We start from the raw sequence: 72,089 nt of genomic DNA, 5'->3' as shown, positions 1-72,089 counted from the left end.
CAGCAGGATGCCGGGACGCCTTTCTCACAGATCATCCTCGGGGCTGCCAGCCTCCAGGAATTTGCCACACCCATCACCTGGGGTGAGGGCGGGAGGAGGTCACCCCAAACCTATCGCCCATGGCCACCAGGGGCTCTGGCAGCGGCCATGCCATATGGCACTGCCAGCCTCCTGCCTCCGCTGCCGCCGCTTTCTGGGTCTGGTTCTCACTCGCTGCCTCCACCCCCACCCCCATAGCCCTGGCTCCGCGCTTCAGCCTGGAGCAGCGCTCTACACACACCGCTGCCAGTGCCGCTGCCATCTTGCCAGGCCTCAGAAGCAGGAAGGGGAAAGTGGGGGGGCGGGGCGGAGCGAGGTAGAGAGTGCACGGGCCAACCCTAAAACCGCGTGCACTAAGCTCCACACCACTCACACTCCAGCGGGCCTCAGAAGCAGAAAACTCCACGCCTGCCACCATGTCCCAAACATTGCCGGTGCCGTGACCCCCTGTGGCGCCCGCCTTGCCGACTGCCGGCCACTGCAGGTCTGGACTGCCGCTGCACTCTGCCCAGCGCCAGGAGACGCGCAAAGCTGGGTGCCAGGGGCTAGCGTGCACACCCATCCCCCGGGCTGCAGAAATCCCTTGGCCCAAGTGTCCCAAAAGCCCAATCCGGTCTCTTGGAACACAGATCGATTCTGCCCCATCACCTTAGCCCGATGGAGGTACCAACACGCTCCAGAGAACTCACTCCAATGCTCCGGAGAACTCACTCCAATTTCCCGAGGGCTACCGACAGCTCCGAACTTGCTTTCCCTGGGCATCCCACCCCACGATTGGGTCGCCATTTGCCAGGCTAGATTCACCTCCCCTGGTGAGGGGATGCTAAGCTTACTTCCTTATCAGTGCTACCCTTTTCACCCTCTCCCCTGGGCGCCCAGGGTGGCCAAGGTGGAGCGAAGGGACACGGGCAAGCCTAAGGTGCACGTGGCCGAATGAGATCCCCTTTTCCTCCCTCCTTACCCACCAAGGAAGCCAGGCACACATGGATCTCGGAGACGCTTTGGAGAGCAATCTGGTTTATTCAGGAGGGGCTTACAGTAATATTGTGATGATGACGAGGATTGAGCAGGAGCTGGCGATAGGCTGGCGAGCTTGTCTGTCCAAGAGCAGCTCCCAAGGACCTCCCTCATGGGCTAACATCACTTCCCATAGTACCGCCCTCTGGGCAAAGCCCGCAAAAAGAGAGCACACGTGCTTGCTGGCACAAGGTGGGGGAGGGTCTCAAAGCTACCCCTTCTGGTTCCGGACCCAGAAGGAGATAGGTGTGGCTTACCTCCACACTGCCCCAGGGCTGGGGGAAGGGCAGCATCTAGGGAGCGCTCTCATCGCCCTTCCCCCCTCAAGGCCAAGCTGAATCCCCAACAGATGGGCCCAGAACAAATCATATTAAGTGAGGTAAACCAAGCTCAGAGAAACAAACAGTACATTTTTTCTCTCACATGTGGAAGTTAGATCTAAAATATAACTGGACATGATAACTATACAGGATTCTATGCCTTCACACAGAGTGAGACCAAAGGAAGACACTTTTAGGAAAAGAACACAGAGGTGCAATACCTCTGTGCCTCTGATCACATAAAATAATATTTATCAAAATGAACTCCAGGAAATGGAAAAGACTTTTTTCTCTTCTTTCTTTATTTTTTGGTCTTTTTTGGAGGGGAGACAAGAGAAGACAAAATGGAGGGACATAGAGTGAACAAATGCAGCTGGTACTCAGTAAGAAAGCATGTTGAAAATGGACTATACAACTTCTGGGTAGGGTTGGGAAGGAAAAACTGGGAGAGAACAACAGAAGGTATGACATTGTCCAAAAAGAAATATACTCATAACCTGTCTTATGAAACAGTAACCCATTACTATATAGCACCTTTATAACAACAATAAAAAATGTGAAAGAATGCAAACTAGGCACAGTAGATCATACCTGTAATCCCAGCTACTTAGAAGGCAGAAATTGGGAGCATCACACTTCAAGGACAGAAGTTGGATAAAGAAAGAGACTCCTTGTTGACAAATAAACTGAGCAAGGTAGCTAGAATTTGTGATTCCCAGCTCTGATTCTAATAAGAGGTTTTAGTTCAAGGCTGGCCAGGCAAAAACATGAGATCCTATTTGAAAAAATAAAGCACAAAAGTAGTAGAGGTATTGACTCAAGTGGTAGGGCATCTGAAAGTCATGGCTCTGCGTTCAAACTCCAGTGCCACCATATAAATTATATATATATATATATATATATATCATGTACATGTATATGTAGCATTTTAAAGGAGAGAAGTTTGAGAGAGAGAGGAGAGAGAGAGAGAGAGAGAGAAAGAAAGAAAGTACCCTGAACACATTTTTATTTCACTGGACTTCTGCCATTTACCATAAGTAAAGTAAAGAACATCTTTTGAGATTTCCCAAGCTATGAATCCTAGGTACAAAGCTCTTTCAAGAACATAGGACATTTAAAAACCTGTTTCAGAATTTCATTTGCCATGCACCAAAGGTAGTGCCTTTGTCAATGTGTTGTTTCATATGATTTATGTACGCATGAGCATGTCAAGAAAATCATACATCTTTCCACTGACAGCTCTGTGAATAATGACCAATGTGCTTGCCTTGGTGACTGAAATATTTTTGGATCTTCCCAAAGTCAACAGCACAGTGAATCCTATTGATAAAACAGTAATAGAATGAAAAATCAGTTAAGTATCATGTAATTACCATTGCATGGAACAAGCATGATAAAGAGCAAGAACAACTTAGGAATTGCAAGCCTTTGGTGTTCACTTCCTGTAGCTTTATATTCAATAAATTAGAATGCAGAATAATGTAACAGGATTACTGGCTGGTGGTCCTCTCTCATCAGACTGAAGCTATATTGACATTTTTTGGGGGAAAAAGTAATCCACTATATCCACAAGCCAAAGCGGGAAAACTATGGTGATATCAACTGGTGAAGAAAAATAAATTTAGCAAAATGCAATACTTATTTAAAAGAAATTCTTAGCAAACTAAAGATAGCAAGAATTTTCCCCACTTGATAGAGCACATATACTGAAAGTCTATGTCTAACATCATACTTAATAGTTAAAGACTAAATATTTCTCTCTAGGAGAGAATGTCCTCTCATCATTTTCATTTCACATAGTACTGAAGTTTCTACCCTGTGCCATAAAAGAGAAAAAGAAAGAAAATTAAAAAATGAGGATCAGGAAGCAAAAACAATATAACTTGCAGTTTGTAGGTAACAGGGCTGTCTATATACAAAATTCCAAGGTATCTACCAAAAAACTTCTAACACTACTAAGTTCAGAGAGGTCACAAGATACAAGTTTAATACATCAAAATCAATTTTATTTCTTTATGTTAACAATGAACATGTGATAATCAAAAGTTAAAGCACAATAATATATATGCTCATCACAAAGAAAATTAAATACTCAGATAAATTGTAAATTATGCATGTGTGATCTCTATGCTGAAAAATACAAACTGCTAATGAAATAAATTGAAGATTTAAATAAATGCATGCAGATTAGAATACTTAATATAACGTAGGTGTCAATTTTCCCCATATAGGTTTTATGACATTTCTCTAATACTAAATTCTAGAATTTTTTTTGAATATACAGATAATCTTAATATAAAATTTGCATGGAAAGGCAGTGATCTAATATAGCTTAACATTTTTGGGAGGGGGAGTTTGAAATCAGGGCCTCATGTTTGATAAGGTAGCACTTACAAATAAAGCTGCTATAACACTCATGTACAGGTTTTAGTATATATATGTATATATATATATAATATAGTATATAATATTTGCATTTCTCTAGGATGATAGCCACTCTTTATCAGGCACATGAGTCACCCATTTTTCTCTCTAGTTTCACAATCAGCATCAAATATTTTGTAAACCCTGGTCACCAAAATGTGTGATTTCTCCCACCAAGCAATCCTTCACTGAATTCCCTGATAGTGTCCTATAGTTATAGTTTAATTCTTATGCAGTCTATTTAGAAATTGTATCTGTTCTCACAGGTTGAGACCAGATAAAATTGCCTCACTTCAGATGCCCATAACAAATCTGGGCCACCAGACTTCTAGTACCTGGTACTTCTGAATAACTGATACAACCTGATTTCTGCAGTGTCCTCATTGGGTTTCATTAATTTGCTAGTATACCTCACAGCACTCAGGAAAACAGTTAGCTACATCTGCCACTTTATTATAAATGATGTTTTAAAGGATACAGATGGAAGGCCAAATAAAAATATGAAAGGCAGAGTGTACAGGCAAAGCTTACCCACCCCACCCCACCCCGTTGTGGGACTTGAAATCAGAGCCTCCATGGTGTCCCTAAGCTCTTTTGCTCAAGGCTAACAACGCTCTACAACTCTGCACAGCTCCACTCCCAATTTTCTGGTGATTAGTTGGAGATAAGAGTTTCACAGACTTTCTTGCCCTGACTGGCTTTGGACTATGATCCTCAAATCTCCTAAGTATCCTCCTAAGTAGCATGAGCCACCAATGCCCAGCTACATACAGAGCTTTCTTTCATATCCTATCTGGGCCATCTACCTTCCTGAATCTCCTGTTTGAGCAAGCCAGGGCTCATCAAATCTTAATAGATTTTATAAAGCTTGATCTTCAGTCCAGCCTCTTCCAGTAAGTTGTTGGGTGAGGATGAAATTTCAAACTTTTCATTTTCTTTCTTTCTGTCTGTCTGTCTGGCTGGCTTGCTTGCTTACTTGCTTTTGCCAGACTTGAACTCGGCCTGGGCACTGTCCTTGAACTTCTTTTGCTCAAAGCTAGTGCTCTACTACTTGAGCCACAGCACCACTTCTGCCTTTTTCTGTTTACGTGGAATAGAACCCAGGGTTTAATGCATGCTAGGCAAGCACTCTACCACTAAGCCACATTCCCAGGCACAACCCTTCCATTTTCTAGTCATTTGTTTTTTTTTCCATTTACCAGCACCAAGTCTACCTAATGTTGTGCCAAGTCGCAAGACCACCCCCAAGAAGACCACCGAGATTCAGACACTCCGAAATGCAAAAGCAAGGCAAGGCTTTATTTAACGAGCTGCCAACTCGGGCCTTGTCCTACCCACCTACACAGCGGAGGTTAGGAGGGAGCCCCGAGCTGTGATTACACAGGGCTTATAAAGGCAAATAAGGTTACAACAATCAGCTGTGCAAGCAAGATTAGAACACAGGTACAAATCTGATTGGCTCAGGGTTCGATTCTAAAATGGGGTTCACGTGGTGGGGCCTGACTTCAAAGTCTGGCACCTCACCTAAGGGTTCAATTTCTAATCATAGAGCATAAAGTCCTATGGGATCTGAAAGAGGTCATTGTTAACAATAAAAAAGACATCTGAAGAAAATTCAAGGGATTCAGGAGCTCTATGGAGAAAAAAAGCAACAAAACAAGATAAAACACAAATCTCTTCTACATTGTATCTTTTTAGTATTCTCAGCCTTTCTTTGTCTTGGCATTAAAAAAAAATACAAGCAAGTTATTTTTATCCTTGACTTGGGCTTATCTGAGATTTGCTCATGAGTAAATCTAAGGTTATATGTTTTTTTCTGTTTTGTGTTGTGGATTGTTTTGTTTTGTTTTGTTTTGTTTGCCAGTCATGGGGCTTGAACTCAGGGCTTGAGCACTGTTCCTGGCTTCTTTTTGCTCAAAAGTAGCCCTCTGCCACTTGAGCCACAGTGCCACTTCTGGCCTTTTCTATATATGTGGTGCTGAGGATTTGAACCCAGGGCTTCATGTATACAAGGCAAGTACTCTTGCTACTAGGCCTTATTTCCAGCCCCAGGTTACATGTTTTGAGCAGGAAAAAAAAAAATAACACAGAACTGACATTGTGTAATTCTTGGTGCAAAATATGAGGAGGCAGATAGTTAATTGTCCCTATACTAGCAATAATAATTTTTTCCCAGTTCTGGGGCTTGAACTCAAGGCCTGGGTGCTGTCCCTGAACTTCTTTTGCTCAAGGCTAGCACTCTACCACGTGAGTCACAGCTTCACTTCTGGATTCTTCTGCATATGTGGTACTGAGGAATTGAACCCATGACTTCATACATGCTAGGCAAGGACTCTACTACTAAGCTACATTCCCAACTCCTAATTAAAAAAAAAATTTAGATGGGGTCTTCCTATGTAGTCTAGCTTGGTGTGGAACTTGAGATCCTCTGCTTCAGCCTCCTAAGTGTTGAGATTAAAGATACGTTCCACTAAGCCTGGTAATCTTGATAACTTGGTTAAAATCCAGTCTTCTCAGCTACAAACTTATCTATTTACCTGATTTGTCTTCTGGGGTGGGGATGATGCTAAGTTTAATAGTATTTTTATTTTTTATTATCTTTAAATAGTACAAAGAGGTTTCAATTCAACATAATAATATATTTTAAATCTTGTTGTCTGATTATTAATAATAAATGCAAATTTAATTGATATAGTATATTAACTTGGCATCCTACAACCTCAGTACATTTTAATTTCCCTATAAAATTTTTGTGCTTCAATTTTTTTACTTATTTTTTTGTTTTATTTTTCTTTTTTGTGTGTGTGCTGGTTCAAGGGTTTAAACTCACAGGGCCTGAGTACTATCCTTGAGCTTTCTTGCTCAAGGCTGTGCTCTACCATTTGAAGCACAGCTCTACTTCCAAGTTTTTGGTGGTTAATTGGAGATAAGCGACTCCTGGACTTTCCTGCCTGGGCTGGCTTCAAAGAATAATCCTCAGATCTCAACCTCCTGTGTAGCTAGGATTACAGGCATAAGCCACCAGCAATCAGCTCAATTATTTTTATATTCTTTTCATTCTGATGCTTTACCTGTAGGTTATTTAAACATTTTTTAAATGTATGAGTAGCTAAGTCCATGCAATAATAGTTTTTACCTTCTTTCTCAAGCCTTACACATTTTATTTTGTTTTGTTTTCATGAATACTTGCTAATATACTAAATTAATATGGTAGTGGACATCCTGGTCTTGTTTCCAACTTTAAGGGGAAAAAGATTTTTATATTTTATTATTTAAGATGTTTGCTATAGCTATTTTATAGAACCATTTATCAAATTGGAAATATTTTCTAACCCTTAACATTTGACATTTTTGCTTTTAATAATTTTACTACATGCCATTTCCTCCTCTACTAAATTGCTCTGGTTATTTTCTACTATTTTCCTCAAACAGACCAAGATTGCAATCCTCTTAATCCTGTAGCTAGGGTGACAGGTATGAACCATCATGCCCAGCATTTTCAGTTGAAATGGGAATCTCTTGAAGTTTGTTTTCCAAGACTAGCGTGGAATTTAATCCTCCCAAGTAGTTAGGATTACAGGAACAAGCCATTGGAACCCAGAAAATTTCATGCTTTTAAGGATTTTACTTCATACTCTTAATTACATTTTGCCATTCCAATAGGTATGCTACTTTGATTCCCTGGCTACGAAAATAGACATAAGCATATAGCTTTTGCAAATGCTTCAGAAATATATGATTTATTTTAAATACCAGGGATGCATACATTAAGAAACAAAATGTCTTATGAAAAGTGCTACAAAGGTGCTAATGTATTTAGGACTATCCTCCTGCACTATAACCTGTATATTGGACAAAGAAACTGTGCATCTGATTGACTGAAGAAATCAAAGGAATAAAACTGCCAGTGACAAGGCCGCCAAATGATTAGAAGAGGACTGGTTGGAAATTTAAATACCCTTTTTAGTCATTAATCTCCAGCTGCCAAAATGAAACAAAAAGCAAAATTAACATGATTGGAAACTAAGCACTTGTGTCCAGGGACTACAGTTTTGCCTGCTGAGAGAGAAATGGTTTGATCAAAGCAAGTGGGTCTGTTAAGAACTGTGTGACCAGTGCTGCTTCTGGGAGTACACAGCTAGGATCCATTACCCAGCCAGTTTCAGGGACAGGTGAGTCCCGTAATTACTCTTGGTCTCAATTTGGAGGAAAGCAAGAAACTTAGCTCCCTGTGTACTGAGTTTATATGTGAACCCCCTGAGTTCTGGGGGAAAGTTTTAAAATTGGCATAAAGACTTTTTCTGCCCTCTCAAATATGTGGTGAACAAACAGTTGGGAGGGAATTCTGAGTCCTCTCACTGTGTCCTCTCAGGCAGTTAAGGTGCTTTGCGGGAAAGCTGTTGATTGCTACAGTGCTTGATTTAAAGGTTCTTTCCAAGAAGCTAGCAGATTCTGTAATTCAAGAAAATACTCTGAGGACCCCAGGAGCTTCAATCCACAAGCATAAACCATGAAAATAGACACTTAAAAATGGAAACATTCTTAAGAAAAAGATCTTTTGAAACAATGCACTCAGAGTGTGTCCAGAGCTTTACAAGTGCTCTACATATAGGAGAATGAACAGGCACCTGGCTTGCCCTCTCCTTTGCAGTAAAAAAAAAAATATATATATATATATTAAATCGTACAGATAAAATTGTTCCCTCCCCTATTATTGAGAGATTTGTACCAAGATCCCCTCCTCAACAGCTGAAAAAATTATAGGAAGGACAGATGTTCCAGTCCTTTTTATAAAAGGGCTTAGAATTCTCATATAATCTATGTGTATCCTCCCATATAATTAAAAAGGTGCATATTATTTATAACACCCGATACAATGTTAATGCTATGTGAATAGTAAGGAATAGCAACAAAGGAAAGACTCTACGTGTTCAGTACAAACTGAATTTTTTTTCAAGTCTTTATTGTCAAAGTGATGAACAGAGGGGTTACAGTTTCATACATAAGGCAATGTGTACATTTCTTATCCAAATTGTTACCTCCTCCCTCATTTTTCCCCCGCCCCCTCCCCATTTTCCTCTCCCCCTCATAAGTTGTACAGTTGGTTTATACCATATAGTTTTGTAAGTATTGCTGTTGCATTGGTTTGTCTTTTTATCCTTTGTCTCTTGATTTTGGTACTCCCTAGTTCTAATATACATATATACAATATCCAAGGTACTAAAATTCAAATGGAATATTTTTAATCTCAGGTTGGTTGAATCCACAGATGTAAAAATCTATGGATATGGAGGATTGACTATAATTACATCAGCAACAAAAATTTCACATTCAAAAAACTGAGGAATTTATATTAAAATTCAATGTTGAAGGAACTGGGTAGCAAAATAAAACCAAACCATGGAAGGGAAACTTCTGAGAGAAGAAAAGTTAAGGGCACAAATCTATAAGGTGCCCAAGATCTGTAATGCAAAGTGGTACAGGCGACTCTTGTGGTGGGTTAAAAGAAAGTGGGTTGAGCTGGGTGCTGGTGCCTCATGCCTTATAATACCAGCTAATACATGCCTTAAAATACAGGCTGAGGTCTGGAGGATTGTGGACTGAAATCAACCTAGGCTGAAAAGTCTGTGAGATTCTATGTCCCACCACCCAAAAAGAAAAACTGAAACCCCCCAAACCACACAAAAATGCAGGAGTGGATGTGTGGCTCAAATAAGCCAAGTGAGTAGGAGACATGAATCAAACGCCAATATTATCAAAAGGAAAAGAAGAAGGTGTTGTGAGGCTTTTTAGGAAATTGCAGAGCTTGAGTTCCCCTCCCTCTTCTGACACACATTCTGAATACTGAGGTGAGGTTTCAATAAAGCACAAATTAGCCATCCAAGAATAAAACCTGAAACAGTAGGATCCTTTGCCCTAAAATCTATTCACTTTAGAGCTACAACTATGACTCCAACTACTTCATTACATTCTCATCCTCCTCCATAATCTTAACTACATTTCTGATGTCATTACTGCCAGCTTTTCTTTTTCCTTCCTTACTTTTGGATCTGATGTCCTACTATCAAAAATATAGTTGGGGGGCTGGGGATATAGCCTAGTGGCAAGAGTGCCTGCCTCGGATACACGAGGCCCTAGGTTCGATTCCCCAGCACCACATATACAGAAAACGGCCAGAAGCGGCGCTGTGGCTCAAGTGGCAGAGTGCTAGCCTTGAGCAAAAAGGAAGCCAGGGACAGTGCTCAGGCCCTGAGTCCAAGGCCCAGGACTGGCCAAAAAAAAAAAAAAACAAACAAAAATATAGTTGGGGGAGGCATGGCTCAGTTTTAAAGCACCCACCTAGCAAATATAAGACCCTGAGTTCAAGCCCCAGTACCACAAAAAAAAAAAAAAAAAATGCAAAAAACTAGTATGGGGCTGGGAATATGGCCTAGTGGCAAGAGTGCTTGAAGCCCTGGGTTGGATTCCCCAGCACAGAAAACGGCCAGAAGTGGCGCTGTGGCTCAAGTAGCAGAGTGCTAGCCTTGAGCAAAAAGAAGCCAGAGACAGTGCTCAGGCCTTGAGTCCACGCCCCAGGACTGGCAAAAACAAAAACAAAACAACAACAAAAACCAGTATGGTTGGGGGGAGGGGCATCCAAATTTGTTTCTATCAATATCCAATGAAGCTCCTGTTTGTTCAAAATCAATTGAGCAAAAACTAGACATAAGTCCACTGACAGTAAATTCAACCACATATTTTTCTTATTTGTTGTTATTCAAAGTGAGGAGGGAGTCCTTCATGATTGTTCCACTGAAGGGACATGCCTCCATGTAAAATTTGGGAAAGACAAAGAGACTACTTAGAGTCAAGGTGACTGAGCTTAGGCTTCAGCTTTTATAGAAGTTATCTAGAAAAGCTAGTTTCCCAGAACCTGAGGATATTTGCACATTTGTAGCCCATTTTTGCTAGGGACAAAAAGCCATCATGCAGAAAGCTAAGTTTAAATGTTATTCTTCCTGCTGATAGAAGAAAAAGCCTTAGCTCCAGCAGGCACAATCTGTAGGCAACTGCAGCATTAGTTTTCCATGTTTTGGATTTCAGTTTAGTTTCAGTTTTTGGATGATCCTACCTAAGGTATTACATTTTTCCCATTGATTCTTTAATATTCTTTTTGTTTGCTTGTTGTATTTTTGCAGTCCTCAGGATAGAAGCCAGAGGCTCATACATACTAGGCAAGTGCACTACCACTAGGCTACATCCCCTATTCATTCTTTAAAAAGTGTTAGCCAGGTGCTGGTAGCTCATACCTATAATCCTAACTACTCAGGAGGCTAAGATCTGAGGATCTCAGTTCAAGCCAGCCACCAAAAAGCCAGAAATGAAGCTCAGTTCAAGCCCTAGTAACAACATACCACACACACTTTTTAATCATGACCACCATAATGAATGACCTTCTGGCAACTGGTGTGAACAACACCATGCTACAACAATCTGCAAAAAAAGATCAGAATTTTCCAGCTAATGAAATGTTGTCTAGAGATGAAAAGGCTTTACTGAAATAACTATATAATATTCAGACACATAAAATATTAAGTCAGAAAGGAGAAAGCATATGGAGATAGCTGACAAATTGGGGCAAAAAGTAGATCACAGTAGCCCAATAGCAATGCCCTTATGAACACATTAGATGATGCTAAGTGAAATGAACTCCACGTTATGGAAACAAGTGTTATATTATTGTTGTAATTATTTTCAACATGCCATGTGAAACAGTACCCTTTTTTTTTTCTCGTATTCCCTTCCTGTAGATTCCTTTAATCACTGTATCTCATCTTAGTACCCTGGATACTGTATATATGTGTATTAGAACTAGGGAAGGGAATACCAAAACCGAGAGACAACGGATAAAAAGACAAACAATTCCAAAAGCAATACTTACAAAACCATTTGGTGTAAACCAACTGTACAACTCATAAGGGGAGAGGAAAAGGGGGAGGGGGATGGGAAAAATGAGGGAGGAGGTAACAATTTAGATAAGAAATGTACTCATTGCCTTACATATGAAATGTAACCCCTCTGTACTTGACTTTGACAATAAAGGGGGGGAAGGAAAAAAATTAGAAAAAAATAAGTTGAAATAAACCTATTCAACAAACATTTATTGAGTGCTCATTGCTAAATTCTGAGAATGAACTAACACAATACTGATAGGGCCCCTGTCCTACAGACAAGTAAGCAGCTTAATAGATTTCATATATTAAAAGAATAATTTGTGAAATAGTTTTTCCTCAGTCACTTGCACTGCTTTTTTAAATAAAGTCTATACAGCTCAGGCTGGCCCTAGCACTGCAAAATATTAAAATAAAACAGAAACTGTAGGACTATGGTTATCTGAGGTAATCACATGCCCTTTACCTAAGTCCCAGGCTGACTCAACTGCAGCTGAGACCCTCTAGACATAGATACAAAGAAGGTAGGAAGGTGGCTGCGAATCAGAAATGTACAATCTGTCCTATCTCTGAAAGTCCTTAGGCACCATCCCAAGAATGAGGGAAGAGTGGGCAGAAAATTAAGATTACCTGTTTCTATCTCAGAAGAATGTGGAAATTAGAATAAAACTGAAACTTTTGAAAATAAAGCACTAATTTTTACATGTCTTGAACTCAGATTCATATGGCCTATCCATACTTTCCTTACTTCTCTTATAATTCTCTTAGTTTTGCAGATAAATATTTTCTTTCACTATTGCAAAGTTGTTTCATATTCAGCAGACATTGCTTAATATTATGAATATATGCTGAAGCTATAACCTTTATGGCAATAAATTAATAAGATGATAAACATGAGTATTCATTAGGGTTGTGGTTGGTTGCAGATAACAGTGAGATTTAACTAAGTAAGGAGCAAGTAGTCCAAGGCTGGCAATGATGTCCTCAAGGACCCCAGCTTCAACTGGATCTCCTGGGTTTACGACCCTTACCACTGGTTTTGTCTTCATGTCAGCTGCTGTACAAGGATAAGACACTAAATGGATAAAAGGCAAAACCATCTGTGTCTTTCCATTTCAGCAGGGCAACAACATCCAAAGAAAAAGTTTTCTTAAGGTTAATATAAAAACAATTTTTTAGGTTCTTTAGCTGAAGGTATAGCACAAATGATAGATTGCCTTTCTAGCAAAGGTGAAGCTTTGAGATTAAACTCCAGTTTGTTGGGGAGGGGGAGTTTATTTTTAGGCTCTTGAGATCACAGTAAACAGCAAAACTAGATCTCAAATTTAAGTCTCCCTTAGTACTGAAGCTCCGTGCTATGCCTCCTGGAATAGGTTTTGCCTTCTCATCTGGTCTCTATTCCCAAATCTTTTAATTTCAGCAGCACCCTCTTTTCTAGGAAGCCATGATTGCCCCATACCCAGATGAGGTGGCTTTCTCTATACACCTCACTTGTCATATTGATCTCATCCATATCACCTATCATACTGATTTTAATGATTTGTGTATAACTTCTCTTCTACCAGACAGTGGACTCTTCAGGGCAGGAATTAAGTTTCTCCAGCGCCCAACACAAAGTTCTACAACAGAAGAGTATCACTTATATCTGATTATTTGCTCTACTAAGCTACGAACTTGATGAGGACAAAAAGTACATCTGGTTTATGCACCAGTAAATCCCTGAAGCCTAACACAGTTCCTGGCACCTACCAGGTTTCAGATACATACTTGTGAATGAATAAATGAATAATTCAGTAAGCAATCTGCATTTATTGTGCCTCTGACTCACATTTCAAGAATAAGCAGCTTTATGGGAAAGATTTAGTATCTGACAATTCTTCTGACCTCTGACATATTTAAGTTGGTCGTTTTCCCTCGTTTACTTCCTCGAATAGAACAGGATTTCTACTAGTTGAAAGTGTTTTGTTTTGTTTTTATTCCGTCTTCGATTTCTCTTGTTGTAAACTGGTAGCGATTATTCTCAATCCTCCTCAAGCTAACTGTCAGAAGGTTGTGAATAGGGGAGGGAGTTAAAGTTCCTTAGAATAACTTGTGCCAAAGTCTCACTTTCCTGGAGTTTGACCTGTCGACAAAAATCTCCTCAAGAAGTGGATTGATTAGCATTGAGTGTGGGAAAGTGGGAAGAGTTTTAAAATAGTGTTAAAATCAGGTAAGGCTGTGGTTTTAAAATAAACATTCATATACCTATTCATTTATATATATATACAGATATGTGTGTATATATATATGCTTTCTTTCAGTGAAAAATACGTTTGCAAACTACCTTCCAAGTGTTTTACCGTGACTGATAGGCGATCGCGTCAGAGGAGCGGCGCGGTGAGGCGCGCGCAGCGAGCGTGAGGCGAGCGCTCGGCCGCCGTGGCCCCGCCCGAGGCTGAAAAGGCGCGGCCGAGGGCGGGCTCAGGCTGACGGGGGCGGGGCCGCGAGAGACGAGAGGCAGGCTGGGAGGCGGCCGCCATATTGGCGTCGGCCGCACTGTATTGTCATAAATAGAGCTTGTTTTGTGGTGTTTTCACTGCTCGGTTGGGTGCCTCAGCAGTAGTGAGCGCGGAAGTGAGGGAGCGGAGCGAGCTCGGAGCGACCGGAGGAAAGCGGACAGAGGGACAACGGAAGGACGAGGATTCGGACTCCACCGCGGAAAGACCGGGAGACGCAGGAAGCGATGAAAGAAATGTCTGCGTAAGTGGCGGGGGGGCGGCGGTTGGCGGGGAGGTGGGGAGAGGTGGGCTGAGGTGGGCGGGCGGGGCGGGGGCAGTGGGACGCGTGCCGGTTCCCTGCCCCACGCGCCGGTCTCCGTCCATCTCCGGACCGTTCTGCAAGGGCGCCTCCCCTGCAGCCGGCGCCTCACCTGGCCGCCCCTATCGGGATCTGGGGGATTCGGGAGTCCTGGCGGCCTCATGCTGCCTTAGGCTGCCTTTTGCCTCCAAGGGTGTCCGGCAACCAGGACGGGGAGGGAGAGGGGCGCCCGTGTCGGAAGGGGCTGGGGGGGGGGGGGACGGGGACTGTCGGTCACTCCTGGTTCCCACGACGTCGACTGAGCTGGTCGGCTCCTGTCTGCCTGCATTGGCGCAGACACCATCCCTCCCCTCCTCCATGCCCGCCCAACCCTGCTGTGGTCCGGTCTTCCGAGAGGGAACGACCCTGTCCAGCCCACGACTCGTGGGCTGCTCGGTGATAAAGCCCAAGGTCTTGTGCACCTCAGCCCCCTCTCACCTGCCTACCCCCAATATCTGCAGTTCTGTCTACCTCCTGCTCACACTTTGATAAGTCAGGAACAGTTTCGGTGCTCGCTGAGAATTTGTTACAGCTAAGTCTTAATGTTCCGGTTTATTAAGAAATCATTTAAACCTACAGAAAAATGCAGAGGATGACAGATACTGCCATTTGTGTAGCCACCACCCATTTCTGCCCCAAAATAACGTGGTGTGTGACTGTCTCTGTGTATATTCCTTTACTGAAAACAGGCATTCCAAATACATCTCTCTTCTGTGGTCTCATTCATGGCCCCTTTCAGAGGTCTCCACACCCCTGACTTTGATATGTATTGTTGCTGTGTGTTTTTTATAGGCTCTTATAATACATGCCCTTGTCCAGATAACTGTCGTCTATGTGCTTGTTTTTAAACTTTATGTAAGTAGTTATAACGTATCATTCCACAACGTGTGTGTGTCCCTGCGTGCATGCACTTGCACCCCAGTATTGGGACTTGAACTCAGGGCCTGGGCACTGTCCCTAAGCATTTTCATTCAAAGCTACTATGCCACTTGAGCCACAGTACCACTTTCAGCTTTTTGGTGGTAAATTGGTTATGAGTTTTAATGGACTTTCCTGCCAGGGGGGCTAAGGTTCCAACCATGATCCTCAGTTCTCAGCCTCTTGAAAAGCTAGGATTACAAGCAAGCCATTAGGTCCTTCTGCAGCCTGCATTGTAACCTGCAACATGGCATCTCTGAGCTATGTCTATGGAAATGTTTTCAATCTAATTAATTCATAGTAACTAATATTGTATCCCATCGTAGGCATACACTCTAGTAATTTTACAGTGCCTATCAGGTTACTTCAAAATGTTTAATTTTAGGACTTGTCAGTGAACATTCTTTTACAGGTCTTCTCAATAGACTTTCTCTATTAGTGAAATTGATGAGTTAAAGGGAAGGGAGGATATGTTGTTTACTCCTTCACCCCATGTATGTAGATGAGGATATTCAGAACCCTAGGTTTGGAATTTAAGGACAAGTAGGGACCTATAGATAGCCAACTTTTTGAGCATACAGAGAAAACATGAGACAAGGTGTGTCAGAGCTGAAATCGGTGGAGGGGAGAACAGAATAGTGGGAAGAGGTTGTGGAATTCTAAATAGGGCTTTTTCTCTGTCTTTGAACCTCTGGTTCTTACCTGTAGCATAGCTAGCATTTGAGAATTTACCTGAGAGGTTGTTGTTTTTTTTGAGATTTTATGTAATAAATTAAATTATTTTATATAATCAATCTGACTCATTTATATATCTCATATGGATGAACAAACATAATACCAAAACACTTCCATAACTCTCTCTTAGGAATATGAAGCCTGGGGCTGGGAATATGGCGTAGTGGTAATGTACTCGCCTCTTATTCATGAAGCCCTGCATTCGATTCCTCAGCACCACTTATATAGAAAAAGCCCGGAGTGGCATTGTGACTCAAGTGGCAGAGTGCTAGCCTTGAGCAAAAAGAAGCCAGGGACAGTGCTCAGGCCCTGAGTTCAAGCCCCAGGGCTGGCAAAAAAACACAGGAGTATAAAGCCAAATTTTTAAGAAGAAATACAAGCCAAAATGACTAATTGAAGTTTTGTTTGTTCCACAGCAGAATAAGTTTTGGAGAGAAAATAACTACTCTTGATATTCTTCTTTTGTTTCTTTGAATCATTTTAGAAGACACAGATTATTTTATCTTTTCTTTGAGGTCTCTATCCTTACCTAATGATTAATTAAAAAGCATGTCTTAGTTTGTGAACTTAGTAATGACAAGAAGCTAGTATGAGATTTAGATTTTTTTGGTACTAAGAATCCAAAATGCTAGGCCAACTCTATGCTACTGAACATTACCTTCAGCTCCAAGCCAGTGCTTTTGACAAGTTAAAAATCCCATCATCTCAGACATTTGTTGGAAACACTCAGCATCTTCACTATTTTGAAGTACACAATTTTTGACAGTTACAATTATTCTGCTGTAGTGTAGAATTTTTAGAAGTTAGTCCTCCAGTTAACTTGTTTTCAAATGAGATAGGATCTCACTATGTAACCTAGGCTGCCCTCAACCTTCTAGATTCTCTTTCATCAGACTCCGAAGTAGCTGGGATTATGGGCATAACCACCATACCTGGCCTGTTAAACTTCCTGTCTTCATCCCCTGTGCATTTTTTTTAAACAAGCCTATTTGTTCAAGCTAAAAAATTACATTTTAACATCTTAGTACTATTAATACTACTGGTATTAATGACATTTCATATAAGCCTTATTAGGTTATGTGGTATAGGTTAGTTTGTATTCTTGTTTTAACTTCACTTGCACATCAAAGTAAAATTTTACCAGATCTTGTTCCTAAAATTTACTTTGAAATGACTATCTATATAAATCCCAAGTCTCAGAAATTCTGTTGTACATAGCTAGGGCCCATGGCAGGTCACTTGTATCCTGTAAAACATAGCCATTTAAAGTAAACTTAGGTAATTATTCATTTAAAAAATTGTATGATTATAGGTTTAAAATGAAGAGAATTAACTAGAACCACAGAATATAAAGACTGGCTAGGTGCCAGTGGCTCACACCTGTAATCCTAGCTACTCAGGAGGCCGAGATCTAAGGATCATGGTTCAAAGCCAGCCTGGGCAGGAAGGTCCCTGAGATTCTTATCTCCAATTAAACACACACACACACACACACACACACACACACACACACGCAAAAAAGCTGGGCATGGAGCTGTGGCTTAAGTGGTAGAGTACCAGCCTTGAGCACAAAAGCTCAGAGACAGAGCCCAAGCCCCAGAACCAGCAAAAAAGAAAGGAGAAAGGAAGGAAGGAAGGGAGGGAGGGAGGGAGGGAGGGAGGGAACGAAAGAAAGAAAGAAATTAGTAGTATGTACTCTACTCAAGCAAGGGATGATAATACAGGTTTCCCAAAGACATATCTAGTTGTGTTTACTTTTTAAAAGCCAGATTATATCATAAGAGATTATTTTTTTTTATTTTTTTTTTTTTTTGGCCAGTCCTGGGCCTTGGACTCAGGGCCTGAGCATTGTCCCTGGCTTCTTTTTACTCAAGGCTAGCACCCTGCCACTTGAGCCACAGCGCCACTTCTGGCCATTTTCTGTATATGTGGTGCTGGGGAATTGAACCCAGGGCCTCGTGTATAAGAGGCAAGCACTCTTGCCACTAGGCCATATCCCCAGCCCGTCATAAGAGATTTTTGATGTGTATTTTGTTCCTTTCCTCAGAGGGAGGGAAAAATAACATTATTTTTACACAAACTTTGTTCAAGTTTTTAAGTGCTTTACAAAGATTTTTAAATCTGATGGTACTTGACTTTAGTCTATAGGGTATAGTGGGGTTACCCCTGTCACAAATCCCGTTCAGGCTCTGTGTATTTGAACTGAGTAGTATTGGTGCTTTTGAATGAGTAGTATTGATACAGTTATACTATTGCCAACATACGCTGCTTTGGGTTTGAGAAGACATCCTAAACATGAAAACTAGAAGCAAGATGAATAGCCCTTCATATACATAAATACAGAATAATCAGTTTTCTTTTTTAGTACCTGTCTTGACTGTTAGAACTCAGTAAAGGTAGTTCAGTTAATGTAAATAGATTGAGAGAGCAATACATCAGTTTGACATATTTAATTTTTTTTTTTTTTTGCTGTCCTCTTTTTCTTGAACAGAAACACTGTGCTGGACAGCCAGCATCAACAAAAGCATTATGGAATAACTTCTCCAATTAGTTTGGCATGTCCTAAAGAAATCGACCATATTTACACACAGAAATTAATTGATGCTATGAAACCATTTGGAGTGTTTGAAGATGAGGAAGAATTGAACCACAGGTATGTCATTGAAAACTGTAAACTATTGAACATTAATTCAACACATATATATAGTGTGCCCACTGTGTCCCTGCCTAGGAATACAGCAGTGATGAAAAGAGTTCTTCAAAGAAAGACTCATTGGGAAAATAACATTTAGTTGGGTACCAGTGACTTACACCTGCAATCCTAGCTATTCAAAAGGCTGAGATCAAGGATAGCAGTTTGAAGCTAGTCCAGGCAGAAAAAAAGTCTGTGAGATTCTTGCTTCTAATTAACCAGCAAAAAGCTGGAAGTGGAGCTGTGGCTCAAGTGGTATAGTGCTAGCCTTAAGCATAAAAGCTCAGGAACAGCACCTGGCCCTCAGTCAAAATAAGGAAAAGGAAAGCATTCACTGGACACCTGTGGCTCACACTAGTTAGGATTATAATCCTTGGGACTTGGGAGACTGCGAATGGGAGAATCACAGTTTGGCCTGGACAGAAAAGTTCACAAGACCTCAACCTACAGTTGGGCAAAGATGTTATATGTCTGTCATCCTAAGTTAGGGGGAGGCAGAGGTTCCAGGCCAGCCCAGGCAGAAAAGTCTACCAGACTTCATCTCAATGGAAGGCATGGTGCTGTATGCCTGCCGTCCTGACAACAATGGAATTCTAAAATAAATGTCTCAATCCAGATGCTTACTTGTACAAAAATGGCTGGAGGCATGGCTTAGCACTAAGTAGAGGACCTGCCTAGCAAACATGAGGCTCTGAATTCAAACCCTTGTACTGAAACACACACACACAAGTGACATTTAAGGGAAATTTTGAAGGTGAGGGATGGAGTCATATGGATATTTGAAGAAAGAATATTCTCTTCAGTAAGCCTGAGGGAGAATGTAATTGGTATGCTCAAGTATATGGGAAAGTATCTTGGGTGTCTGAAGTAGAGCAAGTGGGAAATTTGGACTTTCTTAGTGAGGGCTGAAGGAGCTTAGGGGACAAGGGCTCTTGGGACTTTGTAAGGCATCACAGAAGTTTTGGCAGTAAGTAGTTATTAGGGGTTTGAGTAGAAGAGTGACATGATCTAACTCTGGCTATTGTTTTGGGAATAGTCTGTAAGAAAGGACAGTATTATGTCCCAAGGAAGAAATTATAGGTATGGAACCTGGAGAAAGGCAGTGAAGATGATAAGTAGTAGTAAATTCCAGATAAGTTTTAAAGGTTGGGTTGTTTAGGAGGTATGATGTAGATATGTTTAAAAGGTAGGGCTATTTCTCACTAGAAATGTAAAAAAAAAAAATTAGGGAGGGTGATATTAAGCATTTAATCTCATCACTTTGGAAAGATGGAATTCCATCTTCTGGGAAAGATGGAAGAGAACTAACTTTAGAAAGATTAGAAGTTCAGTTTTGCATGATATTTTTGAGCTACCTAAACCCTACTCTTTTGTTTTTCTGTCTGGGTCCTGGGCTTGAACTCAGGACCTGAGCACTGTTCCTGAGCTTTTTTTTTTGTTCAAGGCTGGTGCTCTACCATTTTAGCCTAAGCTCTACTTTGGGCTTTTTAGTGGTTAATTGGAGATAGAAGTCTCAGTGGACTTTCCTGCCCCAGTTGGTTTTGAACTGTGATCCTTAGATCTCAGTCTTCTGAATAGCTCTGATTACAGACATGAGCCACCAGCACCCAGCTGGGTTTTGTTGTTTTCAGTTTTGTTTTTTTGTTGTTGTTGGTTTTGTTGTTGTTATTCATGGGGCTTGAACTCAGGGCCTCGGCACTGTCCTTGAGCTCTTTTTGCTCAAGGCTAGCACTCTACTACTTAAGCTACAGTGCCACTTTCGGCATTTTCTGTATATGTGGTACTGAGGAATCAAACCCAGGGCTTCATGCATGCTAGGCAAGCACTTTACCACTAAACTACATTCCCAGCCCTTGTTTTTGGTTTTTAATGTGGTTATTTATATAACAAATTGCAATTGGTTGTAATAATACAAACTTTGAGACTAGTTAAATAATATTTAATTAAAATTAACCAATAATTTACCCATTTTAATTTACCCATCTTAATTATCCAAAGACCTCTGACTGTCGAGAAAATGCTAGCCTCTAACACCACACTGAACTGATAAAGTTGTGTGGTAAGCCAGAGAAATTGACAATTGACTTGGCATTTACAGTCCCATTGAAAGTAACTTTGTTGTAAGTTATTGTATTAAGTTTCTTAAATTGTGAAAAATAGCTTTAAGATCATGGTACTATCATCTTGGATGCCAAAGATGTGCTATGTATCAACAGACGTGATACCATTAGCACATATATACTTTGCTTTTATCCTAGCATCAACACAAAGGTACTGCCTTCTGCATGTTTATTGTTTGATTTCTTTAGGTTTAAATCTGAAGTGTTTTTTTTTTATTATAGGCTTGTTGTTCTTGGTAAATTGAATAACTTAGTAAAAGAATGGATTTCTGATGTCAGTGAGAGTAAGGTAAGACTGAACTACATGAAATTCTTTGTTTCCTTCATTGTAACAATAAGTTACAAGAATGGAAGATGATCTGAAGTACATTAAAATTCAAGTCTGGATTTATGTTGATCAATATATGCATATATATCTGTGTTCGTATTCACTTCTTTGGTGGCATGCTTTTACGCATGTTTGCAAAAGTGTGTTTTTCATTTTCTTGATGCACTTACCTTTTTTGCAAAATAATAGTGTGCACAGGTTGGTTACCAAATGAAGTGTATAGGTTCAATCCTTTGATTGGTTGGTTGTGTGTGTACACGCGTGTGTGTGTGTTGGTCCTGGGGCTTGAACTCAGGGCCTGAGTTCTGTCCCTGAATTTCTTTTGCTCAAGGTTAACACTTTTCCACTTGTGCCACTTTGGCTTTTTCTGAGTAGTTTGTTGGAGATAAGAGTCTCATGCACGTTCCTGGCTGGGATGGCTTTGAACTCTAATCTTCAGACTCAGCCTCCTAAGTAGCTAGGATTAAAAGCATGAGCCACTAACACCCAGCTTGATTGTGATTTTGATAGGTAGTGTCAGCCTCTGTACTTCATGTAAATTATTTATTTTGAGCTATAATTTCATAACTGTCAGGTGGTTTTATAATAAAGGACTAGATCCCACATTGAACCAGTACAAACAACTCCTCAGTTCTCATCATGATAAATTTGGGAATGAACTGTTTTAAGCAATTTAATTTCTAAATAGATGCAGATTTACCCTAGGCATAGCCAATTGTAGCTGCAAATCCATGTAAATGTCTTCTTTGTCCCATATGTAGTAGGCTAAAATGTTAAGTACTAGGATATTTTACTTGAAAAGCCAGATTTCACACTTCTTGTGAAGTATCAGATATGGCAACATTAGTCTGCTTTTGTGCACACAGAAAGAAGCTTGAATGCCCTCCAGTGCCTAATAGCCCTTACCACTCTCAATTCTCTCAGACATGGTGAAACTCGTTTTTGTTAACTACTATATCAAACCAAAAATATTGTAGCCTGTGATTCAGCATATTACTTTAAAATAAATCATGCAAAGATCATACCTTTCAAAATAGAAGGAAAGCCAAGAAATTTTTTAAGGCCCAGATTCTTTATTCTTTGTGTTTATGTTAATCATCAGTAAATTTTCTGACTCCTTTGTACCTATAAAATTTGATACTTCTGAAACAATATTCATTGACAGAAGTAGCATGGTACCTTACTGTACAAATAGTTAATTCACATTAATCATCAGATATTCTGCAGAAGTTTTTGTCAGGTATTATAGGGAAATAGAGAACAATAGGAGATAGATTTCTTTCTTACCTTTAAGGAATTTAAATATGGCTGAAGACCTGCAACATAGTTTAAAATGTAGATAAATGTAGCATAAAAGAAGTTTTTCCAGAAAAATTTAACAGGTTTATTTATAATTGTTATAAAGTTGAACTGCTGAGACTTGTTCCTTGAAACATTTTGACTTGCATTAATGCTTTATATCCCCGCAGTTATATTAAAAATTCACACACAAATGAAAATGGAAAAAACTGCCAATAACCTGATTTCTGTCCTCTATTTTTCCACTGGCAATCATATATTTAGGTACCTTTTGACCCCATGGGGGAAAAAAAAATCTAACATTCAGAACTACTGATAAGAAAAGGGGGAGGGGGGAAACTTTGAGAATGAAATGCTTCCCATCTTAAATGGATTCTTAAGCACGTTCTCCACGTATGTGGCGTGCTAGCTGGATATCTTTTGGCATAATTGTTACACGTTTGACATGGATAGCACACAGATTGGTATCTTCAAAAAGGCCAACCAGATGGGCCTCATTTGCCTCCTGCAAAGCACCAATAGCTGCGCTCTGGAAGCGCAGATCTGTTTTGAAGTCCTGAGCAATTTCTCGCACCAGACGCTGGAAAGGGAGCTTGCGAATCAGAAGTTCAGTGGACTTCTGGTAGTGTCTAATTTCACGAAGCGCCACAGTACCAGGCCTGTAACGATGGGGTTTCTTCACCCCTCCAGTGGAGGGTGCACTCTTGAGAGCAGCTTTTGTTACCAGTTGTTTCCTGGGTGCTTTACCACACCGGTGGATTAGGCAGTCTGCTTGGTACGAGCCATGGTATAGAGAGGCCTTACTCACCCCCCTTCTTCGGCTGGAGCTCGGCGAACAAGAGGTGGCTCTGGCATTGGAGAGCGGTGATGGCCAGCATAAAAGAATTTAAAGATTATAACGGTAGAGGAGGACAAGAGCTACAGACTGAAAATAATCAGGTGGTTTGATGGAAGAGCTAGAACTTAAAGTGACTTTTGGAAAATGGATATTACAATGAGAATGAGCAAATGTTTGAAGCAGATGTACAGAAAATGCAATGGGAAGGAAATTGGATTATGAAATAAATTGGTGGTTTGAGCTTCAGAAAGGAAATTTTTCAGTAGCAAGCCCCCAAATTCTTACCTATATAATCTAAGAAATATGCGCTGTTGTTTGTTTGTTTTTTAATGAACCCTGGTAAGTGTAGTCCTTTTATGGGTTTGATTTAATAAAGTATACACTTTTGTCATGTCGGATTGAAGATGAACTGGCAAGTTTTGGAGAGTAGCTATATAATACAGTAATTCAGTAACAAGAATTTTGTGTTAGAAACTAAGTTGAAAGCTCACTGGTTTAGTAGTTAAAGAGTTACACTTCAGGGTAATAAAACAAAAAATAGAATAAAACAAAGCTGGACCAAGTGATTTAAAAAAAATGTTTTCTTAAGATAGAAATGTGGGCATGTGTAGTGAACATGAATTTCTTTTGTTCTCTGTAGAAACAACCTCTTTATTTCAAGTTGCAAGTAAAAGAGTCTTAAAGTACTCTTATAAATCTCATCAAGATTGACAAGTGAAAAAAAGAAAAGATTGACAAATGCACTATAAATTGTTTGTATAACAACATGCAGTAAGCATTTAGGTGCCTTTTATGCAAATAACTTGAATAATTGACTTTTGCCTAACTTTATTTTAGAATCTTCCACCTTCTGTTGTAGCCACTGTGGGTGGTAAAATTTTCACATTTGGATCCTATAGACTGGGAGTACACACCAAAGGTAACTGCTTTTCTATTAAGTTTAGTAATTATAACTTTCAATGAACTCATGTTGTTCCTAGAAAATTAACAGGGCGGGAGGAGGAATCCCATTATCTTTCTGTTAAGAACTAAAAATTGTTAACATTCTGTTATACTTATCTTTCATATTTCATTCTGTATGTGCTTAAAGAGAACTTTGATGAAAATATAATACATAATATTTTAATGAGAGATACTTTGATTTGTAGGAGCTGACATTGATGCACTTTGTGTAGCCCCAAGACATGTGGAAAGATCTGATTTTTTTCAGTCTTTTTTTGAAAAACTGAAACATCAAGATGGTATTAGAAATCTAAGAGTAAGTATCCTCCAGCACTTAATATTTTGAACTTTGTAACAAATAAGTGTAAAAGCTAAGGCCTGAGATTATTGAAATACCTTTTAAAAAGTTGTATCATCCAGCTGCCTTAGCTCAAGCATGCCTATCATCCTAGCTACTAGGGAGGCAGAGATCAGAGAAAGCATCAAGGTTCAGCCAGCCTAGGCATAAAAGTTCTTAAGACTTCATTCCAACCAGTCATTGAGCATCGGTAGTATGTGCTTGTCATCCCAAGCTACTGGGAAGTACGATGGATGGTCACAGAGATACTCATCTAGCAACAAAGGGAAGCACATATAGGAAGCGCACCATCTACCCAGGGTATAAAACGAGATTCGATCTCAAAATTAACCAACACAAAAAGTGACTGACAGATTGACTCAAGTGGTAGAGCACCAGCCAAAAAGCTGAGGGACAATGTCCAAGCTCTGAGTCAAGTCCATAGATTTGAACATGAGCTTTGTAATTACTTATATCTGAATTTGTATCTAAAATCTATACTTTTAGTTTTAATCCTTGTTATCTGTCTCTCTGAGACTTCGTTTCCTTATCTATCTGTAAATGGAGGTATAGTGATAATTTCTTTAAGGTTTTTTTTTTTTAGGATGAGGTAATATACTTTTCACTATAATCTAAATGGCTACTACATATCAATTTGTGAGTACTATATATGTATAGTTTAGTTACTATCTACCTTACATATGTACGTAAACACACACACATGCACACACATATATCCCTTCATTCAGCAGATAAAACTTCAGCACCATTCATTTTTTTGATAGATTAGTTGTTAGCTCTGTTGTCTTTAATTTTTAATACTTGTGTTAATTGTAATCATTTTTAAGTACCCAAATGATAGCAGTTCTGCCTTCCAGTTTCTGACAAAATATTTTAGAATGGTAAGGTAATAATTACTGTCATAGATAGTTTGTATATTTTGACTAAGTACAAAATTAAATGCCTTAACCAAAAACGTCAACATTTTCACTTTTTTATTGAGTTAAAATACAAATTGGAACAAGGATATTCACATTGTTGGCATTTAGATAAATAACCTGTGTTATAATTGTTTTCCTCTTTATAGGCTGTTGAAGATGCTTTTGTGCCTGTTATAAAATTTGAATTTGATGGTATTGAAGTAAGTGTTTTTCTGATCTGTAAGTTCTAAACTAGATTTTTTTTTTCTTTTTTTGCCAGTCCTGGGGCTTGGACTCAGAGCCTGAGCACTGTCCCTGGCTTCTTTTTGCTCAAGGCTAGCACTCTACCTCTTGAGCCACAGTGCCATTTCTGGCTTTTTCTGTTTATATGGTGCTAAGGAATCGAACCCAGGGCTTCATGCATGGTAGGCAAGCACTCTACCACTAAGTCACATTCCCAACCCTTAAACTAGATTTAAAATAGTCTTTTCTTCTTGTTGGTGTTGTTGTTGAGAGTCTTTGTATGTGGCCCATGATGGCCTTAAACTCAGTTCTCTTGCCTCAGCCTCCTGAATGCTGGATTTATAGGCTTGTACCACCTTGCCCAGGGCTAGGCACATAGTTTAATGAATTAAGTAATAATCTGTAAATAGCCTCTCACCCTCTTTTTTCTGTAGACTTTTTACCATGAGAAATGAACCAGCCTTGTCCTTGCCTCATGATTTTTGTTTATCTTTCTCATTCTCGTAATCTCCTGAAGTAATTATAATTTTTATTGGAGTGATATTCCATATTTACATTATTATGATCTTATAAATAGTATCAAAGCTGAACACTTAAATATAATGGATTACCATTTTTTACTATGTGACATTATATTTCCTTGGAACTTAGTTTTTTTGGTTTTTTTTGCAACTTTGGGGTGTGTGTGTGTGTGTGTGTGTGTGTGTGTGTGTGTGTGTGTGTGTGTGTGTGTGCATGTGTGCCAGTATTGGAGCTTGAACTCAGATACTGGGCTCTATCCCTTAGTTTTTTCACTCAAGGATAGTGCTCTGCCACTAGACCCATGGCTGCACTCTGCTGAACTGGGGATGAGTCTCAGAGCTTGCTACCTAGTCTGCCTGTGAACCTATTTCTCAGATCTCAACTTTCTGAGCAGTTAGGATAACAAGTGTGAGCCATTGGTGCCTGGCATATTTGTTTGGTTTTTATACATTTAGATTCATAGTTAGATTCTTTTATTATCATCTTGAAAGAAAAACCTTACCTAATCTATGTTTTAGTCTAAGCTGATCATGGCGTATACTTGTCATTTTAGCATCTTCATGTATCATCTTAGAAGTTTTTTCCTTCTCTAGAATTTTCTTTTTTCTTAATTTATTCTTAATTAAAATTTAAAAATTTTGTAGAACTCATCCACTGAGTCCCTGAAAACTGGCTCTTTTCTCTCTTCTTTCCTTTCCCTTTTAAAATCTGGAATGTTTACAAAAGTCTTAGTTGTTCTTACACAAAATTGATAATTTGGCTAAAAAAGGTGTTGTAGGTAAGAATTATTTTTCTTAGAATTTTAAGGCCTTTCCTTGGTGTTTAGTTTCTGTGTTACATTGAGAAAGTGATGCTGTTTTGATTCCTCATTCTTTATGGAAAACTTTGTCTTTGAGGGCTTATTCAATATTTTTGTCTTCATAGTTATAAAATTCATGATAATATTAAATATGTTGTATCAGTCAACGAGTGTGTTAGAAACAGAGTCCTCTTTCAGTTTGTCCCTCAGTTGTTGGAACTTATGATTGAGTTCTATTGGATTTCCTGCCTTTGTTTTCTTTCTCTTTTTTTAATTTCTGGAAATACAACATTTGTGTGTTGGGTATCTAGAAAACAATCTTTTTGTTTGCTTAATTTTAAATTTCTCCCCACTTATTAATCATTATCTCTATAGTGTTGTGATGCTCTTTGGTCTTATGTCATTGTTTTTTTTTCATTTCTACTGTCATTTTTAATTTTTGAAGAATTCTTTTTCAAGTGTCTCTTTTTATGTGTTTATTCATAGCTGCTTGTTCTTATTTCCTGAGTAAAATATTTTTTAAATCTTCTTTCTTACATCTACTGGGTCTGTTATTACTTCTTGTCTTATGAAGCCTTAATAACTTATGCTGTTGTCTCATTGTATCTTTTTGTTCTAGTGATCATGCCTTTAAGGCAAAGTAAAGCAGAACCAAAAAAATCCCAAAATATTCCTGGTGTTTTAGTTGGGTTTCAAGAGAATGTGAATATAAATGTATGTTGGATCATTCATATTCTAAAATTTACTCATAAGGTTTTGATACCTTGAAAAACAGTTACATAACAGTCATGATTCAGACTAGGCACCATTACATTTCAAATAAACATTCTTAAATTTTAACATTGAAAAAAAGTAAGTTTTTTTGTTTTGCTTTTGCCAGTCCTGGGGCTTGAACTCAGGGCCTGAGCACTGTCCCAGGCTTCTTTTTGCTCAAGGCTAGCCTCTACCACTTGAGTCACAGTGCCACTTCCAGCTTTTTCTATATATGTAGTGCTGAGGAAGCCCTCTTCAGGTATATGAGGCGAGTACTTACCACTAGGCCATATTCCCAGCCCCAATGTTTTGATGGCTTTTATTGATAGTAATTGTTTTGTTTTTTGTTTATTTCGGAAGGACATGTGCTCCAAAATCAAAATGTTTTCCCTAATTTGAAAATTACTCTCAAACATTTCCCTGGTTTCCCCATATGTAATTGCCTTCGTATAGTCCTTTTGAAGTTTTAGTAGTACTTTGAAATCAATTAGAACTTTCCATGTTTTTGAGGTGGGATTGGAGAAAATTGAGTAGAAGGAGAAAAATGTAATTTCTTTTTTCTCTCTCTTTTTTTTTAACCTTCTCCAAAGATTGATCTTGTCTTTGCAAGACTGGCAATACAAACTATATCAGATAATTTAGATCTAAGAGATGACTCTCGCCTCAGAAGCCTTGATATAAGGTGTATTCGCAGCTTAAATGGTAAGCTTCTAAAAAGAAATCTTATGTATCTATTGAAAAGAATTAGACAAGTAGAGCTCTTTTTCCCAAACTATTAATGGACTTTATGAGGATTGAATTAACTCAAAAAATGATGTTGGTTGCATATGTAGCTTAGTGGTGGTATATGAGAGAGCTTGGGTTTAATCCTCAGAAATAAAAAGATAAGTTGTCTTTATCCAGATAATATGGCCACATTTAAACCTCCTAAAAAGTATAATAAATTCACTTGAAAGATCATTTATGTTTAGAATTATGGTTCATCTTGTAAATTCATAAGGTTTAATAAGAACACCAGTATTTTTGTTTACATGGGTTATATCAGTCTGTATCATTATAAATAACAAATGTAAAAATGTATTAGTTTATTTAGAAATAGAAGTAAACCCATTATAAGTTAATAAATTTTGCATGTGAAATGTCTGTTTTTACCTTTCTACAAATTCCTTTTAGTATTTGACTTGTTATAATATTCGTTTTGGTTAAAATATAAGAAGCTTCTGGTCTCTTAGGAATATATAGTTGAAAAGGAAAAGTGTTTTAATAACCTTCTCAGATAATTGTGGTTGTTTCTCTTCTTTGATTCCTCACCAAAATTTTACCAGTGGCAATTTTTTTCTTTCTTTGTATCTTTTGTTTTGTGTTGGTCCTGAGGTTTGAACTCAGGGCCTACTTGTCCCTGAGTTTATTTGCTGAAGCCTAGCACTGTACCACTGAATCTATAGCTCTACTTGAAGCTTTTTGTACATTAATTAGAGATAAGCATCTCCTAGACTTTCCTGCCTGAGTGGCTTCTAACTGTGACCCTTAGATTTCAGCTTACTGAGTAGGATTATGGATGTGAGTCACCAGTGCCTGAGTTTTTCTCTCTCTTTCTTTTTGAAGTTTTTAAATGTATAAATACAGACAAAATTTATTCTTTTCAAATGTACAGTTGAGTGCCCTTTAGTATATACACAATTTTACTCCCAGCTACCAAGTGTATTTCATCATCTTTGAAAAGTTCCCTTGTACTCACTTGCAGTCATTTTTCTTTAGTCTGCAGTCTCTTTCTGCCTGTATATAAATTTGCATTTTCTAGACATTTCATATAAATGTGATCATATGTGGTCACTTGTGCCTTGCATCTTTCACTTAATGTAGTGTTTGTGAGCTTCGTACATGTTAGTAATTATTTTTTGGACTCGGGACTTTGTGTTTGCTAGACAGGCACTATCTCACCAACCCTTTTTCTCTTTTATTGATGAATAAAAATGGTAACTTTTAACAGGTTAATTAGAATATGGGTTCTAAAACCATGTCAAGCTAGGTGCCAGTGGCTCACGCTTATAATCTTAGCTGCTCAGGAGGCTGAGATCTGAGGCTTGCAGTTCAGTCTGCCCTGGCATGAAAGTCCGTGAGACTCTTAACCTCCAGTTAACCACCAGAAAACTGGCACTGTGGCTCAAGTGGTAGAGCACTAGCCTTGAGCTGAAGAGCTCAGGGACAGCACCCAGGCCCCCAGAGTTACATTCCCATGACCGACTCAAAAAAAAAAAAAAGATAAACATGTCAAGGAAATTTTCTACTTTATTACATTAATTAAATCCACTGGTCTGGTCCTTTGAATAGAATTTTTACCAGTGCGTAATTTTGTACTGCCATGCTTTGGCTATTTGGAAAATATTGGTTCACAAAGCTGTTTAGAGCTTCCAAATGTTAACACACATTTCATTATAAAATAATGGTTTAATTGCATTCATTAGTATCACCATCAATTTTGTCAGCAAAGTCTTTATTAGAAAGTTTTTAAGTTCACAATGGCATGTAAGAGTTTTTATCCAAAATTTAATATAACTTGCAAGCTTAAATTTATTATTTATAATAAATTACATAATTTACTTTCATATACTATGGAATGTCTGATGTGTGCTTAACTGAATTCCAATCTTTTTCAATCATACTTTTTAAGTACAATTGGTGTGCAATGAAAAAAAATTAGTCTAGCTGACTAATTATATAATAAGAATCAAATAATAACACCTATTCTTGTTTGGTTTTTCTTTTAACTATGTGTGTATGTTGGTAAAGCTGTATTATATAATGTACAGTTTGTTACCACTACCTTAATTCACTACTAAAGGAATAGCACTTTTATCCACCATTGCTTTTACACTTCCAGTGCAGATGTTAACATAGTGAAAAAGACAAGATTTTAGTTTTCTTAAAGAAAATAGGTTCAACCTCACAGATCCTTTGATTTGGGAAACCACTGGTTTGGACTATCTTTCGTTTGATCATACACTTGCTGTACTAACAGAATGTAACAATAAATCTCATATTATTGATGGATGAAGTTTGTTTTGAACGGTTAATATAGTCTTTAACTTGGAGGCATTTGATTAACAAAGTCAGATGTGGAAGAAAACCTAAATAGTACTCAGACTAATCTCTATTTTAATATGAATTTGATTGGCCATTTTTTAACTTTTCAAGAACAAAGTACTTTCTAATATGGAAGAACTAAATTACAAGTACACAGGTGAAATAAATTCTGTCATATTGCTGTCTTTCATATTTTTAGTGTGATCCGGAGTGGGGGTAAGGCATTTGAATTAACTAGTTAATTTTATAGTGAAAATGTTTTATCTTTTTCAGGATGCAGAGTTACTGATGAGATTTTGCATTTAGTGCCAAATAAAGAAACTTTTAGACTCACCCTCAGAGCAGTCAAATTATGGGCAAAACGCAAGTATCATAAGTCTTTCATATTTACATTATAAAATTTTAATTTTGGCTAGTGATAGAAGTACATACAAAAACTCTGAACCTGATGATACTATTTGAGGTTAAGCACCAGTAAACTTAGGAATTGCTGTTTATTTTCAGGTATAATGGTTATGGAGTTCTGATACAACTTTTCCTCCTCCTTACTTAGATAAAACTTAGAGTCCTCTTACATTCTATTTTAGGTTTTAAGCTAGGCAGCCAGAATAACTTATATGTGTGTGTCTAGCATATTATTTGTAACTTCAGGTATGTACTGCTTAAGACAAGTGATACATTCTGAGAAATGCATTATTAGGCAATTAAAATCTATTATAAGAACATAATAGATGAGCTGGGAAGGTTGCTTAGTGGTAGAGTGCTTGCCTGGCTTGCACGAAGCCCTGGGTTCGATTCCTCAGCACCACTTATAAACAGAAAAAAGCAGGCAGGGGTGCTGTGTCTCAAGTGGTAGAGTGCTAGCCTTGAGCAAAAAGAAGCCAGGGACAGCACTCAAGCCCTGAGTTCAGGCCCCAGGACTGGCAAACAACAACAACAAAAAACAGATTATGTTTCCATAGGCCTAGATGATATACCCTACATAGTAGGCTATTTTGTATAGCTGTCACTTCTAAGCTACAAATATATATTGCACATTATTATACTGAATACTGTAGGCAGTTTTCATATAATAAGGTGTGTGTGTGTATCATATATGGAGGGAGAAAGAAACCTAAACATAGAAAGAAGTTCAATATAATAAATACAAAATGGTATTAACTGTATGAGGTACCATGAATGGAGTTTGCAGGACTGCAAGTTGTCTGATTGGCTTGTTATTTGAGTCAGTGAGTGAGTGGCAAGTGAAGATAAAGGCTTAGGATATTATTATCCTCTATGTAGGTTTTATACTGTATACTTAATAAATTTATAAAATATTTAAACTTATAAAAATAGTTTTTCTTTAGTAATAACCTCAGTATATTTGTAACTTATTACTTTATAATTTTTTTTAACTTTATGACTCTTGCCATAACAGCCAGGTGCAATAATACATGCCTATAGTCCATCTACCCAGGATGCAGTTGGAGCAGGAGTATCATTTGAACTTCAGAGTTGGAAAGCCACCCTGACCAATATAGGGAGACATTCTCTTAAAAGAAAACAAAAACACAAACTATACAGCTATACAAAAAAATTTTCCTTATATTCTCATTTTCATAAGCTTTATTCTATTTTTCTACACTTTTAATTTAAAAAAGACTCAAACACATACATTAGCCTAGAACTACACAGAATTATTAATATTATGACTTTCACTCTTGAACTTCCACATCTTGTCTCACAGGAAAAGCTTCATGACCAGTGAAACACTTAGAGCTATCACTGCCCATGATAGCAACGCTTTATTCTGGAATCCCTCTTTTAGGACCTTCTGCAGGCTTTTCTTGAAGAAGGATCACTCTTTTCAGACAAGCCCATGGTTTGTTTTTTGTTTTGGGGGTGTTTTTTGCTTGATGTCTTTCTCCCTTTTTCCATAATTTTTTTTCATAAATTTTCTTATAAGCATTTAATACAACATGAACACTCCTTTCTATTAATGATCTTTAATAACAGCCTTTCACTGATGGGGGCCACTATTTCTAAACATTTTAAGAATTTTGTTGAAGCTGTTCACTGTGGCTCACACTTGTCCTAACTACTCAGAAGGTTGAGATCTGAAGATTGCAGCTCAAAGCCAGCCCAAGCGTAAAATTTATGAGACTTGGAGTGAAAGGATAATCTGAACAATTTATCTTTTCTTACAGGTTAAATACTATGTTTTGTCAGTTAAATGTATATCTTTCACATTTAACATGTCAAGAAATTAGTGTTTTTTTCTTTCTTTGGGAGGCATAAAATAATGTTACTTTGTATAATTGAGGTCATCTTAGATTTAGTAACATAGTGTAATAATTTTTAATAGATTACTGTAAGCTGCAATTAAGAGAAATAATTCTAATATCAGTGCTAGATTCTAATGTACTAGGAGATATCCAAATTTTTTGAATCATTGAAGTTAATTACCACCTTTACATTTGATATTACTACCATGAGTATGAGTACTAGAAAATGTTTATTTTTCTCATGGAATCTCCTGATGTTTTGTCCTTTATTTTTCCCTCAACCTCAGATATTAAAAGATGGGAGAATTTTAGTGTGATTTCAGAAACCTGTTGGTCTTTGGAACCAAAGCAGGTCACTGAAGTATCTGTATCTGAGGGCAAAGTAGAAGTGGTTTACTAGTACTGGTTTACTAATTTACCGGGAGACTAGAATGAAGGTTTGCCCTTTGATTTCAGTGTTTTCAGAGAGAAAAAGTCTAAGCAACTCTCTTAAAATTACTAAAAGAAATATGTTCTTTACCTGACTTACATAAGTGTAACCTTCTGCACAGCACCTTTATAATAACAGTACATTTTTAAGGCATTTATTATTGAATGTAGATCCTAACAGTAATTAGATGTTAATTTTCTAGGTCGTGGTATTTATTCTAACATGCTGGGTTTCCTTGGTGGAGTCTCCTGGGCCATGCTAGTTGCCAGAACTTGCCAGTTGTATCCAAATGCAGCAGCCTCAACTTTAGTTCACAAGTTTTTTTTAGTTTTTTCCAAATGGTAAGTATATGTACATATATACTATATATGTACTTGGTTTACTAACTTCTGCCTATATGTAAATTCATTTGGAAATGTAAAAACCATACATAGGTTAAAAGTTTAAAATTTTACTAAATTTGAGGCAATTATGGGACATCTTAGATGGCATGTTTTCTTTCTTTGTGTAATTGACAAAAAAAACCTGTACACTTTTAAGGTACCATGATGTTTTGATACATATAGGCATTGCATATTATTCAAATCAGAGTAATGAGCAAAGTATACAGTATATTCAACATTACCTATAGTTTGCCAACCCCATTCTTGGCAACTACTATTACATTCTCATCTTCCATAAGATCAGTACAATATATGATCATGCAGTATCTGTCTTCAGTGTCTGCCTTGTTTCCAGTTAACATAATGGCCTCTAGTTTCATCCATGTTGTCATGCAAGACAGGCTCTAGCCCCCTCTCCTCTCCTTTTTTTTGTGGGGGTGGTGGTAGGGAGGGATACTAGGAATTAGATTCAGAGTCTTATACTTGCTAGGCAGGCCTTCTGTCACTTGAGCTATACCTCTAACACCTTTTTGCATTGGTTATTTTCAAGGGAGTTCTCACATTATGCCCAGGTCAGCCTGGACTGTAATCTGCCTACTTATACTTCTCTGTATCACTGGGGATAATAGGCTTATCCAGCCATTGTGCTGTTTCCATAGCACCAATGTACCCAGTCATTAGATTGACTCTCATGAACTGTATGTGGGTATATATGCATGTGTACTTACACATGCCAGTCCTATACCTAGGCACACTCCCCATTTTGTTTGTTTTCTCAAAGCTAGTGCTCTCAATGCTTAAACCACAGCTCCACATCCGTTTTCTTGGTAGCTAATTGGAAATCCCTGCTCAGGCTGTCTTTGAACCATGATCTTCAGGTCTCAGCATTCTGAGTAGCTAGGATTATAGGCGTGAACCACTGGCACCGGGCCTCTCATGAATTTTTATGTCCAGGTTTGCCTTGAACCACAATACCCCTATCCCCACCTCCCAAAATAGCTAGGATTAAATAGGTCTGAATCACTAAGCCCATCTTCATCCATTTTTTTATGGCACAGTTATGTGATACTTTCTTCCATGGGTTATAAATATAGTGGACCTTTGGGCTGGGAATGTGGCTTAGTGGTTAAAGTGCTTGCCTAGCATGCATGAGGCTTGGGTTCGATTCCTTGGTGTACCATACAAACAAAAAATAAAACTACTTTTTTAAAAAGGAAAAATTATTTTTAAAAATATAGTGGACTTTTAGTTAAAGAGTGATTATTATTATAGATTTGACTCTGCACATCAGCTTTATGGAAGTTGTTTAGATGGAGATGGCAACCATAACTACCACACTGATTTGTTAGTATTTTCAGCAAATGTTAGGTTTGCTGTTACTAAATTATCAGAATTAAATCCATGAAACTAAATGAAAAGGTGGGGATTCAGGTGCAGATGAGTTACAACAAGCAAAGTACTAATTGCCTTTTCAGAGAATACTACTTCAAAATAGCCTTGTCCTTTTTCTGTTGCCCATTTCTTCTCTTTGGTATATGAAGATTAGAACTATCTAATGATTTTAATCTTTCGTATAGCATGTGAAGTGTGATTCTATATGGGCTAATTTGCCTCATTCATGTTAGGGAATGGCCAAATCCTGTGCTCTTGAAACAACCCGAAGAAAGCAATTTGAACTTGCCTGTCTGGGATCCTCGGGTATGTGATTTATTATGGAATTTTATTAAATGTTTTAGGAAGAGGATATTCCCCCCCAATCACAGCCTAAAGATTCTTACTCCTCCTCTTCATTCTGTATGGTTATTGTACTTTATTTGTCATGTTTTTGGATACAGATGACTTGAAACTCTATAATGCTGATGTAACATTATGTCACTAAGAATCACATAAGACTAGATGAGTAGGTTACACCATCATTTTTCCACTGTGGGAAAAATGCCTAATAAGTAACTACTTACAATAAGATATGTAAAAATTTTACTTTTCAAGCAGTTCAAAGCCGAATAGCATAATTCTTATATGTATTTCATTTAATTTGGTTATAGAGTGAATGATCGTTACTCTTCATAGCCAAGGGAAAGTCATCATTGAAGGAATACAGAGAAAGGATTGAGCCCTAGGACCAGATAATGCTTTTAGTAATTATGATACTATGTTTCTTGATTCTAAAAGACAATTGTTTATAAGATTCACAGTCAATGTAACAGCTTTTCTGAGAAAAAAATAAACTGCATTTCTTTTGACTTTGACCATCAGTCACATCTGACTAGAAATGTAGTTGGAGAGGAAAAGTATACGTCTTAGAATTAGTTGAGTTTATTAGTACTAGATTTTATTTCATTCTTCAGACCTTTAGGGAAGTGAAATAGACAATTGAAATAAGATACTAAATCATTCTTCTAATTTTACAGGTAAATCCATCAGATAGATATCATCTCATGCCCATAATCACCCCTGCCTACCCGCAACAGAATTCTACATATAATGTATCCACATCAACTCGAACAGTAATGGTAGAAGAATTTAAACAAGGTAAACATATTGGCCTTATTACCCTTTGACATATTCCCATGAGGTTTTGGTTAACAAGTTTTCTTTTGCAACTTTAAATTGACAGTTAGAATTATATATTATTTTCCAGAAATTAAGTCAAAAATTGAGCCAATTCAGTGTGATTGAACTTAATTTTTATGTTCTAAGAAATATTGTAATGTATTTATATTTTACAGTCAAGAACTTGTTGGGGGATGGATGCCAGTGGTTTATGCTCATAATGTAGCTATTTGAGAGGCAGAGATTGAGGTTTGAGGCCAGCCTAGGCAAAAAATTTCAAAGAGCCCATCTCAGCCAGTAGTTGAACATGATGGTATGCATTTATCATCCTAGCTGTGCAGACTAAGATCAGGAGGACTATAGTTCCAAGCCACCTGGGCAAGACATTCATGAGACTTACCCTCCTTCCCCCATCTCAACAGAAAAAATGTTCTAAGCCCTATTGTCCCAGCTATAGCAAGAAGTGTAAATAGGATCAAGCCTAGGTGGGCACAGTCATAAAACTGAGATTCTATCTCAAAGAAACAGAGCAGGGCTGGGAATGTGGCTTAGTGGTATAGTGCTTACCTAGCATGCATGAAGCCCTGGGTTGTGGCTCAAGTGGCTGAGTAATTGCCTGGCTAATGTGAAGCCCTGAATTCAAACCCCACTTCTGCTGGAGGGTGATAGGAGGGATGTGATTTTTTCCATTGAAGTTAGGGATTAGAGGATACACATGTTGCTTAGTTTTCAAAATCAGATGTAGTTTCTATTAATGTTTTTGTTTAGGTCTTGCAGTTACAGATGAAATTCTTCAAGGAAAATCAGAGTGGTCCAAACTACTTGAGCCACCAAATTTCTTTCAAAAATATAGGTATTTGAAATTTTGTCTTGTGAGTGTGTGTGTATGTGCGTGCATGCGTGTGTGCACCTGTGACCCATTTACTGCATTTATTTTAAGCCTAAAAACACTTTTTTAAGATGTTTCCCATAAATTAGGGAAACTATTTACCAGTAACAGAAAAAAAAAATCTTTACTTAATGAAAAGCACCGAAGAGAGCACTAAAACTAATGGATTCAAGAATTTCTGGTTCCCACTTCTAAAATACACTGTTATTTAGTATGCAAAACTTTCATAAAAGCCTTGAGCAAAAAGAAGCCAGGGACAGTGCTCAGGCCCTGAGCCCAAGCCCCAGGACTGGCCAAAAAAAAAAAAAAATTCATAAAAAATACTAAAGCTAGCTTTTTCTGTAGGAGCCATGGGGTTGAGAGAAATATGGCCCTCTTTTCATCTCCCTGCCATAGCATGCACTTGTCCTGTTACCAATGTACTCCAAAAAAGGGGGAGTCGGGCTGGGAATATGGCCTAGTGATAAAGTGCTCGCCTGCTATACATGAAGCCCTGGGTTCAATTCCTCAGTACCATATATATGGCGGGGCGGGGTGGGAGGGTGGGGGTGGAAAGCTGGAAGTGGCACACTGTGGCTCAAATGGTAGAGTGCTAGCCTTGAGCAAAAAGAAACCAGGGACAGTGCTCAGTCCCTGTGTTCAAGCCCCAGGACTGGCAAAAACAAACAAAACAAAAAAGGGGAAGTCATCTGGAAAAAATTACTTTACCTTCCATGGTTAAGTCTCCCATTCGACTAAATACTATAAACTGTGTTCATACAAACTTGCATAAAGACAACAGGCAGCCTTTTACTGTCAGTGAATTAGTGGGTCATCAGACCAGTGCTGAGTCTTGGAATACAGGTAGAATTGTGGCTCCTACTCCCAGATTTCAAGGTGGTGGACCCACCATTATGGCCAGGGTGCCTTTGGAAATATGTGTCAGGAAGGTCACATGTTTACACCAACCAAAACCTGATGTCTTGGCATTGTAGAGGGAATACAACCCAGAAGCCAGTATGCCATCTTTCTGTCTCAGCCTCCTCACTCAGCCTTACCAGTACTGGTCATGTCTAAAGGTCATCGAATTGAGGAAGCTCCTGAACTTCCTTTTGTGGTCGAAGATAAAGTTGAGGGTTACAAGAAGACCAAAGAGGCTGTTTTCTTCATAAGAAACTGAAAGCCTAGAATGACATCAAAAGGTCTGTACCTCTTAGCGAATGAGTGCTGGCAAGGAAAAATGAGCAACTGCCAGCGTATCCAGTGCACGGGCCCCTGCATCATCTATAATGAAGACAGTGGAATCATCAAGGCCTTCAGGAACATCTCTGGAATTGCTTTGCTTTATGTAAGCAAACTGAACGACTTTTCTCCTAGTGGTTATGTGTGGCAATTCTGCATTTGGACTGAAAGTGCTTTCTAGAAATTGGATGAATTATGTGGCACTTGATGTAAAGCTGCCTCAAGAGTAACCATAACTTCCCTATGCACAAGATGATCAGTACAGACCTCAGCAGAACCTTGAAAAGAGCACCATGCAAGAAGATTCATTTCTACTTGCAAAACTGTTTGGTGTAAATCAACTGAACAACTCATGGGGGAAAGGGAAAAGGAAAGGGGGAGGGGGTGGGGGGAATGAGGGAGGAGGTAACAAACAGTACAAGAAATGTATCCAGTGCCTTACATATGAAACTATAACCTCTCTGTACATCAGTTTGACAATAAAAACTTTAAAAAAGAAAAAAAAAAGATTCATTTCAGAGTCCTGAAGAAGAACATACTGGAAAAACCTAAGAATCATGTTGAAACTGAATCCATATGAAAAGACCATGTACCAGAACACCATTCTTTTCCAGAGAAATCATAAAATCCAAGCAAAGAAAGGAGCAGCACTCTCAGCCAAATTAGATGAGAAGGCAGCTGCAGGAAAGGAGGCTGGAGAGAAGAGGCTGTGTGTGGTAAGAGAAGAAAGAAGGCTGTTGGTGTTAAAAAGCAGAAGCAGCCTTGGGGAAAAAGGCAGCTGCTACCAAGAAACGAACAGCTGAAAAGAAACCTACCACAGAAGAAAAGAAGGCTGTTACATAAACTATTAAAATCTGTTTATAAAAGTCAGATAGTATAGGACAGCTTAGTTGCATAAAGACTGGATCAAAGGTGCAGTGAGAAACATAAAAAAAAAAATCTAGTAATTTCCTGAAATGGTACACAAGACCTGAAGAAGGCTACATTTGGCTACATTTAGAGAGTTAATACATAATAGGTGATAGCTATTACTTACATTTTGTAAGCAAGTAGAGAATAATAGAAATCCCAAATGATAATAGAGTTTCTTTATTCTAGAAGTAGAGTGCAGTATTGAGGATTTCATTTAATTATAAGATCTAGAATTTTGTGAAAATAAAAACGCACTTGCATTTTCCTAAACTGCACGTTCGTAATACTCTTCTCATTAGAAACAAGGAAAAATGAATGATGGAAAAATAGTCTTAATATTTTGTTCCTTGTTTTTGTTTTGTTTTTCTGATTGTTACTACACATTCTTCACAGACATTATATAGTATTGACTGCCAGTGCATCAACAGAAGAACACCATTTAGAGTGGTAAGCATACAATTCAAGTTCTCTGTCTATACCTAGTGATTAATTCTTTATTGATATGGTGCTTTATCACTTAAAATAGTTTTTTGCTTGGTTCTCAAAATTATTATCTTATTGGTGACTGACATAATTCATAATTCAGGGACTAAGAAATGCCATCACATTAGTATTTCAGAATCAGGTGGGACTTGAGATATCTTTACATATGTATAAGTTTTGCTTGTTGCTTTCAAAATGATACTTAAGCAAAATTTTGAAGTCTATATGATTCTGATACCCAGTTTCTTCATATTATTATTGTTTTGTCCAAAACTCAAAAGACATTTTGTATATCCTTTTTCTTTGTGTCAATCCTTGGGCTTGAATTCAGGGTCTGGGTGCTATCCCTGAGCTTTTGTGTTCAAGGTAGCATCCTACCACTTGAGCCACAGCTCTACTTCTAGCTTTTTGGTGATTAATTGGAGGTAAGAGTCTCATAGACTTTCCTGCCTAGCCTGGCTTCAAACCATGATTCCAAGACCTTAGTGTCTTGAGTATGTAGGATTACAGACATGAGCCACCCACGTCTGGCTTGTATAAATCCTTTTAATTTAAGAGACAGTTGAATTAAAAAATAAAACATATAAGACACATTTGGAGCCAAGGAGCAGCATATCCATTCTAGTGAAACCTAAATTTATTCCTTCTTCTAATATATTCACATACCTAGATCCATTTAGGCAGAAGCTATTAAGCCACCAGAGAGTTGTACTTTCCTTGGGTCTGACTTTAGGAAAAGAAAAGCATAGAGGCTGGGAATGTGGCTTAGTGGTAGAGTGCTTACCTAGCATGCATGAAGACCTGGGTTCAGTTCCTCAGTACCACATAAACAAAAAAGGCTGGAAGTGGTGCTGTGGCTCAGGTGGTAGTGGCTAGCCTTGAGCAAAAAGAAGTTCAGGGACAGTGTCCAGGCCCTCAATTCAAGACCCAGGACTGACACCAAAAAAAAAAGCATAATGCTGTCTTCAAAGGTCTAGTCCTGTTTCATTGGTAATAATTCTTTTACTGAAACTATTTAATCTGTCTAGATTGGCTCAAGTTTTATTGGAACACTGGAATTCTTATTAATATATTGTCTGTGACTATTTCCATGCTTCACAACAAAGTTGAATAGTTACAACAGAGGCAAACTAAAAATAAGCAATATTTGGCCTTTCACAGAAAAACTTTGCCAACTTTCATTTAGCTGATACTGCAATAACTCAGATGTATATACTTATATGTATTTATATATGCTTATATATGTGTATATAAGTATATGTACATATATATCACATATATACAAGTTAAAGCATACACACAATGTTGTAAGCTTTTTATGTCTGAGAAAATTTTAGTGTTCTTGACATTATTTTACTTTATAAAGTCACTGGTAATACAGCCTTGACAGTCACATTTCTTATGTGTGGTAGAAAATGACATTGTAGAAATCTGATAAAAAAATTTTCTAATGTCTGATTTGAATTTAGTGAATTTTTAAAATGCGTCACCTAGGGCTGGGAATATGGCCTACTGGTAAAGTGCTCGCCTTATATACATGAAGCCCTGGGTTTGATTCCTCAGCACCACATATATAGAAAAAAGCTGGAAGTGGCGCTGTGTCTCAAGAGGTAGAGTGCTAGCCTTGAGCCAAAAGAAGCCAGGGACAGTGCTCAGGCCCTGAGTCCAAGCCCCAGGACTGGCAACAAAAACAAAACAAACAAAATGCATCACCTAGTATTTTGTGCAAATCATACTGATTTCATAAAATATATTCCAGTTGTTAGTGACATGAGATTTCAAAGTAGAAAAAGATTGAGGATCAGATTAACAGTTTTGTTCATGCCCAGTCAAGATTTATAGTCTTACCAAGACAGGGTATTTTAGATTAAAGGATGCATTGAATAGATCACTTTTTCTAAAAACACAAAAATTTATTAAATTTATCATTTACTTGGTAGATCGGTTTTTATAAAAACTTATTAAATTTATCACTTACTTGGTTGGTATTTTGAAGAGTATCATAATTGGACTAGATTTTTTAATAAATGTAAATTTTCATAGTTAATATGCTGTTTGATTTACTTGAATGTGGTTCCCAAATTGGATACCATCATAAGAAAAATCTTGCTGGTTTGTTTTAGGGTTGGATTAGTAGAGTCTAAAATCCGTGTACTTGTTGGAAACTTGGAACGGAATGAATTTATTACTCTTGCCCATGTGAATCCCCAGTCATTTCCAGGAAATAAGGAACACCATAAAGAGTAAGTTAATTGTCTTTAATATAGTGTTTCTTAAACAATGTTATTAGCATTTGCATTGTTTCAGATTAGTTATGAGATTGTCATTAAAAGGCCTTGACAGGGGAGGATGTCTTATTACATGTTTGTGTGTAAGTGACCATTGATGAAAAATAAGTATGCACTACTTAAGTAGCCAATAGACTCCAGCATCTCCATTACATTATTTAGAGCACTTATAATTTTCAGAGCCACTTAATTCTCTTTAGATCAAAACAGACTGTCAGTGATCTGGATGGTAATCTTTAAGAATTTGGCCAAATCACTGAAATCTCTATTAATGAGATAGAGACATAGTAACTAAGTTTTAATTACCAAATAGCATCTGTAAAATTATAAAAACAATTAATGGAAATTCTTAAATTTTACTTTATAGCAACAATTACGTATCAATGTGGTTCCTCGGGATAATTTTTCGGAGAGTAGAAAATGCAGAAAGTGTTAACATAGACTTGACATATGATATACAGTCATTTACTGATACAGGTAAGATTTTGTCATCATAGAACTGTGATTCTCAACTTTGGCTGTAACTCAGCATCATCTGTGTAGGATCTAGTTGGCTATATATATTTTAAAGTTCCACAAATGGCTAAATGAAATGGTGAATCCATATTGTGGAGATCTGTGCTGCTCTTAAAACAATGAAAAGCATGATTATGCAATTGCTGAGACATAGTAAGGGAGTTGCGGAACAGGATGTCTGGTGTGTTTCCATTTATATAAAGGGAAAAATACAAACATACATACATATACATACACTTACTTAAAAATGTATAGAGCACCTCAGAAAGGATACTTCAAAAACAAAAAACATGACAAAGGCAGTTGCTTCTAGGTTAGGGAACCAGCCACTGTGTCCAGGGAACAGGGATGAGACTTCTGTAAATACTCAAACTCTTTGAGTTTTGTACCATTTAAATGTATTGCCTGTTTTAAGCAGAAAGAAAACAAATTCCACAGGTGATTCTGTATGTGTGCACAGCCAGGGATTGTAATCCCAGACATAAGATGACTTGATTCTTGTTTTTTATATGAAAAAAAATCAGTAGCTACAGTCTTACTGAATATATTTCATTGATAAGAATATCTTTCACATCTAGCTCCTCATCAACAGCTCTCTAGAACATTCTAATTATTTATAAATTTGGGCTTGTATTAATCTGGAATAGTGTACTCTCAAACTGGTTCATCTGAGTTTTCTGACATTTTTGGAACTAGCCCTCATATTTATCATGATGGTATACTTCCCTGTGCTTCAGCTTAAAACTGCATAATCATACTCTGGAAGGGAAACCAGAGAATCTGCAATTTGAACAAGCAGTGCTGATCATTATAAACAGTGTAGAATAAAAACATAGATACCCATTTTTCCACTCTAATTAGAACTCAGTTTTTTTCCAAAAAAAGTAGTTGAGATATTCTGTTTACAATAGAACTCTAAAACATTGTTTTCCAGATGTTGAAAATTGTGGCATGGAGTAAATAATTTACTATTTTCACAAGTAGTTGTTATGCTAAACAAGCCTGGAAACGGGCTTCCGGAAGGCTTATTATCTAATTGAGTATTCACAGCTAAAATATATTACTTTGTGTAGGAATTATAACATAACTGGCTCATAGCAAGTTATGATAACGCACTATAGAATGAGAATCTAGAGCTATTTGTATCCAGGCAAGGTGTTCAGACCCGTTAATTCACCTTTTTCCACCTATACAAAGAACATACCTATAAAATTTTGCTCAGATTTTGTAATTGATCTGAGCTACAAAAGCTAAAGAAATGACATGGAAGAGGAAGAGTTGTTACTTGCATCTTGGATATTTGGTATAAGAATTTGCTTTTTAATTTTTTAATTATCTTTTAAGAAGTTGTACAGGGGAGTTTGCCATTTAACCAAGTAGTTTATGAGAATTGTATATTTTGATCAGTGTCACACTTTTCAACATTCATACCCTACCCATCTCTTCCCTTACTCTTAATTTTGTAGGCTATACATTGAATTCTTGTCTGCATTTTTCCACTCTTCTCCTGAGAATTAGCTTTGACTTGGGAAAATAATTAGAAGAGTTTGCCTTTTGGGAAAATAACAAGTCAAGATTTGGAGAAAAGATTTTGGGGAAAAATGTACTGTTTTCTGTTTTATTTTGTTAAGCTTTGATTATAGGAAAGTTAAACTTAATAAGTTGGGACAGGTAGAACCAGTCAATTTTTTAATAGGATTGTGGCATGATCAAAGTATTTTAGAAATATTTGTAAGACATGTGTTCATATTTGTATGTGTTGGGGAAAATATTAAAATCTACACTCCAGAAAAGAACTTCTTGTTTCAGAAGTTTCCCACTTAACATATGTACATTGTTACAGTGTACAGACAGGCAAACAATATAAACATGCTGAAGGATGGAATGAAAATTGAAGCAACTCATGTAAAGAAAAAACAACTTCATCACTACCTTCCAGCAGAGATTCTTCAAAAGAAGAAAAAGGTGAGTTTGTAATCTTAACTCTCTCATTTTGGTTCCACTCAGCCAGATGATCTTGAGACACATTTTAACTTACATGGTTTCCAAACCTATTGAGAAAAAGAGAAAATATGTAGACAGTTCAGGATGGACTAAAATCTTTACCTTCAATAATCAGGAGGTAATTTGCTTAAATGCACTGTAGAATTGAAGCGTGTCTTTTTATTCTTAGGTGCTTTTTGAAATTCTAATAACTGTTCTGTCTTTCAGCAGAGTCTCTCTGATGTCAGTCGAAGTTCAGGCGGATTTCAATCCAAAAGATTATCTCTGGATAGCAGCTGTTTGGATAGCTCCAGAGATACTGACAATGGAACACCTTTTAATTCTCCATTGTCTACAAACAAACCTTCCAAGCCAGATAGCCCTCCTGCAGGAGAAACAGAAAGGTGTGTATATCAAAATACTCCTTTCAGTCTTCTGTTCAGTTGTTTGTAAATGATACAAACTTTTCCATACTTCTGCTAAATACTTACCAATTTGTTGTAGAGTTATTGGAGATGACATGAGCTTGAGAGCATATAGTAATCAAGTATAAAGAAACAGATTTTGTGCTTAGATTTTTCTAATTTTCTTTGAGTCTTCTGCTTTTCTCTCCCTTTTTCCTTCATTGAATAAATTTATTACTAGAAAGAAGTACTCTTATGTTTAAAGTTTTTGTTTTTGTTTTTGTTTTTGGCCAGTCCTGGGCCTTGGACTCAGGGCCTGAGCACTGTCCCTGGCTTCCCTTTTTTGCTCAAGGCTAGCACTCTGCCACTTGAGCCACAGCGCCACTTCTGGCCATTTTCTGTATATGTGGTGCTGGGGAATCGAACCCAGGGCCTCATGTATATGAGGCAGGCACTCTTGCCACTAGGCCATATCCCCAGCCCTAAAGTTTTTTTAACATTTAAATTTAAGCATTTAAATCATTTAATAATTATCATTTGACGTTTATTAGGACTACTGCTGAGCCTGCTACTATAATTATAGAGAAGCCACTTCATGTCCCACCAGCTCAAGGACTGTCGATTCCAGTCATTGGTGCAAGTAGGTATCTAAACTTTTATTATTATTTCATTTCATAAAAATTTAATTATAATTATTAAAATGGTTTTTCTCCTTTTCAGAGGTTGACTCTACAGTAAAAGCTGTATCAACCCCAGCCGTGTGCACCATTCCTACTGTAGTAGGACGAAATGTTATTCCTAGAATCACAACATCCCACAATCCTGCTCAGGGACAACCACATCTAAATGGAATGTCTAATATAACTAAGAATATTACACCCAAAAGATCCCATTCCCCGTCCATAGATGGAACTTCAAAGAGGTTGAAAGACATAGAAAAGGTAAAGTTACAACTTCAGTAGTGGTTCTGTATTTGACTTTTTAAATTAAAATAATAGCAGAGAAACTCAAAATTTGCTGTACATATTTTAGTTTTCCATAAGAAGTTTACTTTAAAGTCAAACTCTAAAAGAATTTATTGCTTATCTTTAATTGAAATTACTGATGTGTCTGACTTTTTCTTTTTCTCTCTTTTTTTTTTTTTTTTTTTTTTTTGGTGCCCATTCTGGGTTCTGAGAACTCAGGGGCCTGGATGTTGTCCCTGAGCTGTTTTGCTTTGTTTTGTTGCCAGTCCTGGGGCTTGAACTCAGGGCCTGAGCATTGCCCCTGGCTTCTTTTTGTTCAAGGCTAGCACTCTACCACTTGAGCTACACACAGCGCCACTTCCAGCTTTTTCTGTATATGTGGTGCTGAGGAATTGAACCAAGGCTTCATGTATATGAGGCGAGCACTTTACCACTAGACCGTATTCCCCAGCCCTGTACTGAGCTTTTATGCTCAAGGCTAGTGCTCTACCACTTAAGCCACAAATTCACTTTCCTTTTTTGGTAGTTAATTAAAGATAAGAATCTCACAAACTTTATTTCCTGGGGTTGGCTTGAACCATAGTCCTCAGATCTCAGCCTCTTGAGTAGTTAGGATTACAACTGTGAGCCACTGGTACCTGGCTGAATATTTTAATGGTTGGTCTAAGTTTCCCCTATTGGTAACCCAATTATGTCATTTGAAGTTATATATTTCCAGTAGGTGGTGGTAAAGCTGGGTTTTTTCCATAGACTGATTTTAAAAGACCACTCAAAACTGTAGAAATTAAGAATAATGGTTGAATTCCATCTAATATAAATTGTAGTAAGTTAAATTTTAGTAGTTTTTGGTGATAGTTTCCCAATTTACATTGATTTCTATGATCTTTGCGGACATCTAATAGCAACTTTTTTACATGTTTATTATCTTAGTTTATTCGACTTGAATCAGCATTTAAGGACTCCCATGTTGCTGAAGAGAGAAAAAGAAAATCCGTGGTAAATATATTAATAATGTTTTTAGAATATTTACTTTTAAAGAGCAGTGTATTGGAAAAGTACTTTAGCCTGTCACCAGTGGCTCAATTACTGAATAGTAAGAATCCTAGCTACTCAAGAGCCTGAGATCTGAGGATCACGGTTTGAACCAAGCCCACTTAGCAAAGTCCATGATTCTCTTATCTCAATTCCAGTTAGCCACCAAAAGGCCAGAAATGGAGCTGTGGCTCAAGTGGTAGAGTGCTATCCTTCAGCAAAAAAGCTAAGGGATAGCACCTATACTCTGAGTTCAAGCCCTAATACTAGCACAATTGAACCACTTTATTTAGAAAGCAGATTAGATCTGTCAAGTTTTCATTATGTTTTAAGTAGCAGTGTGTTACATATAGGAAAGACTTCTCTTGCATATTTTTAATTATCTTAATTTAATATTTGAATATTAACATTTTAAAAATTAAGTTAATTTATAATTTAAATATTTTAATTCTTTTCTTAGGATACTATTGGAGGAGAATCCATGCCTATTCCAACTATTGATACATCACGCAAAAAGGTAATGCATGGTCTTATTACATAGATTAAAATGAGTAAAAAAGATACTAAGAGCCTAGCATGGGAAAAGAAAGGATTTGTCCCTATTCTCAAGTCCTAGTAGTATAGCTACCTTTCAGCTTGGTGGTAGCAAATAAATTGTATAGTCCTGAACATTCATACATTAAAAATCAAGATAAGAGGAAATAGGTTAAAAAGGTGTCATGATTTGTTTATGTTCATTTCTTTTTTGTTTTAGTTTCTTGTTTTTCATTGTTGTTTTGTGCAGGTCCTGGTGCTTGAACTCAGGGCCTGGATGTCCCTGAGATTTTTTGCTCAAGACTAGCACTCTACCTTTTGAGCCACAGCTCCACTTCCAATTTTTTTTGGTGCTTAATTGGAGATAAGAGTCTCACAAAATTTTCCTCCCCAGGATGACTTCAAACTGTAATCCTGGGATCTCAGCCTCCTGAGAGCCAGGATTATAGACATGAGCCACCAGTACCAGGCCATTCTTGTTTTTAGTTATCTGTAGAGGAATATTTGGTTGCTCAGCACAGGGATTTCTTGTAAACATGAAAATTTAGCTTTTGTTCTGTACACTGTTGTCAAATGAAGCATATAATTCTGATTATTTCATTTAATTATTAGAAATCATCTACACTAGTGTTTTGGAGGAACCACATGTAGCAGTGCATGTCAGAAATACATTTTAAGCCAGGCATGGGTGACTGGTGGAACTGGTGGCTGGTTCAAGCCCCACAACCTACAAAAAATGTAGAATAACAAAAGTTCAGTTTAAACAAGCTGGACATGGTGGCACACATTTGTAATCCAAGCTATTCTGGAGGTGGAGATAGGAGGATCATAGTTCAAAGTCAGCAAGAAAGTGCATGGGAACGTGTCAAGGCCCTGAGTTCAAGTCTCAGGACCAGCACAATTGAAAAAAAGAAAAATCAGTACTTATTGAAATCAACTGTTCCCCCATCAGGTTCCCCGGGATGTACTGGCCATTATAAAGCAAAATTCCTCATAGGCTATTAGTTACAGAATTTGTAAACCACTAGATTGACAAAAAAAAAAAAAAAAAGTTGGTACATAATTACACTAAGTAAGTATATAATATCTAAGGAAAAAATTGAGGTCCATATTAAAATATAAAAGGGTAAAATACCATGTTGGGGCTTTAAAAGTATTTCGAGTATAAAGGATGGGTATCCGTCACACAAAATTCATTTTTAGAAGTCTGTCCTTGCTTCTCAGTTTCGTAGAATATATCTCACAACTAAACTAGGTTAGTGTTCTCCATGAATTTATTACAGAAACTAGTTGAGGAATGTTACTCTTGGCTATTAAGTCTTCCTTTGTAATACTCATTTTCACTTCGTGTCTGTGAGTTTCCTGTTCTGTTATCATGAACTTCCTGTTTCTCAGTATCATCTTCTGGTATTAAGGAGGCAAAACCGGAGGTTTATGCATTCCTGAATACAGAAATGGTGATTGAGTTAACAAAATGCTTTTCCCTGTTTGTTTATATGCATACCCATACTGCTACCCTTGTCTCTATTCCTGCTTCTCAACTTTGACTTTAAAAGTTCCAAAAGCAAGAAATGCCTATGAGTGAACACCAAGAGGGGAGATACTTAAAACACACTTGAATGTTTAGGAGCTTAAAAAGATACAAAATTTAAAACCTTAAGAATTATTCTGTGGCTGATTTGTTAGATTGGTTTTATGTGAATAGGTAGGTAGGTAGGTAGGTAGCATAAATAGATAGATAGATACTCTTTAAAAACTTTTTTTGTTTCTTTTTAATAGAGACTGCCCAGTAAAGAACTACCAGATTCATCATCTCCAGTTCCAGCAAATAACATACGTGTCATCAAAAATTCCATTCGATTGACCCTTAATCGGTAAAAGCAGTACTCCTCACTTATGTGAACATGAAGTCATATAGTGGTGTAGGTGCAGCTACTCTTCAAAATAGAAAAAGCTGTCGTCCATAACATAGGTGAGTTACAGTCTTCAGTCTAACAACCTTGAAGGGGTTTTTGAGCTCACTTTGACCTGCAGATGTTGTAGCATTCACTCACTGATTGCTACACATACTCCTCTGAAGATCACCTACTACCAAATTGTCATCTACAACATGCATTTGGAGGTTTTACTGCCTTAACTTTTTATGTTTGTTTCTCTGTTACGGGAGCCAGTTCTTAGCCACGTGGACACTGTTATAAAAAGTCCTGAACCATTTTTTTTCTTTTCGCTTTTTTTTTTGAATAAAGTCTTATGTTGTAATCATTGTATAAAGCTGAAAAAGCTAAAAACAAAAAAAATTGTCTTGTAATTTTCTAAATATTAATGTGTTTACTTTAACATTGATGCCAATTTGTGAAACCTGAAATTAATGAATGTGAGATATCTTTTTTGCTTTTTTCATTTGTGTAGATGTACCCTCCGTTCTGTTGTTTTAAATTATTATTTTCCAGATTGGCACATAGAATATTTATTTTTTTGTACTTTTCTGTCCAAATGTTTGCATCATTACCAGGGAGATTAGTCCAGTGATTACAAAATAGTTGGACACCATAAATTCTCTTTATTTTCTGCCTCCCATGGAGGTCCTAAAAATGCATCTTTATTAAAAATCAAAATTTAACCAGGATACTGAAAGTCAGTATATGAATGGTGAAATGATTACATATCCTACTATTTCATGCCATTCTTGTTAATTGGTACTTTATATTGAGGAATGACTCATTTTACCATCAATGGTAAGATACCTTTAAGTATGGCCAACTTGTATTTTTTGAGGTGTAAAATTCACTCAGCATGATAACACTGACTATAACTTAACCCACAACTCCACCAACAGTTTCTTCAAAGACTAGGCATACAGATATAAGCAGTGGAATTTATTGAAACCTCAAAGGCACTTTTGGATGACACTGTTACCAACCATCAATTGGCTCAGGACCTTTGTAATTTTTATTTAACTATGAGTTGTCTTTTTTACCACTGCTTTTTTCAAGTGCATTTCTTAATATTTTTAAGTTTCATGAATGCATGCTGTTTATTAAAATCCATAACCATGTAATTCTTGTAATATGTTGATTCAGTGTTTTGTAAATGAAGTCGTATGTATTTTCAAGAGTATTTTTGTATGTACTGTAAGATACATCTTTTGAAAGAGAAACATTTAAAACCTTTACTGTCTTTTGTCTTTAGTCTAACTTTTAAATGTGCATTATACTTGAATTACTTTCAAAATGAAAATTTGTAGAATCACAGCCAGGAGTGCCAGTACATATTTTCTTCAGTTCTTATTCAGCAGTTAGTAGGTCCCCCAGGAAAAACACAAAGTGATCCATTTTGTGAGGGGGAAATATCTGGATGTGTATTTTATTGGACTCATGGGATACCATCTAGTTCATGAAGATACAGAAATCCATTTTACTTGGAAACCATTTACCATTAAGTTCTTGAATTCAGGTTGTCAGAGTTTAGTATCATCTCTTTTCCACTCCTTTCTCCTTGACCTCAAAATCTCTGATGTGAAAATTCTTATGTTTTAACTTTTACAAAGAAAACATGAAAATAAGAAAAGCAATGAGAAAAAAAAAGATTGTTCTATTATTCACTTTCTACACAGCAGCAAAAGACAATGAAATCTCATAACCAAGATAGAGCCTCTATTTAGCCAACCATTCTTATATTCAAACATTTGGAATTTGTTCTATAAATACTGTACTTGAACAAAAGTAAACCTAGGACCTAATAATTGTTGTCTAACTTTGAATTCTGAAAATTTACTTGGTAAGGGATTTGATTAAATTTTATATTTTTGATACAGTGTACATTTCTATATTTAGTATTGTATGCTTTTAAATCAGCCTTTGCAGTCATCTCAAGAATTCTTTATCCATAAGGACACTGCTTTGGAGTGACGAGTGAAATTTTTTCTTCAAGAATAAAACAAGTCTAGGGCTGGGGATATAGCCTAGTGGCAAGAGTGCCTGCCTCGGATACATGAGGCCCTAGGTTCGATTCCCCAGCACCACATATACAGAAAACGGCCAGAAGCAGCGCTGTGGCTCAAGTGGCAGAGGGCTAACCTTGAGCGGAAAGAAGCCAGGGACCGTGCTCAAGCCCTGAGTCCAAGGCCCAGGACTGGCCAAAAAAAAAAAAAAAACAAGTCTAGTCCTTATACCATCGTAGTCATTTCTCTTAGATTAAGGTTTCATTTACCGTGCTATTATTTAAGTGCTATTAAGATATGGTCAATAGCTGAACATCAGAATCATTAAAGACATTATCGTTTGACCTATTTGGCAGCTTAGGAGTTGAGTAGATGCTTCAGAGCTGGTAGGTTTGTTTTGAAAGTAAGTGTTTCCTATAATGACTAGTACGAAGGACTTTTATTACATTTCATTATCATAGTGGGAGGCCTCTGTTGTATATGTTCCAGATAAAAGAAGGTATGGCCTAGAATTAAATGTTTATATTGGTGCTAAAAAAGGCTAACTTTTTTCTTAAGGAAGCCATTTATTAGTGTTATTAAATGTTTACTATGTTTACTATGGTAATGGCAGTGTCAAAAGGGCTCAAGTTACTTTCCACTATGTTCCCCAGTTTTGAAATAAGAATTCCTAAATTGGGGGTCATGAATCTTTAGGAACTCCTTTGTAATTATGTATATTTTCATTTACATGCCATTCTAGAGGGAAATTCGTAACTCTGATCAGGGATGGAGAGGAAGGAACCACCAGAATTGAACAATCCTAGAATATTTCGTTTTTACCATATGATTTCACTGCAGTATATTTCTTGAAATGTACTGGAGCTCTTAACTAGTAAAAAGGGGCTAGTGGAGTATTGTAGACACCATGTTTCTAAGGTTCTTCATAGACTTCGGATGAAAAGGCAATGTGGCTGGTGTATTGAAAAATGTTCATCATTAGATTTACAAGTGTCCTCATGTTAACTTAGGTTCATTAACAAGGTCAAATGCAACTGTCATAAATTTAACTGAAAGGTTTTAGAAATGGTAGAAAACAGTAGATCCTAATCCTTTTGCGTTCAATAGCATTAAAATTCTCACTTGCTCCTCCCAAGTTTATTCATTCCAGAATAGACTGAACAGATCAATAAGTAGAAGTGGTTTAGTTTTAAATATCTATTTTTATATAAAGTTTATTTAAATAAACAGCTACCTAATAAATTGTCCAAATGGTATCATTTAAATCAATTAGGTTCATAATAAATAATGCAGATAATAGAAGAAAACTCGTCTCAATAGTACCAACTATTTCCTTAGGACTTTCTGAGAGAATTATACAGGTCTCTTCTCAAATTCCCTATATTTTTTGGAATAATTTTTATATATTCTTTTGAAACTGGTTGAACATAAAGTTATCAAGTTTATGGTAATTATTAAGCCACTGCCACATTTTAGCAAAGACCCACACAATTACTTTATAAAGTACTTAGGATATCTTTATAAATGGTACTACATCAACCCACAGTAGTCTATAAAATGAATGCATCTGCTCTTGCTTTCTAGACAGCTGTTTATGTAGTCCATAGTAATTTTTCCTGGCATTTATTTGAATTGTCTTTATTTCTAAGTTGTATACATAAGCCTCATTTGTCTGGAAAAAGTAAACAAATAAACATGCTTTGATAAGTAGGTGATGGTTGAGTGATAATTGAGGGTAACTCAAAAGTACCAGAAGTTTCATAATTTTTTAAACAATATTTTAGGTAATGTTGTTGATGAACCTTCAAATATGGCAAAGGTCAAACTCTTTTATTTGCCTTACCCAGAATTGCTCATTAAACAATTTTTTTTATTTTTATTTTTTTTTGCCAGTCCTGGGCCTTGGACTCAGGGCCTGAGCACTGTCCCTGGCTTCCTTTTGCTCAAGGCTAGCACTCTGCCACTTGAGCCACAGTGCCACTTCTGGTCGTTTTCCATATATGTGGTACTGGGGAATTGAACCCAGGGCTTCATGTATACAAGGCAGGCTCTCTTGCCACTAGGCCATATTCCCAGCCCCTCATTAAACATTTAATAGCAAGTATTAACACAGCAGTTTATACAAATGGCTCTTGAGTTTAAAGAAGTCCCAATGTCCTTTTAGACGATCTGACCACACTTTTCATGAAAAGGTCACTTGAGGCATGTGTGTCAAGTATTACAGGAAAAATACTGTCATCTCTGTGACCAACCTCAGGCAATCAGAAACTTAATATGAATGGCTGGGCACAGGTGCATTTAGCAATCAAGCCTAGGGTAATATTCCTAGAAGCACAGAGCTTGTTACATTACTACACCTATTGGTAGCACATGCTATCATGCTATGATAAACAAAGGATAGTGGTCCAGGTACAACCCAGGCAGGAAACAGTACCCTACCTCAAAAATGAAAGTCTGGAATCAAGAGCAATAATAGATGTTTATTAGAAATAGTTGCTAATGAAGAATGATAAATATGTTGTTTCTAATCGCTTTTTTTCCATAATGGTGTTCAAGCTCAGGGCTTTGTGCTTACTATATAGGGGATCTACTGAACCCTACCTCTAGCTCCTTTTTCCACTGATTATTTTTGAGGTTCCATTATTTATAAAGTGTTTGTATTTTTGCTATTTAATGTTTTGGTTCTTTGTAAATTCTAGATGTTTACCTCCTGTCAGAATCTAGCAAGTATTTTCTCCCATTCTATCAGCTGTGTCTTCACTCTGTGGCCTGTTCTTTTGTAGTACAGCAGCAGAATATACTCCTATTTTTCAATTCTTGCTCTTACTTCCTGAACAATTAAAGAATCTTGTTCAAATCCTTGCCTACCCTTGATCAAGTGTTTCCCTTACGTTTTTCTCTAGTTTCTAAAGTTTCATGTCTTAAATTATGGCCTTTGATCAATTTTGAGTTGGTTTTTTTACATGATGGGAGATAGGGATCTAATTTAAGTTTTCTACACATGGATACCCAGTTTTCCTAGTCCCATTTGTATGCTTTTGGTGGCAATACCCACTTGGGCTTGTTTCTATGTCTCTATTCCTTTGGTCTACAAGTCTTGTTTTTATGCTGGTACCATATTGATTTTATTACTATAGTATATGCTAGTATAGTATAGTACAGTACTATAGTTTGGCAGCATAGTTCAAAATTATGTATTGTGATATTGCCAGCATTGTTCTTCTTAGCCAGTAAATAATTTTAATGACACACTTAAATTTCAGAGAAATCCAAATGCTAAATAAAAATATATGTAAATGGAGTATATCACATGGCTCAACTGTGAATACATAGTCTTAATGTAAATAGAGAACATTGAGCTAACAAAAAACTTGTGACTGTTCAGAAGGATTCCAGAGTGAGGGAAGGCAGGGTATTAAGAGAGTAAAATCCTGTCTTCAGAGATTAAAAAATAGAAACTGCATAAAACTAAGAAATCTAGAACCCTTTTTTGGGGGGAGGGGTCATGGGGTTGAACTCAGGAACTGGGCATTATCCTTGAGCTCTTTTGCTCAGAGCTAGTGCTCTACCACTTTGAGCCACAACACCACTTCGAGTTTTCTGGTGGTTAATTGGAGATAAGAGTCTCACAGACTTTCTTTCCCTAGCTGGCTTTGAACTGCAATCCTTAGAGCTCAGCCTCCTGAGTAGCTAGGATTACAGGAGTGACCCACCAGTACCCAGAGATATCTCGACTCTTATAAGCATATTGTTTAGAATTGTATAAGTGATGTTGGACATGATGGCCACACCTTTAATCTCAACACTTGGGAGGAGGAAGCAAGAGGATCAAGAGTTAAAGGACAGCCTGAGCTACATAGTAAGAGACTGCAAGGAAAGGAGGGAGGGAGTAAGGAAGGGGAGGAAAAAGTTATGTAAGTGAATAATAGGGAAAAAGTCTTAAAACGTTGAGAATGTTTACCTCTAGAAATCAAGAATGTAGAAGAAGGGCTGGGGATATGGCCTAGTGGCAAGAGTGCTTGCCTCCCAGCACCACATATACAGAAAACGGCCAGAAGAGTGGTGCTGTGGCTCAAGTGGCAGAGTGCTAGCCTTGAGCAAAAAGAAGTCAGGGACCATGCTCAGGCCCTGAGTCCAAGCCCCAGGACTGGCCAAAAAAAAAAAAAAAAAAGAATGTAGAAGAAGGAAATGAAAGATGACTTCCAAAAAATATTGTTATACTAGTAAGGTACCTTGGCCACACTTCACCACTTGTGGGACCCTGGGCAAGTTGCTTGCTCTCCTTGAGTTCTTTGTAATGTATCTGTACAGTGGCACTAACTATACCTGTTCAGTAGGAGAAGCAGCATAATAGGGTTTGAATCTCTGCAGTCATGTTGCCTAGGCTCTAGTTCTGCCCCTGCAATTTACTTGTTGACTGAGGAATAGTAGAAGTTATTTAATCTCCCCATGCTTCAATAACAGAACCTGTCTCAAAGTCAGTTAGATTAAAAGAGGTAACCTGTTGGTGCCCGTTTCCTACACACATTGAAGTGTGTACTTTTGTACTCCTGAGGTGCTATTTTGTCTCTGGCCACTTGTCAGGTGATGTAAATGGCATTGGGATAGGGAGACAGTGATATTTCTTTAGTCCTAATATCAAATCAGCCATGCTGTGGTTTTCACTAATACAGTTCACTTATTTAGTTAGTATATGGCAACCAAAGTATCCTGAATAATAAATTGAAATGAGCAAAATTAGGTGCAAATCAAAATAGACATACTAACTAGCAGTATATCCATATAGCTTCTTCATCTGACTAGTAAGTTGGCTTCTGTTCCTAAAACTGATGGTTTGAATAAAAATAGTTTGATGCAAGTAAAAGTGTTCTCGAATATCACATTGTATAAGGATACCTGTAATAACATCCATCAATCAAAATATATTTTATATAACAAATACTGCCAAAGGTAACATTCATGTGCCAAGAGCTGGATTCATGAAAGAAGCATTCTATAAATGATGGTGCTTGGCCCCACAATCTACAACCATGCTTCTTTGATGTGTCCATTGTTTTCCTAACATTATAAAAACATTATTAAACATTTTGCTTTTGCTTATATTTGAGTAGTGGTAGCTCTTTGTGGGTCAGATTTGTCCTTGTTAAATGTTTACAAATAACTTTTGGGGCTAAAGGTATAGCACAGTGGTAGTGTTTTCTTAACCCACATAAGGTCTTGGGTCTTTGGTCCCTAGCATTGCAAAATAAAAAGTCGAAACAAGCAAAAGAAGAGGCAACCCAAAAGTTCCTAACATAGAGTGGAATTCAATAAATCACTGGGTGGCATTTGTGTTATGAACTGGCATATGCCATGTACTGTGACTCACCATAGGCATCTCCTGTCTTAGAAATGCATCACTAAGGTAAGGACAGCAGGGTCTCCCACAGCCAGACTTAGATGTCCACCTCTCCATTCAATGGTATAAAGATGTGTGGCCTTTGTGCTACTACCTCAAAGTACATTTTCAGAAAGGTTGTTTTATTTGGAGAATGTATAGGATTCATTGACATTCCGCTTAACTGTTCTTTATCCACTTAAAAGATTACAGCAGTTTAGGCTGAGATGAGAAAGCTTAGCAAGCCCTCCTCTGCCATCCCAAGACTTGATTGAGTTCAGTGCCATCCGACTGGATTGTAGTACACCCTACAGCGTGAAAAGACATCCTGATTTCAGATCCAACTAGGTCTATAAAGCACTCACCTGGGGAGAGAGCCACAGGAATGATTTATAGTCACCCATACTAGATGGACCTGGACATCGCTCCTCCCACCTCCCCTAAGGATTAGCATGGTCCTAAGTCACTGCTTATTAGGAGTTAACAGCAGTTCAAAGAACTTGTAAGTGCAGGTTCTTTCCAAATAGATTAGTTTCTTGAAACTCACAAGAAGCCAAACACCAGAAAAGAGGGGATTTCTGAAAGCCACCCACTTGGATGGCAACTGGTACTTGGTAGTTTCAAATATTAAGAGAAAAAAATCGCCTTTGAGTAGACAGTATCTAATCTCCATGAGCACAGGAAGTGAAGGCGATCAAGTCTGATTTGCAGGAGGGCCTGAGGTTGCACAAAGTTGTCACTCCCCATGCAAAGCCCACTCAAAGCCAGCAGAGATGCCTGCTTTGCCTGCCTCCCGCTGAGCACCATAGAGGGAAAGCACCATTAAGTTCCCTGTGACATCTTCAACCAATGTTACCAGGTGATGGAAGGATGAGATCAGTTTGAATGGGCCATTGGGATGTGGTAGCTGTGAGACTATTTCCATAGATGTTGACCAAACCCCTAATGTCACTGAGCATTGAGCTAGGCACAAATGAGAAACAAAGCACAAATGAGAAACTTGTCCCTACTCTGAAAGACCTCTGTCTAGTAGAATTTTGGCTAACAAGCAATCTAGATTAGGCTACACTGTTGATCACAGAACACAAAGATTTCTATCCATTCCATCTTGGATGGTGCTAGAAAAAGAATAACCAGCAGGGTGTCAGTGGCCCATGCCTGTTATCCTAGCTACTCAGGAGGCTGAGGTCTGAGGATCATGATTCAAGGCCAGCCAGGACAGGAAAGTCTGTGAGACTCTTATCTCTAACCACCAGAAAAACGAAAGTGGCGCTGTGGCTCAAGTAGAGCTTCAGGAGCTGAAGAGCTTAGGGACAGCTCCCAGGCCCAGAGTTCAAGCCCCATGACTGACAGAGGGCGGGGGGAGGAAGAGAAGGAGGGAGGGAGGGAGGGAGAGAGGGAGGGAAAGAAGGAAGGGAAGGAAGGAAGGAAGGAAGGAAGGAAGGAAGGAAGGAAGGAAGGAAGGAAGGAAGGAAGGAAGGAAGGAAGGAAGGAAGGAAGGAAGGAAGGAAGGAAGGGAAGGATAACCATAAGTCTTGAATGTTGGAAGATCACTGTGAATCATGGATGGCAGAAGAAGACATAGAGGCAGGGAGATGAGAAGGCCCAGTTGTGCTCCAGCTAAGCGATGAGAAGGAAATAAAAGAAGGCAGCATGACAAAAACAATGTTTCAAGAGGTTTTGGAGGTAGACAATGGAATAGGGGTAAAGCAGAGGACTGTGCATACTTTTCTTGGCTGGAAGGCAGATAGTATTGTCATTATCCAACTCAGAACACCAAGGAAGGCTGACAGGAGATGTCTTGGCTTCAGATTTGGGGGTTTCCCTCCAGCCTACCATGTGGAGGTGCACAGAGGCTAAGAAAAATGCCCATCTGAAGCTCCAGCTAAAAATTGAAGTTTCACAGCAATCAAGTTAACTTTACAAATCACTGTTAGGAATCTGGCCTCATGAGAGGGGCTGTCGGGCTGGAGGAACTCTCTGGCCAACTGTCCTCTCCTACCTACCGTAGACTACAGCTTACCTGATTGTACAGCTGAATGAATGTACAGCTGAGCATAAAGCTTACCTGATTGGGTTAATTTGGGGAAGGAAGTGCTCATGTGCAGCCCTGCCCTTCAGGTTCTTGTGGTCTTGTGCTCACTGCCTTCCCAAGTCTTGCCAGGTGAGCTGTTCTATAGAGCAAAGCCCCTTGGAGCACACCCAAAGGCACAGTTCCCAATCAACTGGATCATTAATAAAGTGAATGTTCTGATATCTGTGAGCCTCTTACAGACTCATGAGACAGAAAAATTCACTGCCAAACTTCCCAAAAAAGTTAGTTTGTGCTGCTCTAAGCTCAAGTCGGTGACAAAAAAAGAAAAAAAGCAAAGAGTGTAATTGATTAGTACAGTCAGAGGCTGGTTCCCAGGTTAGGAACATTTGTTTTGCCAGAAATTTCTTCACTCTAAACAACAAAACTATTCCTCCCAGGAAGAGCTGGCTTTGGCATACCCCTGGGCAAAAGGGAGTGGGTCGCTCAACAATTATTGAGATTAATTTCCTGCTGGCTCAGTAGAATTGGGGCTCAAGGTTAAATTAAAGAGGATTTAAACAAAGCCAAGATGTGTGTTATTCCCTTCGTCAAAGATGCTATAACAGGGGCTGGGAATATGGCCTAGTGGCAAGAGCGCTTGCCTCGTATACATGAGGCCCTGGGTTCAGTTCCCCAGCACCACATATACAGAAAATGGCCAGAAGTGGCGCTGTGGCTCAAGCGGCAGAGTGCTAGCTTTGAGAAAAAAAAAAAAAAAAAGAAGCCAGGGACAGTGCTCAGGCCCTGAGTCCAAGGCCCAGGACTGGCAAAAAAAAAAAAAAAAAAAAAAAAAGATGCTATAACAACAGAGAACACTGAGGAGCAAGGAATAGTGGAGGGTGAGGATTCAGAGGGAGTGAAGCCAAGAAGGGTTGGCAGAACCTGGGCAAATCTCAGATTTAAGAGTAAAGAAAGAAGAGGCTGGTGTTAGCCAGACTGGAGAACTAAAGAATTAACAGCACTAATGCAGAGAGAGCTAAGGGTGTACCTTGGTGGTGGAGTGCCTACCTAGCATGGATTAGGCCCTGAGTTCAATCCTCACTCAGCAAAAAGAGGAAGGGGGGAAAAAGCTGCAGAGGTCAATTCAGATAAAGATTGAAGGGCAACCACGTAATCTGACATTTAGGAGGTCATTGATGACTGTGGCAGGGCTGTGCCAAGGTGGAGATGAAGACAGGGAATAAAGGTCACATTCTCAAGAAGAGCAGTGGAGGAAGGAAGGGGATATCAGAGCTCAGAGATCAAGATGGTGAGGTTTATCTTAACATAGGAGATTTGTAAACATGCTTTAAGGTTAAGGAAGAAGCCAATGGAATTATGGTACTTTATAGAACTAGAGCCAAAAAAACCAGAATATTTGCAAATGTTAAGGAACCAGCCCTGAAGAGGAGTAGGAAGGTGGAAAGGAGGGGAGAAGTTTGTGGAACACAGTTTCCAAGATGAGCCCAAGGATCTGTGCCTCCAGGTATTCTTGACATTGGGTATTCCCCTTGAATGGGGGCCAGACTTAATTACTCAGTTCTAATGAATAGAATACTGTACACATGAAGGTATGCCACTTCTGATCTTAGGTTATTAAAAGACTGGCTTCCAGCTCAAACACATTTGTCTTGCTCTCCCTTGATCACTCAAGGTAGCTATCTATGTAAAGTGATGTGAAGAGGAGATGATTGCATACCAGCCATTTGATTACAATTTTATGAAAAATGCACAAAAAAGGCAGCCAACTAGAACTCATGAAGTGGGTGACCAGGACTATAATAACAAGATAATAAGTGTTTGGTTTAAACTACTGAATATAGGGGTAATTTGTTATGTAGTAATGGATAACTAGTGAGTAGACAGGTTTACATACAGGGAAAACATGCATTTGAGGAAGCATGAACTCCAAAGCCATTTCCTATGTTAAAAACAAGAAAAACAGGCCTATCCACAGTGGAAAATGGGAAGTTAAGGTGGTTAATGGTGTAAAAAAGAATGGACACAATTGAGACTAGTGACAACCCAACTGAAAACTACTATAGTGCGCAATTGAGGGATTATTGTCCAAGTATATCAACACCTTGAAATAGAGGAAGGGGGAAAAGCTATTGAAATAATCCAGAATTTGGAGTTTATAAAATAATAAGCTAGAAAGCCAAAGAGGCAAATCAGTTGAGGATAATGAGACCACAGGACAGGACCAAAAAGACACTAACTAGGTCATGACTGGATAGGCATCATATGCCTGGCCCAGTGATGCTTGTGAGCTGATATGGTGAGCCTAGAATAAGAGGAACCAAAAGGCCCCAGGCTGCTTGAGCCCTAAGAGAGCAATTCTGGGTAACCAGACAAGTTGAAAGTGTGTCCATTTGTACAGGATGTCAAAATGGAATGCCAATATTAGTCAGCTTCCTATGACTATAATGAGAGACTTCAGATAATTGGCTGATAAAGAGGTTTCAGAGAGACAAGGTGTATGGTCTCCCTGATATGCAGGTGTTAGAATTAAAATGAAAAGAGATATAATAAAGTAAGCAGGTCTCAAGATACCAAAATACAGTAAAAAGAAAAGTGGACACAGAATGAGAAAGTTGTGAGAATAATAATAATAATAACAACAATAATAATATAGCAGAGGAGACCACCACTTCATTGGACACAGATGAAAGGGAACCAAGCTACTCAAGAGTGGGAATGGATAAGAAGGAATGAGTGAAGGAGGGAACAGATGTTGCTAAACAAAAGGAACATAGTGTACATATCATCCAAAATGGAGAAAATGATTTTATTGTTAAAGTTCATAGACTTCACAAGCTATGTCGAGTAGAATGACAATTTTCATGATTATGAAAGTTAAAATGTATACTGTGAAATATATGTAATAACTTAAACCCAATTAAAAAATTTTAAAAAAAGAGAAGAGGTTTCTTCAGCTCACCATTTTGGAGATTCCAGTCCATGATCAATTGGCCCTCTTGCTTTGGTTCCATGGTGAGGCAGCACATCAGGTTGGAAGTACATTGCAAAGCGAAAACCATTTCATGGCCAGAAAGCAAGAGAGCAAAATGGACCCAGGGTCCTACAATCTGCTTGGACTTTTCACTCAGCTTTACCTCTCAAAAGTTCTGCCATCTCTCAATAATGCCATCCTGAGTACCATGCCTTACACATGGACCTATGAAGAATATTCCAGGTTCAAACTAAGCAATGCACTTATATCTAGAGACTCATATAGTCTAAGCTCCCTCTTCCCATCACTACAAACACCCCACCACAAAAGATTCCTAGAGGTCTGTTCCTGTCACATTGGCCCAGTTGCCTTCCCTCCACCTTGCCCCTTTCTGTCCATCTCTACTTAACACACTTTTTGCTGGCAAGCCCATGTTCTGTTTCCTTGGTGAGTCCTCACAAATGTCTTTAATCTGAATTAATATCTACCCAATCCTAGCCTGAGACTGCATCTGTTACATCCTTAGAATTTGCCACGTATTACCAAAGAGATGGTTTGTTCCTTGGGCAGTGCATCCTTGGAAGGTAGGAAACATAAATCGCAATGTTTATTTGTCTGACTGACAATGTTCATGACCAGATCAAGGAGAGAAATTATAAGACAAGAGATGCTAAGATCTACATTGAGCTGAGTGGGCAACTCACTGTGTTGTCTGAAGAATCTGAGACAAAAATTTATGAAGAGAGAGCTACCCCCTGGGCATTTTGTCCATTCTTCATTTGCCAGTACTGAGCTGTGCAAGGTAGACATTCCATGGCATGACTTGAATTCCGTGACACATATCCATCACTAGAATTAATTATGTGAAAATGACAATACTACCAAAGGTAATCTATAAATTCAAAATGTGTCCTTCAAAATCTCAATGTCGTTCTTTACAGAGATAGAGAAAACAATCCAAAAATTCAGATGAAATCACAAAAGACCTCAAATAACCAAGCCAATCCAGGAAAAGAGCAATACCGGAGTTACCAACAATTCCAAACCTCAATACTCTAATTGTCATAGTAATAAACACAGCTTGCTCCTGGCCAAAAACAGACCCGAAGAGCAAGGGAACAGCCTAGAAGATGTAGAAATGAACTCATATGTACAACCATCTGATTATTTTCACATTTTTATATGAAAATGCTAAAAATAAAAAATATATACAGAAAATGCTGAAAACAGAGGGGTTACAGTTTCATAAGTCAGGCAAAGAATACATTTCTTTTTGGACTATGTCACCCCTTTCCTGGGAGTCAAAAATATATGTTGGGAAAAAGATAATCTCTTCAACAAATATTGTTGGGAAATGCAGAAAACTGAACCCTTATCTGTCACCTTGTACTAAATATATATGTGCGGGGGGGAGGGTAATAAAACCACTATGTGATTTTTTTTTTTTTTTTGCCAGTCCCTGGCTCGAACTCAGGGGCCTGGGCACTGTCCCTAAGCTCTTCAGCTCAAGGCTAATGCTCTGTCACTTGAGCCACAGCCCCACTTCTGTTTTTTTCTGTGTTTATAGTACTGAAGAATTGAACCCAGGGCTTTGCGCATGCTAGGCAAGCACTCTACCACTAAGCCACATCCCCAGTTTTTAGAACTAAATTCTGCCTTTGAATAAGAACTTATCACACTCAACATGATCATCTTCGGTTTCATCTATTCTTCTGAAAATTATATAATTTCACTTTTTATTGCTGAATAAAACTCTATTATGTATATATGCTGAATAGCACTCTGGTTGTTGGGCAACTAGGCCAATTCTTGGTCATTGTGAGTACAGTTATAATAAATGTGTGTAGATATCTCTCTTATATGTTGACTTACTTATAAAGTATGTAAATAAAAATAAAGTTTATTTGTGATACTTCCAGTGGTCATAGGGTAGTGCACTACAACTTGAACCACACACCTAGCCCTTTACAATAAATATAGATCCAGCATTCACTTTTCTTTCTAAAAGCAAACTTAGTGTTCCATCTCACAGTAAAAGCATAAATCCTCACAATGACTGTTCAGTCCCCTGCCAGTCACTGCTCTGACTTTTAAGAGCTATATTAAGAAATCCTTCTCACCCAGGTGCTAGTGGCTCATGCCTGTAATCCTAGCTACTCAGGAGGCTGGTTCTGAAGATCATGGTTCAAAGCTTGCCCAAGCAGGAAAGTCCATGAGACTCTTATCTCCAATTAATTACCGAAAATGCTGAAAGTAGAGCTGTTGCTCAAGTTGGTAGGGTTAATCTTGAGCACAAAAGCTCAGGGATAGGGAGGCACAGAAGTTTAGGGACAAAGGGCAAACAAATGCAGCAGTGGTACTCACTAGACAGTATGTTAAAAATGAACTATACAGTAACCTCTCTGTATATCACTTTGACAATAAATAAAAAAACAAATGAACTATACAACTGGTGGGTGAAGGTGGGAGGGAAAAACTGGGAAAACTCTCTGTGAGAGAAGAGGTGACATTATCCAAAAAGAAATGTACTCATTACCTGACTTATATAACTGTAACTCCTCTGTACATCACCTCTGTAGTAACAATTAGGAAAAAAAAAAAAAAGAAAGAAAGAAAGCTCAGGGACAGCACCCAAGTCCTGAGCACAAGCCCCAGGACCAGCATTTAAAAAAAAATCCTTCACATGTATACAATTCACTCAAATTATGCAGTTGTGTAGGTTGTTGTGCATTCATACAGCTATGTAGTCATCATCTCAGTGAATTCTACAACATTTTCACCATTTTGGAAAGAATCTCACATCCCAAATCCAGCACTGGGCAATCTCCCCTTCTGCCACCTGCTTCCCTCCTCAGATTTTCCTGTTCTGGATATTTCCCCAAACCCTCTCTGATTTTATCTCTTGCTCCCTTCTCCTGAGGGCCTTGAGTTCTCTCAGCCTGCTTTCTTTCCTCCATCAGAAACCCACTGCTCCCACATCTGTGTTGCCATGCCATTTATCACCTCCTCAAGCCTCCAGACAAAGCACTACTCTGCTGTCACCCTCCCTCCTCCACAAACCCACTTACTTTTTATACATATCATCATAGACACATTATTACATAGCACAAATGACGCATTCTTTGTTAATAGTCTATGTCCCCTGCTCACAGAATGTAAGCCTCAGAGCAGGAGGTGACAACTTGTATTCACTGGAGCACCCTCCGTGTCTTGAACAGCACCTGAAATGTAAATAATGTTGAATAAATGATGGAAGTGGGATTTGAGACTTCAAAGCCATACCTTTAATCATATATGCTCAGATCTAAGAGGAGAGGACAGGCAGAAACAGGCAGGAAACCTGAGATCCATTCACAGGCTCTGCTCAGCATGGCAGCTGCTGAGGGACCTGGCCCAGATCTTCCCTACAGGACAGATACTCCTGCTCCAGCTATGCCTGGGATGTCTGCTGGCTTATAGTGGCTCTCTCAATTCCTGAACATTTATATCTGACAGTCCATTCAGAGATGGGAAGCGGGCCTGCAGGTTTTCCCACAGGTAGAGTCTTCTTGCCTTTAGAAATCCACTAGCCTTTGCTATACTTGCCTTCAAAGTTGGCTTCTTCGTCTGTCCCTCACGTCTTTCCCTTCCCACACTGATGTCAACCCTGAGCCACCATCCCCAGTAAACATCCTGGGAACAGATCTCAGTCATACAGCCCACCTCCTAGAGAGCTAAGCCTGGATTGTTCAAAATAATTTACTCTCTGGCTTTTTAGGGAGGCCAACTGATTTTTGGGAAATTGGATACAGAACAAATAAGCTAGGCCTCCACACCTGGAATCCAGATTCTGGCCATGTTTGTGCGTAGGATCAGCAGAGCCAGGAGAAAGGAGAATGTGGTGTGTAGAGTCCAGTTGCTTCCATAGCTGTGAAGCATCACTCATGTAGACAAAAGCTCTGTTTCTTGGCCAACAAACCTGGGCTTGGTGTGCTGTCTGTGCTGTGACTCCACCCTGCCAAGTCAAGCATTCAGCCAGTGATGCATGAGTCATCAGGGGTTCAATCAAACTTTCCTCTCAGCTATACCCACCACCCTAACCCCAAGACTGGGTATCTCCACCTCCCTCTTCTGGAGCATAGGAAATGAGCAAACCAAGAAATGACAACCCCAAGAGGGCAGCAATATTCGTGCCTGAAATCTGGAGAGGAACAAGCAAACTGATTGAGATCATAATTGTCTGCCAGTCTTTCAGTTGACTAAGAAATGGTACCCTCTTCAGAATAGGAACAGCTGGAGGCCGGTGTCATTTGTCACTTGTCATAGTAGAAGGCAATGCTCCTGTAGGGGTACTATTGGCCCTGTCTGACCTTAGCACTTTACCTATACTAATTTAATCCTCATAACAATACTGTGAGTTAAATACAATTATTATCACTCCTACTCTGCTGAAGAGAAGACCGAGACTTAGAAAGCATAAGAAGGTATATGAGGGAGGCTGGAGACATGGTTCATGTCTCATGGTAGAGCACCGGCCAGTGAACAAAAGCATTAGATACTGAGTTCAAATTTTGGTCTCACACCTTAAAAAAAGGAAAGAAAGAAATGGTTTATGAGATTGACCAAGGTATCCCACTGCCCAAATGTGTGATTCAGAGCTGAAGGAAGTACCTGGGCTGTGTAGGGTTGCATTGCCCCTGTGGTCCTTCTCACAGCAGCTGGCCAGCCACTCTGGTGGCCTGGGTTACAGAGAACACACATCAGGAACACCACAGGGATTTCTCTCTAAGCCCCCTTCTTTGTGCCCAGTGTCCCAAGCTGTGTGCGCCTCCCACTAGCTCCTTTCATGGTACCTGCTTTTCTTTGGTGTATTCATTCTTTCCAGATTTTTTTTTCTTTCCATTTGTCACAAGGGAACGTCTGCAGAGGCGGAAATAATGCACATGAGCTGAAAGAGAACAATGGTTGGAGGTGCCGACTAAGCTGTGACTGTGGTAGCTGTATTGTGGTTCCTGACTTCCTCCATGTAAGATCTGATCTTCGGTGACACCCAGCAGGACCAGGCTGGTGGAGACACAACATCACTTCCTTCCTCAACAAAAGGTGTAAGAGACACTTTTCCTCTCGTGGCCAAGTGGTACTTGTGTTGACTAGGGAAAGGTTTTTGTAGCCATTAATTGACTCATTCTTTCAAAGCTTTGCTGTGTCTTTTCATTTGTACCTATCTTCTATTACTAACTGCTAGTTTTTGGGGCCGGGGGTGGAGGGCGGCGATTTTGGTTTTGGATGCTTTTACTCTTTGCTCCAGGACCAGATAACAGTATCTGACCATGGATGAAACAATGGGCAGCCATGACTTACTCTGGCCAACCACCTCAAGCCCCATCAGTTTCCAGAGCTCTGCTTCTTGAAAGCATTCTGTGAGAGAAACCATCCTGGATCCCAGGGGGGTCAGTGGGATCGCATTTTCTACCATTTCAGGTAAGACTCAAAGGGCATCCTGTCACTCTGTAAAAACAACCTTCCCAAGAAAACTTGTGATGCTCCCAGAATGTTCTCCTTGCTGGGACTAGAGAAGTGGTTTGTGTTCAGGAACGCACTAGAAAATACTTAACATCAGCTCTCCAAGGGAAAAGTCTTGATTTGTAATGTTTCTTCATTTCTGTGGCATATGCATTCTCACATCAATGGGGGTAGAGATAGAGAGATGTGTACAATCAGCTCTTGCAAGTCAAAGGATCCTACTGTAACACACCAGTGAGGTAACTTGTCAAAATGGTCAACAAATGTTACTGAATAGATGAAAAGCAGTGTGTGTGTGTGTGTGTGTGTGTGTGTGTGTGTGTGTGTTGTACAAGGCCTGTGCTATGCCTGAGCATTTTTGCTCAAGGCTGACATTCTACCACTTGAGCCACAGCTCTATTTCTGGTTTGGGGTGGCGTTAATTGGAGATAAGAGTCTCACAGACTTTCTTACCCAGGCTGGGTTTGAACCATGATTCTCAGATCTCAGCTTCCTGAGTAGCTAAGATTACAGGTGTGAACTACCAGCTCCTAGCCCACAGCATTTTCTTAAAGTTAAGAAAAACTTGATCAAGCTTCATTTACCTCTCCCTCCAGGCCCTCATTACTATATGATTCATGCTGATTTGGTCATTGTACCTATGTCTCCCTATAGAATTATAAACTCCTAAGGTTAGGGCCTGGCACATGATGAGAGTTCAGAATATCCTTGTGAGACAATGAAGTGCTTGATGTGAAGAAGATACTAGGCCAAAAGAACACTGGGACAAGGCAGAGCCACAAACCCGCTTTCAGGATCACTCATGAAGCTGTCTCTCCTTCCCTTCCAGTTTCGTGGGTCAACTGGCTAACTGTTGACCTTTGTCCTGAAGTAAGCTATTCTTGGTTCTTATATCAATTTAGCCCTAGGGTCACCATCCAGTAAAGGAGAAAAACTTCCAGTTCTGATGAGGAGGACTTCCATCCTAGGACCTCCACTAGCTTTACAAGACGCATACAAATTAGACAGAGAACTCTCTAGACAAAAGTCTTGAACTTGCTATCGGATGCCATCTCTGGTGAAGGATTAGACTGAATTTCAGCCTTCATCAGCCCCTCATCCAGCTCATAAATGGGAAAACTGTGCTCAGCTGCCCTGCTGACTCAGTCTTCTTGGGAGCCAGCTTTGCCAAGATATAGGGGTCAAGAGTGTAGGACAGAAGGAACATCTGTAGCAAGTCCCTGAGGCAGGACTGAGTACAGACTTTGAGAAATAGGAAGCCACTGTGGATGGAGTAAAATGAGTGCAGGAAGGAATGAGGCTGGCAAGGGGCAAGGGCTTGCGTAAAAGTCTTATACTTTCTTCTCAAAGTTTGTTGAACTGAAGTTATAAAATCAGATTAAACAATGGGGTTTCATTCTTGTTTTCATTATATATTGATAATGAATAAATAATACATCTCAAGGGACTATGGTAGGGTCACTCATTATATAAGAGTTTGAGGACCAAATCCTTTCCTAGAGCATACAGAATCTGAGCCTAATTATATGGTGTACCCTCCGCCCCCAACTTTCCTTCTAGGTAAAAATCAGGCTAAATAAACAATCAAGGATGGTCTTAAAGGGGCAGATATTACTACATCTACGTCTTTTTCCTTCTTTTGCAATTGCTTCTTTCAATAGTCCAAATATTTTATTTGAATAGGAGCTGCCATTTTCCTATAGACTGCCTTTGGCCTTGTCCTCAGGTGGGAACTTGGCCCTAGGACTCTTCCTCAGGATTTAAAAAATATGGGCCAAGGAGGTTGAAATTCAAGCATCGAGAATGTCATATGAAGAGAATAAGTGGCAAGAAGGAGGTCTGGTCAGTGTTGGGAGAAAAGACAGTATGATAGAGAAAGGGATAAGAGTGATCACAGACATGGAAGGAATTGGATCTGTTAGGAACTGTATTTGGCCTCTAGCTACACATGGGAATGGCTTCAATGAGACACATATTTACATTTTCTCACATGAAAGTTGTCTAGAGATAGAAAAAAGGTACTTTGACTTTATTTCAAGCTTCTTTACCATTCTCTCTGACATTTTAGGGCTAGATTCAATCTTCACATTCCCTCGTAGCTTCAATAACATCACAGTTGTACTAGTTACCGTGGTTGTGTTCCAGGCAGAAGGAACAAGACATAAGGACAAAGATGGAAAAAGTCTAGCTGGGTCAGCTATATACAGATATACAGGCTGTAATCTCATTGTACACTTCTGGCTATGAAGGAAACTTGGAAATGTAATCTTTTTACAAGGACTCAATGCCACTTCCAACAACAGAGAAGAGCATTTCAGATCCCTTTGGGATATCCAAGAATTGATCATGTTTAGGCATCTGTAAACAGAGGCCTGCACTTTGGGGAATAGTCCATCAAAAAATAAATTTGATGGTGACTGAAGTGAGGGTGGTGACTGAAATGAGGGAGGAAGAGGTCTAGGATGGGACCCTCAAAGAGCTTTGACATTCAATGTCCAGGCAGGGCACTGAGCTTAACAAGGAGACAAAGAAAGAAGGGGATAGAATCTAGGCAATGCAAGATGGGGTACTACCATGGAGTGGAAAGACAGCATGGAGAGAGAAGAGAGCTCACCAGAGAGAATCATACGATGGGAACAGGGATGAGGGAGACAAGTTTTTCCTGTTTCTTCTCATAATGACTTTTTTAAAATTAAATTTTATTGACAAGGTGATGTACCTCTAGAGGGGTTACAGTTACATAATAAGGTAGTGAGTACATTTCTTGTCATATTTGTTACACCTCCCTTGTTTTTCTTTACCTTCCCCAGTTCAGGTAAGCATATATACAAAATCCGGTGCACCAAAATCATATACAGTAACCACATGGGGTACGCCATAGGAAATTCACCTAGTACATGAAACATAACGGCAACAATAAAATCGTCCTGTTTCCTTCTCTTCGAGTTCATTTTGCTTAGCCTCATCTTATATAATCATACGTACATAGATGTTGAGCTATTGTGATCCTCTGCTAGGTCTATCCTAGACCTTTTTATGTTTATTTAGCAGTTGTTTGGTTTTAGAGACATGATGTAAAGTCGCTGACCCAAACATGTGGAAATACATTTGAAAAAAGTTTGTTATTTTAAAGATCTGTTATCTATCTCTCTCTTCGCAGATGACATGATCCTATACCTAAAGAATCCCTGATCCAAAACTTTGGCAAAGTTGCAGGATATAAAATAAACCTTCAAAAATCAATGGCCTTTCTGTATGATAACGACCCGAAGACCGAGGCTGATATCAGGAAAGCAACCCCCTTTGCAATAGCCTCCAAAAGCATAAAATACCTAGGAATAAACTTAACCAAAGAAGTGAAAGACCTCTTTGAGGAGAACTTTAAAACCTTGAAAAATGAAATTAAGTCAGAGCTAAGGAAATGGAAAAACCTCCCATGCTCCTGGATTGGGAGGATTAATATAATCAAAATGGCAATATTGCCAAAAGCTATCTACAAATTCAATGCAATACCCATTAATATCCCAACACCATTTTTTGATGAAATAGAGGAAGCAATCCAGAAATCCATATGGAACAATAAACGACCTAGAATAGCAAAAACAATCCTAAGCAGAAAGAACAGTGCTGGAGGAATTACAATACCCAACTTCAAGCTGTATTATAAAGCTATAGTAATAAAAGCAGCTTGGTATTGGCACCGGAACAGGTCTGAAGACCAATGGAACAGAATTGAAGACACGGGAATGAACCCACAGAACTACTCCTACTTAATCTTTGATAAAGGGGCTAAGACAATAGTTTGGAAGAAAGATAGCTTCTTTAACAAATTGTGCTGGAAAAACTGGCTCAACACATGCAACAAACTAAAAGTAGATCCTTATATATCACCCTGCACCAAAATCAATTCCAAATGGATTAAAGACCTTGAAATCAAAACAGACACCCTGAAAACACTAAAGGAAGAAGTAGGAGAAACACTTGGGCTCCTTGGCGCAGGACGGAACTTCCTGAACAAAGACCCAGAAAGGCTACAAATCAAAGAAAGGTTGGACAAATGGGACTGCATCAAACTGCAGGGCTTCTGCACGGCAAAGGACATAGCTTGCAAGATAAACAGAAAGCCCACAGACTGGGAGAAGATCTTTACCGACCATTCAACGGACAAAGGCCTCATATCTAAAATATATGCAGAACTAAAAAAATTACTTTCCTCCAAAACAAAACCGCAAAGAACTAATAGCCCACTCATTAAGTGGGCTAAAGACCTACAAAGACACTTCTCTGATGAGGAAATGAGAATGGCCA

At 38.5% G+C, this 72,089-nt stretch overlaps 1 protein-coding gene and 1 pseudogene across 2 annotated transcripts; both read left to right on the top strand.

The window, feature by feature from the left end:
• The first annotated feature begins 14,237 nt into the window (after positions 1-14,237).
• Papolg (poly(A) polymerase gamma) lies at positions 14,238-51,128 on the top strand. Of its 2 annotated transcripts, XM_048352870.1 has the most exons (22): positions 14,238-14,470; positions 18,711-18,872; positions 21,254-21,320; positions 24,334-24,415; positions 24,645-24,754; positions 25,863-25,916; positions 28,603-28,714; positions 31,370-31,459; positions 33,996-34,134; positions 35,802-35,874; positions 36,588-36,708; positions 37,498-37,582; positions 40,145-40,198; positions 42,358-42,477; positions 42,890-42,999; positions 44,882-45,003; positions 45,250-45,425; positions 45,977-46,065; positions 46,146-46,366; positions 47,321-47,386; positions 47,883-47,939; positions 49,736-51,128. In XM_048352870.1, the coding sequence occupies exons 1-22, from the start codon at positions 14,454-14,456 to the stop codon at positions 49,832-49,834; spliced, it is 2,226 nt and encodes a 741-aa protein (XP_048208827.1). In that variant the 5' UTR covers positions 14,238-14,453; the 3' UTR covers positions 49,835-51,128. The 2 variants fall into 2 exon arrangements, with proteins under 2 accessions (XP_048208827.1, XP_048208828.1); XM_048352871.1 differs by lacking the exon at positions 47,321-47,386.
• Positions 37,969-39,520, top strand: LOC125356773 (annotated as a pseudogene).
• Positions 51,129-72,089: the final 20,961 nt, after the last annotated feature.

The sequence above is a fragment of the Perognathus longimembris genome, chromosome 8 (assembly GCF_023159225.1).
Source record: "Perognathus longimembris pacificus isolate PPM17 chromosome 8, ASM2315922v1, whole genome shotgun sequence".
Classification (NCBI taxonomy): Eukaryota; Metazoa; Chordata; class Mammalia; order Rodentia; family Heteromyidae; genus Perognathus; species Perognathus longimembris.
The sequence above is the reverse complement of the archived record's forward strand: the minus strand, read 5'-3'. Positions and strand labels throughout refer to the sequence as shown.

Coding starts and splice junctions, on each gene's coding strand:
- Papolg (XM_048352870.1), top strand. Junction 42,478..42,889: donor AATAAGGAACACCATAAAGA/GTAAGTTAATTG, acceptor TTTACTTTATAG/CAACAATTACGTATCAATGT. Junction 45,004..45,249: donor TTCTTCAAAAGAAGAAAAAG/GTGAGTTTGTAA, acceptor TCTGTCTTTCAG/CAGAGTCTCTCTGATGTCAG.